Source organism: Drosophila obscura, unplaced genomic scaffold (genome assembly GCF_018151105.1).
Source record: "Drosophila obscura isolate BZ-5 IFL unplaced genomic scaffold, ASM1815110v1 contig_73, whole genome shotgun sequence".
Lineage (NCBI taxonomy): Eukaryota > Metazoa > Arthropoda > Insecta > Diptera > Drosophilidae > Drosophila > Drosophila obscura.
Window position 1 is genome coordinate 8828382 of NW_024542865.1, and position 72089 is coordinate 8900470.

Below are 72089 nucleotides of genomic sequence, written 5' to 3' on the forward strand. Positions count from 1 at the left end.
GATGCTGGGGCACGGTCAAGGCTGTGCTGCCCAAGAGGCCAGGCCATAGACAACATATTTCATCTTGGAAACAAAAGCAGACGAACGGACTTTTGAGCACAAAAGAATTATAAATCAAACAAATACTCATATGGTCAGTGCGGAAGCAGTAAAGCTGGCTAAAAAAAAGAATTATAATAACCAGTTGCCAGAAGGGTTTTTTGGTTTTTGGCCCGGCACCAATTTCCTCATTCGACGATATTCGATTGCTAACTGAACGTATACGTATTCCTCCCTTGCAAAGTAATTATACATATAAATATAGGTATATGTATCAGCTGGAGATCGCGGTGTAATTGAACTGTGAATGCATTTTGGGCTGCCAAACGTTAGTCAAGGTGAGTGAGGGAGCCGGAGCCGGAGCCGGAGCCCCTCCCTCCGCTCACTTACTGTGTGGACGGAAGGCTGTGATTGATCAGCCGTGAGCTGAACCTTAAACGAAAATCATTGCCCGACTTGTTGGCCAATCTAGAATACTATTTTTGAGTAGGTAGTCCCAGTACTAGTTAAAGTAAAGTTTTTGTTTTGGGGTCTTTGAATAATTGATCGTCGAGCGATTGCCTAAAATATCTTTTGGCTACCTTTCTTGTGTTGTTTGAAATCGCCAAAAATTTGGTCCACACCTGGCATTGGATGTGGCAATCTCTGGCCAACCTGCGGCCCAAAAACGTTTCGACCAGAGCCGAAATTAAGCCGACCATATGCAGGAGCGGTCATTGAATTATGTGCCTAAGGTGCCCGGCCTGGGCCTGCCTCTGGCATAAATAATAAACAATTGGTTTTTGGCACTGGCTTGTTTGCCACAATATCCATGTACGCTGCACGGGCTAAGAGGCAGCTGCCCCTTAACTTTCTACACCAGATGCGATTACTCGTACTTACGTGGGCTTGGATACGTTTACCAGTAGCTAAAGAACATCATGACAAAGCTCCAGCTCCGGCTACAATCGCGACTTGCTCGAGTATCTGCTAGTACGAGTATCTGTGCCTTTTGCGCTCTAGTATCTTAATTATTATTGCGCTCAGCGTTGCGGAACAATGAACGATGACGATGGGGGATGGATGGGAATGGGAATAGCTACACATATTCGTATATGAAAAATCGCAAGTCAGAATAAAACAGGAGGAAACGAAAACGAAGCGTTAAGAACCAGAAGCCCAAAAAAACGTATCTAACAGATACGTAAAAGCAACGTCTCAAGACAAACTTCCGCATATTTTTTATTGGCACCCCAACTGAATTTTGAATCATTCAACAGAAAACAGAAAACAATCAACAATAAACAATAAAAATATGCCCGCTCATCAGGCCAAACACAATTAATAAGTATTGAAATTATTGTGCAAAAGGAAGCCAAGCGCTAAAAGCTCTTAACGCTCAATTTGGTGCTCCACGGATCCACACAGATCGTGACGTGTTTTCCCCCCACAATAACAACAACAGCAAGTTGTGGAGTTTGTAAGGGCGGATGGGGGGGGAGGGTTGGGGTAGACTTGTGCTTGGCAATCGCGTTGTCGGTCGGTCACTCTGAATGCCATTGGAGGTCAAGTTCAGGGAACACCAGCAGTTGATGGTCTTTTCGTTGTCTCGTCTCTTCTTCTGCTGCTGCTTTATGCTGATGATGATGATGATGCGATGAGGTACACTGGTTTGGGTCTCGTCTCGGTCTCGTCGTTTATGTTTAACGATGTCTCGAGTCTCTGGAGTTCGATTTGGAGGTGTCAAATGGCTTTGTTCAAGTATTTGAATACCTACATATTTCTTAATTGCCAAATTGCTTTGCTGGGCAGCTGATGCTTACATTTTTTGTTTGGAGATTTGCTTGAGTAAGTTTCCAAATATACCAAAATAATTTTTCTTAAAGTGTTTAGCACTTAATAAAAAGTGTTCTATCGGGTTTGAAATTATGATTTACCTACGGAATCCATTTTAATATATGAAAAATGTGCACAAGTTTAATATTTCCTCAAAGAAAATAGGAAAATTATTTTATTGGCATACCAAAGAGAGTAAAGAATTTAAGTGAAGATTAAGTCTTAAGATTTGGGTTAAAGAAAACAATGGAAACTATGCCAGAAATCATCAAAATTTAGGATATACTCTATTCGAATCTATTGTTATCAATTATTCCATGCACTATTTATTTTAGACGACCGATTCTCTTTTCGTATTTATTTCTTGCGTGTATTATTATTTATTTTTTCTTATGATTTTTTTTTTCTTTTCGGTTGTTGGCCGCGAGGTCAGCACAAAAAAAGAAAAAGAAGTGAAATAAATTTATTTGATTTATGGTAATTAGCTGTGTTGTGTGCTTTGCTTTGCCTAATTGCAGATACCTTCAATTATTGGATTCCTAAACCTGGACTGACTGGCAACACGAAATGGACCCCCCCCCCCCCCCCCTCCACACCACCAATTGGACAAAAGTGCTGACCCAGAGAGAGGCCAAGGCTGAAGGGAGCTCTGCAGATGAGAATTATAGATAATGTAGATATCATTGTTTGTCATAGTTTTACAGTTAACTTAGAGCCCAAAGTCGATCAAATAAACCAACAATGTGAATGAAATATGCACATCAAAAGGGTTAACTATGTGGTATTAAGCACGAAAAATAGTTTACTGAATATCTGAATTATTCAATGAATATTGACTGATCAAAGCTGCTGAATATGAGCACTGAGTACTTCTATGAGTACCTTCTGGCAGGGTACTGGACAATCAGATGACCAGACAGACTAGCTAGGCCTCAGAGGCCACCTTGTTCGGAGAGGAGGCGTCTTTGAGGGCGTTAGAACCTTGTGGGGACACCTCATGATGGCTCAGTTTCCCCGATCTGAATATTTAGTGCTCGAGAAAACCAAAAATATTCACGGCAAGGGATACAAGTAGCAGCCCGTGCTGTACGCTAATTTCTTTAAAGATTTTTAATTCCTGCTCTTTTTTACACAATTCCAACTACATTCTAACTACCTGACGAATCACTTCTTACCTGAATTCTACACAGGCAAAAAGTGTTGCATACTCTTGGGCTGGACCACAAAAATGTTATACTAATGTGAAATCCAATGCCTCTGACTGTTCCTCCCCATGGGGCTTCCTGCACGTTGACCCAATTAAACGGATTAACTGGATTTAACTGGATCCAAAGACTCATGATATTTGCTGCCAGTCTTCGTCCACCGACTGTCCTACGGGTAAAGGTATCAATTCACTGTGGCAATATCCGAAATAAATCTACAAAAATCTACCGGCCAACCAATCGATAGAAACACGTAATGCAACTCTGATCACAGCCAATGACACTTGTCAATGGCAGAGGGAGAGAGCGAACAAGAAAGTAGGCAGTGAGGAAAATGTCTAGAAGCGACATTTCATGCTGTAATGTGGCAACCATAATCGGTTTGCCATCGAGTCCCTGCAACGGCTGAAAAAGGAGTATCAAGGCCGAGCGTTACCACCAAGTGGCAGATGCAAAGTGAATGGTAAAGCTGGTGCGCACATCAAGAATTGGAAGCGGTCCTCGAGGAACTCTTCCCCGAGGCAGAAGAAATGTATTCGGCGGTGAAGCCCTTGTCAAAATATTTGCAATTCAAATCGATTCGCATCTACGATGCCGTCTTCACAATACACTCCAAGTGCACGTTTGTCATTCTAATAACCTGCTCCCTGCTGCTGTCGGCGCGTCAGTACTTCGGGGATCCCATTCAGTGTCTCAGCGAGGAGAAAAACATTGAGTACGTGCAGTCCTACTGCTGGACCATGGGCACCTACATCCTCAAGCAGGACAACGCCACAAGCGGCAATGCACAACAGGCAGTCCGTCCCAGCAATGCGAACGCCGCCCAGTGGCGCGCCAAGCATCCCAGATCCCGCTCCGACCTGCGCCCCTTGGTGGACCACGACGAGGCCTATGCCAGGGCCGCGTTCATAGCCGAGGGTGTGGGCCCCGAGTTGCGTGGCGTGTCGGAACGCGAGTATCTCCGCTACTACCAGTGGGTCATCATTCTGCTGCTCGTGCAGTCGGTCATCTTCGTCTTTCCCTCGTGCCTGTGGAAGGTGTGGGAGGGACAGCGACTGAAGCAGCTCTGCTCGCAGGTGGGCGATGCTTTGCTCTCCGATGAGACTTACAATACACGACGACGGCTCTTGGTCAAGTACTTTACCACCGATCACGAGGACCTGCACTTCTGCTACATGGCCAAGTATGTCTTCTGCGAGGTGCTCAATTGTGTGATCAGTGTAAGTAGATTATTCTTTTCCAATGCAATCCAATCAACTAACCACCCTACCCCACCCGAACCGGCAACAGGTTGTGAACATTATTTTCCTGGATGTTTTTCTCAATGGGTTTTGGGCGAAGTATTTGCAGGCTCTGGCCACCCTACCCTTTTACGACTGGGATCACTGGAATCGCGTGTCCTCGAAGGTTTTCCCGAAAATATCCAAGTGCGAGGTGCTCAAATATGGGCCCAGTGGGACGGTCAATGTCATGGACAATCTGTGCATTCTGCCCCTCAACATACTGAACGAGAAGATCTTTGTGTTCCTCTGGTGCTGGTTCCTGCTCATAGCAATCGTATCCGTCCTGAATATCCTCTGCCGGCTGGCCATGCTGTCCAACAAGAATCTGCGCGAGAAGATGATACGCAGCCAGTTGTCCTTTATGACCAAGCGGCATGTGCAACGGGCGCTGCGCGATCTCACCATCGGGGATTGGTTTCTCCTGATGAAGGTCAGCGTGAATGTGAACCCAATGCTCTTTGGGGATCTCATGCAGGAGCTGTGCGAGCTGCGCACCTCCTCCTCCATCAGCATGATGCCGGATAGCGCTGTCTAGGCAGCCGCCCAATGTGATTACAATATTGCGATATACGTATATTTATTTATCCTTTATAATACATCTATTAATTTCATATATTTAATATATATTTTCAAGAAGTTATTCGTGCTATTTTGCTACCATTCTACGATCGTCTCTCTGGCACTCAATATGGAATATTCTAAGCATTTACATTCATTAGGCATTCGAATTCCAATGGGATCGCAATAGAGCCGAACTAGTAGAAAATCGTATATAAAAGCCAGAAAAATGTTACAGAAATACGCATATAGATTCATCACCGATTCCCATATGCATATGTAAATGATCGTTTGATTTATGTACCTTTCACACAAGTCAACCTGTTATACCATACAATACATACGCGTACCTTCTGCTTCCATCGTCTTTGGATTGTTTCTCTGGCGCTTTATACACTTCCAAAAGGTAGCATGATTTTTCCATACCCTATGAAAAGCCCTCATATCCCAACCCTAGCTGTAGTATAATGTGCGTTGTCTTCGTTAGCTCTTTGGTCTGGTATATGTATATACTTGGATCCATAGATATATTTAATGGACGATCTGAAAGCTTGTATACAGGTGTGCGTTACCCGAAGCCAGTAGCCTTCGGTTTGTTGCTTATTTTGCAAGTAGCTTCTGGAGTCATGCGACGACATACGAAATGATTGTTTTTTCTGAGCTTGGATTATTTCTTTTGTTGGCTTTGGCTGCTTCTGGCATTTAATGTGCATTGTTTATAACTAGTTGCTGCTATAATTTCGTCATTTATATTTTGCTGAGACGATCCTCCCTCCGGCCACCTGCTCTGCTCCTCTCCCTCCGGCACCGCTGCTCCACTAATCAGCGTTTCGGCATTGTTTTGCGCGCGTTAACAACGCAACTCGCTCGCCTTTTTGGCCGCCTTTGCTATGAAATTCACTCAGTAACACTCGCAATCACACACACACATACGAAATCACTCACTAACTCACGAACACACTCATGTGAATAAATGTAAATATTATTCAAAACTCATTCGTGTGGCATTTTATATGCACCCTGCACCTTAGGCTTTCTGTCGGGCATATCAGCACGCACTCTGCTCTGATATGATCGATCTCGCCGTAGCATTTACGGGATAGATAGGCCGGGGCGGGGTATCATGTAGTCGTCACGCTCTCTTACTCTCTCTCTCTCTCTGTTTGGGGTCTCTCCCTTTCCGCTTGTCATTTCGCTGTTGGCGTTTGCGGGGGCTGGCGCTGTCGACGCTAATGCTGAGCTGCTGCTGGCTGATGGTTTGCCCAAAAGGTATATTAATGAGAAGGTAAGGCATTCCAAGTCACAATTATCAAATACAGACTCGCTTTGCGTGCACAATTGATCCCAAAACATGGGAAATAAATCAGGTTACACATGAAGCTGGAATGGCTTACCTACCCACTTAATATGCCCTGGATCTTCTGGCTTTGGGGGCTGGGCTAGCGGCAGAGACCGAGACAGCAGCAGAGACAGCGACGTTGTTTTTTGGGGCCCAGCGGGCAGAGGTGCGGCCGGTGTTTCTTCAGCTTTGGGTTACATCTATTCCTATTCCCTCCTATTCCTATTTTGTATTGTTTTCCACCGTTGTTGTTTTTTTGTTTGTTTTGGGTTTTTCGGTTTTGATTTTGGACTCTTTTTTTTTTGTTGGTGTTTCGCAGTTTTTTTTGGATTTTATATATATTTTTTTTTTTAATTTTGTATGCCACTTGGCCAGTTAGTCGGTTTAGTCGTGTGTCAACCGGGAAACCGTCGCGTCGCATTGCGTTGAGTAGATTTGAGTGTTCGGTGCGGTTCGGTTCGGTTCAGTTCGGTGGGGCCTTCTGTTGACTTGTTGTGCATTGCGTCAAGCTTTTATTGTACCCGGTAATCGTCGATTACCTATGTATGTACATACGTATAACGTATTTGCGTAGGTGTAATTGTAACCCAATTAACCAAACATATAAACTCGATCACAGCATGTCCTGTGATCTGTGGATCCAATCGTCTGGAATAGTGACCAAATCTTCTGGTCTGTAAATCTTGTGTGGTTTCATCTTGCCTGCATAAATATAAGATCCGGAAAAGGGATGATGATGAAGAAGTTCTCTTTATTTTGCCAACTCTCTCATCGTTCAATTGTTAGAGTGGAGCTTCAGTGCAGCTTGTATTAAATATGCCACAGTCCGGAATATTGACCATATTGACCATGCCTTATTTATTTTGTTGTCGCCTCTGATTTTGTTATTCGATTTGCAAACGCAACGGCATTTAATTAAGGCGCGTACGTGACGTTTGCAATTTCAAATATTGCAATGAGCGCATCAGTAGCCCAGTAGGCTACAACCCATGGCAGTACGAGTGGCAGAGTGGCAGTGGCAGTGGCAGCAGTAGCAACAGCAACAGCAACAGCAAAACGGCAATAACAGACTACAAATGTGTAGCCAGTAATTGTTGTTCATACTATCAGTTGCAGTGGCAGTGAGCCAGTGAGTAATACGCCAGTAATTGGGGCTCCCACCCCCAGCCCACGGGCATGCAGAACGGCAAACATTAACTTTACCCACGTACATACATATGTATATGTACATATGTATGTATGTATGTATATTCATGGATATGGATGGGTGATACTATCCTACATATGGGAAATACTTCACACACTCTCAACCCGATATGACTGACGGTGGCAACAACCGTAGGCATTGATAACCACACACCACCACACCACCCCGCAAAGTGTAAAACATTAACCGCACAGTGGATACCACTCGATGGGCAATTGCATCATCTGCATACAACTACTATGTATATACATATATGTATATGTATATGTATACGAGTATTTATGTTTCTGCTAACAAAGTGGTCACTTTTGTATTTATTTTTATTTTTGTTGATGTGTTTAAAAAGTTATTTTCGGTGAAAGTCTGCTGTGCATGTGATTGATAAAGGTTTCGCTGGCGATCAGATGGGGATCTACGACAATACGGTGCTGTCTCCCCGACGTTTTGTTCAATTTTCGTCACTATTGTTCTCTCACTCATGCTAATTGTGTCGCCATCCAGATATCGGGTATTGTGTTGGCCGGCCATCTGGTTTCAGGTTTTCAATAAATTTACATTGTCAACCGATTTGAATACGGGTTGTCATCAGAAGAAAGCTCTTCAGGCAGAGAGGGTGAGATACAGAAAAAAAGATGGAGAGTTTCTGCTGAGAGTGGGCTACTAAAAATGCGAAACCAGTGTCAAACAGATTTTTTTGACGCGGGACTATAATTACAGTTAAGATCGATGGGAAGAGACCCATAGTCAGTGACATGCTAATTTTAAAAATGTTTACTTGGATAATAAATAAAAATAATAATAAAAATGCGGAACCTCTATTGTACAGATTTGTAAGATACCAAATATTTGGAAAAACAGAAAACACTAGTCAACACAATTTTCCCACTTCGAACCAAATCAAATAGATTTGGGACTTGAAAAAAGTTTAATAAAAATGTTTTTCTATGGCAAGGTTTTTTTTGATTCAAGTATCTTTTTCTTGCGTTTTTATATATTACTTGTATTGGTGCATTTATTAGGCGTCGTTTTATCTTTAACGTTCATAAAGATAAACGGTTGCGCTGAAATTGTTTGCCCAACCCACCGAAAATCATAGAAAATAATTTTTTTTCAAGTTTTAAAATTGAAAGCCTAACATTTTTTAGGTTGTAAGATGAAGCTACAAAGTGTTCAGGTCCAATTCATAGCTGCATTTATCAGTTTTTCAAAAGTGCAAAGTTCAATACAGCCTGATGTAAGATACTTTAGTTATGTGAAAAAAAAGAAACAAAATCTCTGAAAATCAAAATTCATTAAGAAAAATACCCAAACTTAGAAAAACTCAAAACTACTTGTAAATTAAATTAAATTCTAAAAAAACCAGACCATTTACTTTGTTTGTTTCTTAGCTTTTTAGCAGAGCATATGTATTGATTTATTTATTCTTAAAACTATGATATTTTAAAAGTTAATAATGGACCAAGGTTGCCGACTTGTGGAAGGCACAAACGCAGTTTTTTCATATAATATTAAATCTAGAAAAACATAAAGCTATACATAATTCTAATAACCTGATCATTGATTTTTCTTTTGTTTCGCTTTCCAGCAAATCTGGTTTTGTTTTTATTATTTTATTATTTTCGCTATTAACATTTTGACTAAGAAAAATATTACTAAAATATGTATAGAACATTGGTTTTCCTGTTTTTTTCTGCATAGCGAAACATATTCGCTATGTCCACAGCTAATTAAAACTAAAAGCATTTCTAGATACTGTTTCCGAAGTTATAAAGCTATCATAGTGCCGAAGTGGAGTAGTTAACAGTAAATTTCCTATGAACAAATGGATTCACAAACACTGTGCGCCTAGAAGCTCTCTACAAGAGCAGCAGCACCAACAACAAGTCATAAACAAAAAGTAAATAGAAAAAATACAGTATAACAAGAAAACCGATTACGACAGCGACGCGGTCGACGCCGACTATGGAGGTACGGAGCTGTGGCTAGTGCTGGGTGCTGCTGGCGCTTAGTAGCGCTCTTCGGGGCAGAGCGTTTTAGTTGGTTGTCGTCGTCGTGTGCTCGATATAAGGTCTGAATCCGATTTTGTGTATAATTATGCTTTTTTCTTTATGTTCCATCGATTTGTGCCCGAACTAAATTAGACCAGAGTGTTGGGCGCCCTGCCCCTACCCTGCCTCACCCACGCAGAGCAGGCGAGGGCGGGCTGCTTGTGAGTCTTATCAGCGATAAGAAGCGAAGTCTGTGTGTGGAAGGTGTTGCTCGTGTCAGACGTTGTCTTTGCTTTGCTTTTACCGTTCCGTATCGTTTCGTTTTTTTCGTTTTCCAGAAATCCAACAAAAGTACTGATCCATAAATGCGAGTGTAGTATGTGAAGAAGAGAGAATCGTGCAAGAGGCTTGATTCGTTTTCGTATTATTCTCGTAATCGTATCATTCTTCGATCATGGCCGGCGATGCAGAGCCCAAGAGGGGCTATCGGACCATCTTTCGCAGCATATCGCAGGTGTTCTATGCCAATGCCAAAAATACATCCAGCAACAGCATTAATTACAACAACACCAACAATACAAACAACACAAACAATAACGAGAGACTGCAGTTGGACAACAACAACAGCCTGACAGTGACTTTAACCAATGTAACAAAATCGCCATCGATATCAAAATCGACATCCTCAGCATCCACCACACCATCGATAACGCCAACAACGGAAAATATTGCAGGGAAATGCATCGAGTGCCAGGATCAAAGCGCAGCCAGGCTGAGGGCCAGCTCCATGCTGGATCTCAGTTCCAACAGCCGCCAGTCCACATTGAGGGTAAGTCCCAATTAATTATTTTATCCTTCAAATATATTAACATATCGAATCCATCAACCCAAACCAAAAACAAGTCAAAAATTCAGTAGGCTCAAAGCAAAGAATTTAAAATAGTAAGATATTGCATGAACATGCGAATTCTCATTCCATCTGTGCCTCCTCCTCTTGCACAAGCGAATGATTCAAAACGCAATGTTCAATTATAAGAACAAATTGTATGTCTGCGCCTCGCCAGAGACGAAGGATAGTCGAATTTAAATGAATTTGTTCCTGATGCAATAGCTTTATAGTTTTCTGGTCTTTGGAAAGATATTTTGATGAAAGATATAAAGGCTCCTTGGCTTTTGCGCTTTTCACAAGCTAACAATCTTGCTCAAAAGTCGAGAAACAATTCTCTTGTCCGTATTTTAATGGAAATAGTTGTTAAAACATTTTTCCACATTAATCCACGCAATTAAAAGAATGTGACGCCTAATGATTAGTGCTTTAATTATAGCCCCCTTGCTTTTAGCACTAGGAAAGCTAATAAATAAACAATGCAATACAAAAAAAAAGTGAAGGAACATGTGAGACGCTTCTTTGGACGCGACTCTACGTTTATAGCCGTAATCAGTGAGCTTATGATTTATGTAGAATTTTAAAATATTTTATATTTCACATTTTTTTTTGCTACATCTGTTATCTACATCTAAAATGTCGATTCCACATATAAAATGTAAATTATACATACACAGTGTAGATTCTACATATTCTCCGCAAAGGATGCGCATTGCACAGAGCAGAGTGTGTGCGAGCGAGAAAGAGAATGAATAGCGTGGAGGAGGCGGGGGAAGAAACTGAAAATTAATTTTTTAATTCTGGCTAAAATTATGATCCGATCTGATTCAGATTCGACAATCGGGTAGATATGGCCATTCTCTAGGATACTGCGTTTTTGGTTTTATCATATCTCTAAAATCGAGCCTGTCACAAATTTTCGTTCTTAGCGGTGGCGAAAGGGAGCAGCGCAAAATTTTGAAATACACTTGTAGCAGTGTGATATCACATGAGTTTGAAAAAAAAATTTTGTTGCACTAGCTCTTATAGTCTCTGAAAACTAGGCGCTCATCGGTACGGACAGACGGACATGGCTATTGATGCTGATCAAGAATATATATACTTTACGGGGTTGGAAACGTTTCCTTCTCTGCGTTGCACACATCCACTTCTACCACAAATGCAATATATGTATGTACCTCTTAACTCTTTGAGTACGGGTATAAAGATTCCAGAGCTCTGCTGTCGCAGCTAGTTTTCAAAAACAGTCAGATTTGACGTCAAAAAGGCGGAATAGGCAGCACTGGCATGGACCGTGTTTTCTTCGTGTCACGTCGCACAGTGGGACAATCGGCTATTTGAGCTTGCTAAATTAATAACTTGTGAACGAAAAGAAGGAACAAGAAAAAAGGTGCTTTTAAAATAATCTTCCAAAATTGTAATTGTAATTTTAATTTTAGACACATATGTATGTACATATGTATATTCTTGGTGAAAAATTCTTCGTAGATTTCGATTCTGGTGGACGCTTCTTGCGAACAAAAAATACATATGTACATACAAGTGGAATAAAATAATTTGTATTTTAAGTAAATAAGTATCGAATAAAGTGGTACATATATGTATGTACATATGAATGTATTTGCAAAAGAACCACCACCGACAAACGCAGCACAGAGGCTTCCATTATGTCTCGCGCTTCATGCCCCATGCCATGCCCCTTAGCCACCTAGCCTTATAAATATGTATGTAATGTGCACTGTTACAACATCTGAAATGCATTGCACATGATTTTTGTTTGCGTTCTCTTTTGACATTGCGTGTTTTGCGTTCTGCTTTATGCCCGTTTGCTACTCGCAGTCTTCGTCTTCGTCTCTGTCTTGCTCTTCTCGTTCGACTTCTTTTACGTTGTGACTAATCGCTGCCAAAGCTGCGCACGCGTTTTAAGCGACTGCAGCGCGACCAAAGAGAAGAAGCAAACGGAAACAAATTGCTCTGCAAAATTTCTCTGTGGAGAGTGACTGAAAGATAGAGAGCAGAAGAAGTTTATCATTTGGTTCGTTGACTGACGAAGTAAAACAATTTTGTCATCAGTCAATACGCGTAACAGCCTGGAGATTGGAGATGAGATGTAACTTTGTATCCGTGTTTTGAGTGAGTTTCTGCCCGAAATAACAATGAACAGATTTCTTCGTTTCTTGCAGCTTCGTTTTGTGGACTCTGAAAGAATTTTGCACTATTCCCTTTCTGGAATTTGCATTTCTTCACCCCGGGACCAGCTCTAATGCATACATACATATGTATATGTAAAATGTATGTACTGCTCAACACACATGCATATGCAAATATATATGTACTTACATACATATGCATCAAGCCTATTTATCCATTTTATTTTCTCGCTCTGATTTTTGCCCCCACACTTCTGGTGGCAGCCACAACAACAGCAAAATTTCTCTTTTCATTTTATTTGTTTGGTTTTGTTTTGTTTTCTGTGTTCTTCTTTTGTTAATGCAGCGTCTGATTGACACTTGAGCTGACATTCTCATTTCAATTCGTATTCCGCTTCCAATTCAAATTTCATCCATTGCACCCCCATGTGACACATTTGTTTCTCACATTTGTCCAAATCTTTCGCTTGAATTCGGATTTAAGAAAGGTTGTGGCGATATACATACGATTACGTGCGTTAATTCTGGCACGGAATAATACGCTATTAATTGATAGCAGAAGAGTGTGTACAAAACCCATTAAGATTATTTAATTTTCATCGTTTATTCTCCACAAATTGTTTAATTTATCATAAGTAGATGGAACCAGTTTCATTATGTACTAATTCCCCCCCTATTCGATTTCATCCATCAATAGTGTAAAATATCGTATGAGTCACAACACAATCGGGCCAATAAAAAAATAAATTAATTTCGGTTTTTTTTTCACTATCTCCCTTCCTCGGGCTTTATTTTAATTTGAGGCGTTGACAAAAGCCGTAAATGAAGCTGCTGGTCACCCATTCCCCCCTCTTTGATATCACTTCTTCTTCGCCATCTATGAGTCTCTGCCCCACTCGATCTATCTGTCTGTTGCTGCTGTCGCGCTCAATAAAATTCATTAAAAACGAGAGGGAATTTCAGGCTTCTTGTGACGATTCATTTGATACTCTACTCTACAACTGTATTAATATTTCGTATTGCAGATATGCGATATAGTCATATGATTTGGCTAAAGATATTAAAACAATTATGAGAAAACAGCCTGTGTAGTACGGCTAAATAATACTATAAGCGAAAGAGCTTTTTTTAGTATAAATTGTTTTTTTAACCTATAATTTCTATGGAAGCAAAATGGTGTTTAAAAGTTGCAATCAATCTTTTTCAGTTATATGTGTGAAAAATATAGAAGTATAGAAGAAGCAAATACATATGTAGAAATGTATGTAGAATATGCTTACATATGTTTTTTTTGTGGTTATTGTACTCTTTGTCTCTTTCTGTGTTCTGACTCTGCTCGTTGCTGCCAAAGCTGCCAAAAGCAAACAAAAATGCGAGCAGGCTTAGCAACAGAAAGCGTTTGCCTTTGCTCTTGTGCTTCCTTTTGATCTCGCTATTCTCGTTGCTCGTAGCTGCTCTGTCTGTCTCTTTCTCACTGGCAACATATATGTATAAAACCACTCAGCATCGGTAGAATTCTGTCCCGTCTGAGTGTTAAGTGCAGCTATTTTTGTCAGCTAAATATTGGCAGTTTTATAACATAGTTACATATAAGTAAAATGAGTTCTCACAAAAACTTTTTGCTAAAAAGATATTTCTTATGGAATATAGAACCAAGTCTTTCATATACTAAGCTAAAACATAAATAGCCGCACGTATTAACTTCCAAACTGTTTAAAAGTTTAGTTGATTGCAATACCCTTTGGAAGCGTACAAAAAGGAGAAGAGCGTATCAGCAAAACAATAATAATGTGAGAGAGAGGGAAAGGAAGAGGATAGATAGCTCGCACCAACACATAAACAGCATTCAGCGTCGCAGTCGCGGCCTCTGCTGCTGTCGACTGCGCTGCCAACTCATTACCGAGACAAAAACATAATGCTGCCCGGCCCGACCCAAGTCTGGGCCCTGGACATGGGACAGGGATATGGACATGGGCCATGAGCCATGAGCCATGAGCCATGGAGCCACCCTTTCGGCAGGGACCCGCAGAAAAACAGAACCATAAACAGACAAAAAGCAAAAACAACAGAAATGGAAAGCGAAAAAATATGTTCTTAAGAAAACATCCCCCCCGCGTAACGATAGATAAATACCCTATAAAGAAAAAATTTGTTTGTGTTGCGGAAAAAACCTCGATTTTCGAGATATAAAAATAATGTAGATCTGATCAAAAATTGAAGATAGTTTAATAAATAAAATAACAAACATAAAGAGTAAAGAACAGCTGTAGCGTTTGTACACCAAATATTACACGATTTCCTACGTAATTATTTTTGAATACTTTTGGGGCTATAATACATAAATAAAAAAAATCAATAAAAAATATATAATATAAAAATATACATTAACTAAATAAATAAAAAAAAACAACAAAAAACAAAACAATATGGAATTACACGCATGCAAACTTATAGATCTAATATAAAAGAAAGTTTAAAGTTCGAAGTTTGTTTTCTATAATATCAAAAATACATACGTTTTCGATTCGATTCCAGGGTAATCGAAAACAACACCCCAAGAATATTGGCCACAAGCTGAATGCATTTTCTTTTTTTCAGTGGTTGGCTGCCGCTCGCTCTGCACTGTGTATCTGGTGGATACATTTGATGCTGACAGCAGCGGCGGGCCAACAACAACAATTTTGTTCATTGTGCTTAATTAATTTAGTTCAAAGATCAAGCGACCATAATGCTGAGCACCGAAAGCATTGCGATTCCTCTGGGAGCTCCGGGCTCCCCCTAGATATGCAACACACGCTTGCTCCCTTTTTCTGATGTTTTCTCGCAGTCTGATCTATTCGGTTCTGTTCTGTTTATTTCCACCGACTGCCCCGTTCGGAGTCGAGTCTATATGGACTCCAATGCTCCACATCTGTGTTTGTTTTGCCCAGCCTCAGTTCCAGTGCCCAGCCTCAGGACATTCCTCAAATATCGGACACTTGCTGGAACCAGGAAAATGCACATACATATCGTATATGTATGTATGTAGATATTTAGATCTACTTGCATTTGTGGGATGGGGGCTTGGTTCAGGTTCAAAGTACGGAAACGGCTCTCATTTCCATATATCGGATTGCAAAATAAAAAGTGTACGGTCGACTTTTGCAATTGTTATATATGTACATATGATATAAATACAGTACCATAATGTAATATTTAACATTCATCATGATATTAATTCTCTCCGAAAACCCCAGCCTAGCCCCTTAGGGGTCTGCATTCGATATGCTTAATTAGGCAATGGGCGTTGAGTATAAAAAGCGTCTTTTGTCGCTGCCACGCCCCACGCCCCACCCCCAACTCTTACGCACACACACACAGTCGCACAATTACTACTGATGCAGATACACACAGAGATACGAGACAGAGACACACATGTTGCCCCATGTTCCATTACACACATGTGGCTCTGGGCCTTGCCTCCCCATGTTTGATCTCTGGCCAGGCACTGCACTGCAAAACATTTGAAAATACGATGGGTCCCGTAATAGAAAACCCATGAAAAATCGATCAATATTAAGAAATCAGTATTTGTATTTCTTAAACACCATTTAAAACATTTGAAGAACAGTTCCGGAAAATATTCTGTTACAAAAAATAAATATTTTGCATTTAAATGAGTTTAATGGAATCTTTGAACACTATCTCCGGATTTATAGCAAATTTAACTTATTTTTTTTACTTATTAATTATTAATTTTCTGTTGTATTTTATTGGTCTAATAATTATCCCAAACTTCAGCAATTGGTCTTCAGTCTTTGTATTAAATTCTACTTTTATGTGAATATGGGAATACCATAACACCCCGATATCTCTTGGGGAATTCATTTGAAGAAGTACCGAATCCCTAATGTCTCCGCTAACTTATAAGAAATTCGTACAGCCAATCAATGAATCGTGCCCCAAGTGTAACTTTATGTTTTATCCCATTTCATGTTGGACAGTGTGTATCGTATCGCTCGCGTTCTGTGGGTGACCGGGGGTCGGCATCGTTGACGTCGACGTCGGCGTCGGGGACTGTGTGTGCGACTGCGACTGCGACTGCGACGTCAGCGGCACGACCGCCACCCAAGAAAAAATGATCAACGGCATCTTGAGTTCAATTTCAGTTGAAATTCTGTTAAATTCGCGAACGCGTCGCGAGCCTGGAGCTCTCCCAAGCCAATTCGATTCGATTCGATCCCGAACTAAGCCGAACCGTATGGCTCTCCATCACCCACCCATAAAATTACCATATACCGCCCCCAAGCCCCTGTTAAACTAGAACTCGTATTACTCCAGTACTAGGTACTCTCACTCGCGGATGTGCGCTAAGTCGAGCTTATCAGCGGCCGGGAATTTCGTTTGTGTTTTGTGTTTATTTTTTCAGTGCAGCGATTTGTTTAAGAATGAATTAAAAAACCTCAACGTGATGTTTGGGTGCGGAAATTCTACCTAATGTGGCTGTAAATCGCTTGATTGATCAAGTACGACTATATACAGCAATACTATACTGTATATTCCATAGAAAGATAGAGTGAGAGTGAATGAGAGATAAGAATTGTGCGATAACTAGGACAGAGAGTGTGGAAAATTCAAGAGGGCCAAACCCTGTTTTATACTCGTATTATACATACATATGTACATATGTATAGTATATATAGTATATATTTTTCAATTACATTTGTAAACATTCATCATCCATTCCATTTATTTGTCACACACACTCCACTCGTGGCGATGATTCATTGTGCCATAGGCAAATCCATAGATAATGTACAATCTAGCATTTCCATGCCCCGCTGTGGCGCCACATAAGTCTGGACTTTTGTTGTTGTTTTTTTTTTTAGTTGTTTCCCCTCCCCACTACGGAGTGCGGGGTCAAGCCTCTGTTGACCCGCTGCCTAAAAGTATGCTAGTTGTGGTATCCCATTGATCTGATAATACATAATCCGTATTCCAGAGATAGAGATGCGGCCAAGGATGAGTGATGCTTGGCTGCTGCTTTGTGGGTTTTCCATAATGGAAAGTCATTGTCTGTGAGGCTTGAAAGTTTCGACAATGGAAACTCCCACGGACGAACACGGCTATCTTGAAAAACCAATCTGTTGTTTCTATAAAGAACATCGATCCACCCCCTCTATAATTTATGTACCCATAATCTCAGTCAAACAGTAATAAAAATTGAATGTAAAATGAAATATTAAAAATTATGATATTATTTTTATTTAAATAATACCAATACATAGGCGTATAAGACATAGAACAAGACGGTGTATTAGATACCAAAGAGGGATCAAAGTTGATAGAGATGTATCTGTGTATCTTACACCTCCTCATACATCTTCTGCGAGCCAGAACGAAAAAGATGAAAGGGGCAAAACCTTGAGCCAGTTTCGTTTTTGGCAGACTTTTTACCTATTAATTTTCTCGAATTGGACTTCCAGTAATTTTCCAAACCCAGTAGGCAGAATTACACTACAATATAAATCATTTTCTTGGTTCAAATCATTCGTTTTTGTTTCGCCAGAGTAGCAGGTTCGAGTCAAGAAAAATATTTAGAAATTGTTGGTGTTACTAAATTCAAACATTTTAAAACTCAAATTTGTGTTTGGCAAAGGCCTAAATTTACGAAAAATTAAAAAGTATTCAAGCCCGACAGCCCAAAATTCAAGATGAACCAGAAGCAGAAGCCACGGACCAGCATCAAGAAGAACTACAATGTGCCGAACAAAGCGAAGGAGAGCTGCCGCATAACCATCGAGGCCCTGGGCACTGCGATGTGTGAGATGGGGTTCTATCCCACCGCAAAGGAGCTGGCCGACATGATGATGGTCGCTGACCCCAAAACCATCGGATCCCTCAATTTTGAGAGGTTTTGTACCATATTGGAGAGGGCCGAACGTGGTATGCTGTTGCGCGCCGCCTTCGACGAGATGGACAGGAATGGTGACGGCTGCTTGTCCCGCGGCGAACTCTACGAGGGCATGGAGGACGCCTTTGAGGACCTACCTCTGGACCCGTTCGTTGTGGATGCCATGATGCGTGAGGCGGATCCCGATAATACCGGCTACATTTCCTTCGATCGCTTTATTGATTTGTCGCTTAAATACCAGACAATCGATACTGAACCAAGTCAATAATCACAAAATCACACTTAACACTTAACAAAGCTCGAAACATGCTGCTGGCGAATACAATATTTCAATTCAATATACAAATTTTACAAATATTCCATTCGTTCATGTTTATGTACATTGTACATATGTATGTGCATACATATGTACATATGTATGTACGGATATTACCATAGGGATATGCCCCTTGCTTTTTCCCCAATGTTGGGCTATGCTTGGGAAACAGAGGCGAGTACATTTAGATAGTATATTACAAGAATACAAAATAGACAACAATCCAATAGTTTATCGAATCCCCAGATTTTATATATAAAATATTAAATTATTAATTAGATGGTCAAATGAAAAGTATGATGCATTTTTAATATAGCATCCAATGGATATTGGAATTTATTTGAATAAAAATTCCATTCGTTTTCCCTTTTCATTCCAAGAGCGGAACATGATTAATGGTAATAATCTTAGATCAAAGAATGACTAATAGCTGGGGGGAGACCCCAAAGATCCAGATTCTAGAGACATCAAAGGGATAAGGGAAAAATAAAATTCCGCCCCTTCCCCAACAAGAGAGATTAACAGATTTATTAGGGCATCGTTCTCTTGGGGTTCCTTTTGATCGCCTTCCGTTCCGTTCGCTCGTAGGACAGCTGTTCCAACAGGTTGTCCGCATTCCATTAGGCATCGGTCGGCGTCGCGTCGGCACCTGTGAGGCGTAGGTGACTGGCGAGACGTCAGCGGGGTGTTACACAATTCTCGGCGAGCGTTAACCAGTTTTCACCCGTCGGGTTCTTTTCGGGTGATGGGGATTGTTGTGGATACAAGGGGAGGTGGGACGACACGCCCCTGACCGACAGCTACGGCGGCGGCGACATGCTTTGCTGGATCTTTGCTTTTGTATGACTCATCATCCCCACAATCATCATGATGATATTATATTATAATCATCAACATGGTTGTCGGCGTCAATCGTCAGAGTCCCCCTCCCCCTCCTTCTCATCGTCGTAAAGCCGAAGAGCTACAAAGAAAATAAAAACAAAGCACACCCAAAACGAAACAACAAAAAAACAAAGAAAACAGTGTTAACTTAACCCTTCAGCGGTGCCAGTGGGAAGTTCTGGAGGGAGATAGTGAATATGCTTAAAAGCTGTTTACTAATACTGGCACACATTTCTAAAGAGAAAATCTCCAATCTCAGTTTCCATGTAAGGGCTAAACTTAAAGAGCATTAAAATTGAAAGAGATACAAAAGAAACAACAAAAGTCCAACAACAATTAATTCAATAAAAATAACCCTTCAGCGATGGCAGAATACATTCAAAATTAATTCATTAATATTCTCAAATATATTCAAACAGACCCAAGTAAATGCTGATATTTAAAAAAATGTTTACACTGAATGAAGCAACTCCTCACCATCTAAGGGTTAAGCACAAGGCGAGCCAGGCGTTGAGGCAGAAGTGCAGCGACTCTCATTTTTGTATGTGTGTGGTGTGTGTGTGTGCATGTGTGTTTGCCGTTGAGATAATGAAAGTCAAAGCAAAGGAGCACGAAAGATAGATAGAGAGGCCGCCGCCTGCATTTAACTGTTTGAATTGCTTCCATTTAAATTAAACCGCTTTTGTTTCACTGCCCTCTTATTGTATGTGTCTCTCTCTCTCTCTCATCTATAATGAATTACGACGCAGCAGCAGCAGAAATTCACAATAACAATGCGATAAGCGTGTGCGGTGCGGTGCGTGCTCTTGTTTGTGTGTGTGTTGTGTTGTGAAAGAGAGTGAGTGCAACGAGAATAAGAGAAATGCCACAGAAAGTGAGTGAAATCGAACGGAACGCGGACATCAACGACAATCTCCGTCGGCCGCTAATGAATGGTGAAGGAGGGGAAGGGGGAGCGCATATCTACGAGAATCTTCCCTCGCCCGCCACACCCCAGCTGTGCCCTCCGTCGCTGTCTGTACCGTTGCCCGATCTCCGCAAATATTTTGCCCGCGAAGCCATCTATGAGAATCTCTGCCGCGGCTGTGGCTATGGCGTCTTTGCCGCCCAAGGTCATTACTGCCATTTCTGTCAGTGTATTGTGAGCGGTGGTGTGCCGCCATCCACTCTCCCCTCCCCACCATCACCCAGCGAGGGGAATATCTACGAGAACATCTGCGAACTATGTCGGCAGATCTACAGCGACGGGGGGGAGTGCCACTGCCAGGCAGAAATGTCCACGCACACGCCCACGCCCACTGCCACTCCGGAGCCAAAGACAAAGCCACCCACACCGCCCACAACGGGGGTGAAGAGCAAGTCGAGGACTCTGCTCAATTACTCGAAATCCAGTGCCGCGACCTTGACCCGTCTCTTTGGCTCTCTCAAGCACCTGAATCGCTCCGGATCGCTGCAAAGGAAGATCTTCCAAAGAGAACCAAGAACGGGGCCGGGCTCCCTGGAGATCATCCACAATGTGGGCGAGGTGTTTCGCACTCAGGAGACATTCGACATGCAGCGAATCTGCGAGCTGAAGAGCCAACTGCAGAGCAGCCAGAGCGATCAGCACATCTACGGGAGGGTACGAGAGCCGGACAGAGATGCGGCGGTGGCGGCGCAGGAAGTTACGCTTGTGCAGGAGAAGGAGCAGCGCAAGAAGCCACGCGTGTCACGCATTCGCCTGCTCCAGGCGGAGGAGGAGGCGTCACTGTTTCTCAATGAGAGCATTTGCCACTGGATGGCCACGTTGCGGCATCAGGTGCACAACTACGAGGATGGGGAGGGCGTGTGCCAACAGCCAAAGAGTGTGCCGCCCTCCTACGAGCGAGAGAAGGAGCGTGAGCGAGAGCGGGAGATGGAAACGGAGAAGGTGACCCTGCGAAGGGTGGGCGAAAAGCAGAGCGGGCTCACCAAAGCGGAGCCCGAGCAGCGGCTCGTGGATGACTTCAAGCGAAAGCTCAAGCTGAAGAGAGAGTCGCCCCCGCCCTCTGTACCACTCGTGCAGCAGCAGAGAGAGCAGGAAGAAGAAAGCCGGGATCGAGACCGCAACCGGGACCGGGAAGAGATCAAGGATCAGCGTCGCTGCGGAATCAATGAGCATTTGAATGTCGATTTTGTCAATGAATTTCTGAGTGGCCTAGAGGGAGAACCAACACAAGAGAGCCACGGCAGTCAGCCAAGAGAGCCCCTCCCGTTGGCGATGATGACGATCCCACCATTGAATGGCCGTATCTCGCTCTGGCAGCTGATGCAAAGCGCAGCTTTGGCTGCCAGCCTGCATGCATGTGTGCGTGACTTCATGTGCTTCTATGACAAATCATTGAGCCGCATGCTCAGAGAGCAGCAGCAAGAGAGCCAGATCGTTAAAATTGAGCGCTGGCTGAGAGCGCAGCGGCGGCGTTGTGAGTCAGTTGCGCCGGCGTTGGCGGCTCCACCGGCTCCAAGGCGAACGCTTTCATTTCTTCCCGCGACGCCGGCGAGTGACGACGTTAGTGCTGCGATGGTCGCTAGGCCTCCTCCTACCCTTGCGACCGACAACAGAAACAGACCCAGTGATCCACAAGAGAGTGAAGCGAGTGCGAGTGTGAGGGAGAGCGTAAGCGTGCAGCGATCGGAAAGCGTTCGTGATAACAAAAACAATAGCACAAACGCGGCGGTCGTTGACGGCGACGGCGACGTTGACAGCGACTGCGACGGTAACGGCGACAGCACTGTGATGGCAGCGCCCAAACCATGCGGTGACGCTGAGCAGCGGCTCAATAGCAACAACAGTAGCAGCAGCGACAATGAGAGCAGCAGTGGGAGCAGCGGCAGCAAAGAGCATGGCATTGCCAGCAAGCAGCAGCAGCAGCAGCAACAAATTACTCAGGTCAACACTCATTAAAGCAACAATAAAACGAAATTGTTTCTTTTTTCCATCCAATCCTACCCTACCCCACACACCCCCCCTTCTATTTACGCTGTTGCGGTTCACTGTAGTTCGAAATTGACTCGGAAAGGCCCAACGGTGGGGAGACGGCAATGCTCTCGTTTTTCCAATTGGAAAATTAAAATAAAAACAAATGAGAGAAAAAAATGTGTTTGAAAAGCAAACAAATTTGTAATATAAACAATTTGCAATAATGAGATAACCATAAAAGAATTAATTAGTTAATTAAAACTTTATACATTTATGCATGTATATTTTTTTTTCGGTGATTGTGGAAGAGTGTTGCCAGATGACAAAAAATAAACAAACAAAATAAAGAAAGGGAAGAGAAGTGAAGAATGAGAGTGCTGCCATAATCGCGATAGAGAAACAGAAATAACAAAAACAATTTACGAATGCAAAAAACAAAACACAATCACGATTTCAATGGGATGGAGAACATTTCTATGGCAAATTTAAATGTTAATCACAGCATATCGGTATTTATAATTGATTAATTCAAGAATCATTGACATCAAATGTTATTTAAACATTTTTTATGCAACTATTCTTATTATTTCTTTGAAATAACATAGAAAAACAGCATATAAATGTTCTTTATCGGTCGTTTCTCGAGTCAATTTCAAATGCTCCCACGATAAGGCCCCCCCGTGTGAGATTTGTTTGCTTTGCGAATCAACGAATATTTGTTTACTTGTAGAATTGTGTAATTAAGGTGCGTCGCCCGGCCCCGAAAGTACCCGTACGGAATCCGAATACCGCTCTGAGTAATCCTCAAAAGGAGAGCAACAACAACAACAATCAGGTGGACGAAGCGGGTAGACGACTCTCCGATGGCAGTTACGGGGAAGAGGAGTCCATTTATCAACCCATTTGGCAGTTCAAGACCCTCGAGCCTCCCGTTGAAGATCTTGAACATGAAGAAGAGATTGCTGTCGAGGCGGCGGCGGCGGCACCAGAACTTGGCGACAACGAAAATGACAACGAAGAAGAGGATGATGATGATGATGACGACGACGACGACGACGACGACGATGATGATGAAAATGGTGAAATGGAGGAGGAGGAGGAGCTGGAGGTAGAAGATGACTTTGATGATGACGCAGACGCTGATGCTGACGCCGATGTTATGGCCATTCAGGCAGCTGCGGTCTTTGCAGCCGGAGTCCGATACAAGCTCTCAACATCGACGCTGACTAAGCGCTCGAAAATGATGCTGCCAACGCCACTGCCATCGCCCACAGCATCGATGGACCAGGGCGCCTGGGAGACGGATGTGGAGTTTATGTTCTCGCGGGACAGCAAAGAGGTTGTGGCCCCCGAGGAGAGCCCCCAAGAGAAGGAGCAGGAGCAGGAGGAGGACCTCGAATACCAGCTGGAAATGGAGGATACCCTGGAGACGCTGAGTCTCGGGAGTACAGTCACGAATAGCACAGCCACCATGGGGTCCATAAGCAGTACGGGCAGCGCCTCCCGCATGCGACCGTCATCATCACAACAAAAGGTTCCACTGGTGCATCCACTGCTGCGCAACATTTGCATATTCTATAGCATACGGGAACCAAAGAAATATAGCGCCATCTTCTATGACTACCAGCGCTCCCAAGTCCATCAGCGATTCATGACACGCATCCGACGTCCAGCGCCACCGCCACCGACACAGCCTCTGTCAGCGCCAAAAGCACCAAAGATGCAGCAGCAGCAGCAGCCACCACAGATGATGCCACTGCCGCCTTCTATTGCTGCACTCCCACCTTTGCCACTGCCAACCATCAATGATGACAGCGGCTGCAGCTGTGATGCGGCAGAGGACAGTGAGGTGGTGCATTCTCAATCGAAATTCGTTGCCATTCCGACACCCCTCAAAGAGGACTGGGCCCTGGCCTGCCTGGCCGCAGCGGCGGTCACCAAGCGAGGCGTTGGACCCCGTTCCGCTCGCAAGCTAAGGGTACGTTCCAATGCCCGGCTTCTGCTTACAGATTCGGTGCTGGCCTGGCGGGCGAACCTTCAAGAAGTCAACTGTTGCGAGGACGAGGAAGATATGGTGAGTATATGGAGTAGGGGAAAGGGAATTCGTACTCGAACGGCAACGGGAACGGTCCATGTCATGTCCATGGGAACCACTTTCTGAATTTACTACGGAAATTCGTTGTACTTCTTTGTGTATTGTGGCGGGGGGTTTCCCATTGTTTCCACACTTGTCACTTGTCACATCAATTAAACGTGGGGCAAATGTATCTCTGTGCCTGTATCTGTATATCTGTATGTCTGTGGAGCACAAATACTAGATGGTAGAGGGAGGGGTGTGTGTGTGTGTGAGTGTGTGCAACGGTGCATTTCGATTGTTTTGCCTACAGATCTATGGGAGGCAAGGCCCCTTGAACGATGTTGCCGTTGGGAGGGGAATAAGCTCTCAGGTATACCCTTACTCCGGCCTGTGGGTCTCTTGGTCTGTGGGGTGCGGTGTCCGAAAATAAGTACAAAGAAATGCAACGAAAATTTGTCTTCTTTTGATGTAAGTTTAATGCTTGATGCAAAAGTGTTAGGAGTTATCGAAGCAACTCTATAACTTAATTAAATGAATTTATATAAATGAACAGCGCTGGATAAGAAACTGTACTTTTTCATATATCAGAGTAAACTAACAATGGAAACCACTTTAGTCATATAAATCTTCACCTTTTACAATTGAAACCCAAGAATCAAGAAGATTCAAAAAAAAAAAAATATCTCTACAGATTCGAATAAATTGAATTAATTATAGTATATAGCTTAGAATTGTATTTAATGCGAATCTTTTGGGATATTTTTAATTTGCGAATTATCAAAAAGTGTTAAATGACAGACTTTTTTAAAGTGGAAAGGTATACTATGTTACTAGGTACTAGAGACTAGAGACTATAGTTGTGTATACACAGAACTCAAAGATATAACATTTTTATTATTTTAGTTATTTTAGTCGTTGAAGTTTTGAAATTTGTCTTCTGTTTATGGAATTTTATTTTATGGTACTTATTCAATCTAATGTTTAAGCCCATTAACATGCAAGAATTCCATGTCGATGTAATGCAAATTTGAATATTTCTACTTGATCTCCATTCAATCTTTGGATCAAAGAGCCATTTCGCTTGTGGGAAATTTGCACAGTCAAAGAAATATTATTCCGACGGACGTGTAAGAGCATTCTGTAGTCGCCTCCTCCCCCACCCCCACCCCATTTATTTTGTTCGTGTCATACCCTTTCCATTCGGCTTTTGATTGCACTTTGTTTATAACGACGCGTATCGCATGAGTATGAGTTGGGGTATGAATGTGTGTGTTTGTGTGTGTGTGTACACATTTGTTGTTGCCGCTTTCTGCATAATATAATTTTATTTATTTGCCTCTCACGTTTGTTGTTTTCATTTGGCCGTTTGCTGCATTTGCAGTCGCGTCGCCGTTGCATGCGATTTCCATGGAAATTCATTGAGGGGAAGAGTCGTTCGAGTCGTCGGTTCCCCCCAGATCTGTGGGGGCTCTTCCCAGGCGGGACCCCAAAAAAAGGTTGATTCACATTTCGCATTTTGTGTTGTCTGCCCTGCCCCCTGCCCGAACGACAATTATTTATTTATTTGGTTTTATTTATCTTGTTTTTTGTTTTGGCGTACATATATTCTGACATATTTAAGTATATGTGTGAGTGTCGCGCGTGTGTATCTATGTATGTCTATATAGTTAAAACTTGTGATTTTTGTTATAAACATTTGACAGAACCGGTTCTAGGCTTCTGAGCAATTTGCTGTTGTGTTTAAATACTCTTTCTATACGTGATTTGTGGGGGATATTTTTTCTTTTGTTTTAAGTATTTTGTTTTGCTTGGAATCCACAATCAGAATATTTGGAGAGCAGTTCAGAACCGCTATACCACTAGGAGACATTCGCGGGAATACGTTGATTCACAGTAAAAAATTCCTCCCAACAAAAGGACACATTTGATTTGAATAACTCGTGGTCCATTCGCCATGAGCGATTCGGGCCGAAGGAAATATCATACTTTAAGGGTATGTTAAGCTTCGGGGACTTTTGTTGCTGATTTATATTTGGTTTTGGTGTTTTTTCTTGCCGATAATTTCATTTCCAGCCTTAGAGCTCAAGCTCCTCCGTTCGTCGCTTTTATCAGCATTTAATTGGTTGGGTTAATCATTAGTCAAATAATTTGCTGTAACTTTGGGCCCCTCATCGATTGTTGGTTTTGAGTTTCTTCTCCACAACGAACCCAAAACGACGAACCTTTTATCGCTTGGATTGTAAAAATGCTTAACGGAGCTTGAGTGTTCCATAAATAAGTTTTTTTTTATTGGATTTTATGCAGAAATGCAGATTATATTCGGATACAGATACGAGTATATGACGAATGGTTTTTATATACATAACATATGTATGTATTTCCTCCCAAAAGAGATTTTTCTTTTTTTTTTTTTATTTTATATCATCAAATCATTGGATCATTTATCTTTTTATCTTTTGGTTATAAATTGACTTTTTTGAGGGTTCGGGGATACGATTGGACTTGAACCCTCTTGAACTTTGTGGAATGCTTAATGCTTAAATCAAACAAAAATTAAATATAAATCGGTTATAATTGGGTACTGTGAGCCCTACCTCCGGCTATAAATAGATTATGAATCGGTCAAATTTTGTATGTAAATCGGTAATGGAACTAAAATGATCGAAATATTAAATTGGTTCGAATCTCCTTAAAGTATTTATGAAATTTATGAAAGATTGAATGACAAATGGTTACTAAACGGTGAAAATGTGTTGTGTATTTGTTTGAATCGTTTATTACATGAAATTAAACGAATTTATTTTGATTTCAGCTAAAGAGAAATGGAATCGGTTAAACGATAGTTAAGAATCGGTTATTGTATTGATTATGAATATCTTGCTAACCGGTAAAAGTGCTTTGAATCGGTTATGAGCCAGCTGATTGATACAAGATTATACATTGGGCTAGAATCGGTTTCACATCTGTAATACACGTAAATGCTCAATGAATTATGAATAGTGTTACGTATAGAAGCTAAATATATTAATTATAGTCTAAAATAATTTTTGAAACGGCTTTGGGTCTTTGTTGAATTGCTTTTCAGCGATTTATGAGACGGTTGTAAGCCGATTATGGCTACAAATCACAACATATTTACAAAAAAACGTGACATTATTATTTGTGTAAGCCACTCACTGGGCCTTCCAATCAATCCCAAACAAATCAGTGTCGGATGGAGGCTCTTGACGATGATTTTCATGGCACATGGCACATGGCTCATGGCTGTTCCGCCCACACACACACACCGGAGAAGCTTCTCCTCTCAAATGGAGCATTACGTCGGAGTCGGAGTCAAGATCCGGTGCCAGTTTTTTTTGGGGGAAGCTCAAGGCAGCGATGATGAGAGGAGCATCTACTAAAACACAAAAAAGAAAAAAATATTTAAAGGAAAGAAAGAAAACAAAAAACTGTAAAGGTCAACTGCGCCTTTGTTTGGTTTTTGGTTTTTTCATTTGTTTATTTTTGTTGTTTCGGTTCGCTTCGGTTCCGCTCTGGGTTTTGCTCAGTGAATCATACGCATGTCGGACGAATGGCGATACATAGACACAGATACAGATACATTTCCTGCCTGGTATCTGCGGGCGAGGGGCGAGGAGCACAACTCGTGCAAATTGTGGGGCACCTCGTGCCGTAAAGCAATGCAAACATGTGTCTGAATGTATGGCCGCACCGCACTTCGAGGTCGCATCAATTAAGTATTTTTTGTTCGCCTTCTTTTTTCTGCTCGATATTATTGTTTATACACTGGCAGTACCCTCTCCCCACGAATATCATACATAGCTACCATTGCACCGAGATTTATATTTGGACCGCTAACGCCAGAGAGCGGCACATGCGAAGGTGCAAAAACACATCTTGTGTACATTGGGACGGAGGCTGGTTCGGTTTAAAAAAACGATATATAATGCCTCGATCAAAAGATTATCATTAGCCTTTTATCATTGTAGTATGTATATTCATTTCGACAGCTAAATTTCAATTTTAAAGTTTTGTCAGCCCCTAAGAGGCTTCTTCTCCTCCTCCGCCTAAAAACTACTACAACGTATTATTTTGTTATTTTTTTTAGATTTTGTTTTGTTTATGTTAGCAAAAATTATAAAACTAAGAAAAACATATACGAAAAATGAATAAAAGCGAGAAAAAATAGAGAGGGTGAAAACAAAACAAAACAAAAAACAAATTAGCCAAAACAAATTGAGTCTAATCTTTGAAAATGTCGTGCCTCTGCTCTAATTTGTTGAAATTATCAAGCGATAATTAGAGGGGAGCCCCAAGGTAGACGGGGGATCTACATATATGAACAGCAAATGGTGTACGACTGTACAGTAAGTTGGGTATTGGATATTACAGCTGTACCAATCGAATTGTTTCTCTTTATCGATAAACATTACTTGGCTTCATAGTCTGTACTTTACTTATTGGTGATTTTTTTTTTAACAAGTACGTTGATGATTTACTATCATTACTTATCGCTAAAAAGAGGAATTCCTGCCCTAAACGAATCAAAGATATGATATCTACAATTGTAGTTATTGTATGTAAGTACATCCGTTAATAGAAATATTGTTTGGTATTATTTGTACAAGATTTTGGATATGTGCTAGGTTTATTCTTTACCTCTAGACTCTTTCTAGTCGTGTTCTTGGCCCAGAAAGTGTATAAATTCTATACATGTCTGTATTATCTTGTATCATAGTTCTATAAATCCAAGAGGCCATATTTCATCGATAATAATTGATAGCTAGCCAACTGTTTACGCTGGGAGACGTTTGGCTTTGGCTTTCTGTGTAATTATATTTTCTAAACAGATATTTTTAAATGAATCGAATCGCTTCGAATGTGCACAGCATGCTTTACAATTCCAACGAAAGGCTAATCTCTTAGGAGAACAATTTATTGAATTTATGGCTGGCAGAATTCAGGGGAAGTCCAGGTGCAACTTATCGCTCTGTGGCATATAGAATAACTGTATTCCTGGGGAGGGGGGCGCCAGTTGGTGCCGTGCCACACATTTATGGATGTGTCAGCGAGCGATATATGTATGTATATTTGTACATATGTATGTATGTACAGTCTGGAGAATTGTGTGGCTTTAATGCAGCAACTCCATTATAGTCGTTGCATTTGAAACCGTTGCACGTTGCACGCTGCTGTTGCGCATACGCATACGCCTACGCGCTCTGTCGTTTTTCTTACAAATCGAATTCGAATTTTCTTATCAATATCACTGTTCGGGAAATAAGAGATAGCGTTGTGGCCTAGACAAAAAAAAAAAAGGAGAACGAGAACTGCGAGCCTATCAGCGATAAGAAATGACGGGCAAAGGCAAAGGCAGATCGAAGAGAAGGCAAACTACGGTGAGCGATGGAGTGGAAAAACAAAAACCACCTTCAACAGAAAGTTTCGAAAGAGTGCAAATAAAAATGGGACTCCCGCTGTGGGCGATACCCTACATTAAGTGAGAGAATAATCCACTTAACTTTTAAAATCTTTTCACGACCCAAGACCATATCTAATGGGCTCGAAAGCAATCGATTGCTCTCTACTTTTAGAGGGTATGAAACAGCAGAGTGCAAAAATAAAGAAAAGACAAAAATACAACAACTTTACAACAGTCGACAACGACAATTGACATCGGCACGAAATTTGCAATTAATTGGGCAGACGTTACCTCGAATCGTGTGCATCCGACCCACAATCTTAACCCACTTCCTCCTCTTACCATACCCCAACCCCCAACACACAGTCAACGGAGTTGAACTTGAGATATTAATGCATTGCGTGTTTTGCCTCTATCATTTCAGATTGTGCCAGTGACTGATATATTGCGGGCACAGCAGATCCAGGAGGACAGCGAGGTGCAGCAGACACAGCAGACGGTGATATTGCAGCGCTACAAGAGCGCCTCCATTGGGGATCTGGTGGATCTGCCCGGCGAGGATGACAAGAAGTCCATCAAGAATCGCATGCGCATGAAATGTACGTACAAGCGGCAACGAAACGTGTCATGAAAACTGTACAAAAAATGGGAAATTGTAATCTAGAGATGCAACCCGTTTCGAAACGGTTTTAATGATTAAAAGTGGGGAAATGCAGATGTTTAAAGGCCAACAACAACAACAACAAAATAGCAGCGAAATTAGTTATTTTTTACTTACTTGTTGCAGCATTCGCTTGTGCGTCTCGAGTCTGAGCACCGATAGAGCAGCTGGGAACGTAGTTTCTAAAAGAATATCCTGTAGAGAACACAGCACTGCTTACAGAATGTATATTATTAGGGGCTTTAAATGTTTATAAAATAGTTAGAAAAACGCTGGGAAAAAATCCTCCTAGAAAATGGTGGTAAAACGATTTAGCATCTGTTAATAGTCCATGAATCGGTTGTAACTATATTTTTCGTAAAAATTAAGAACAAATCAGTTGAGTCATTTTAGTGAATTATTTTCTTATAAACAGTTAAAAGAGATCTTTAGAAGCCTTGACATTGATGAGAACTCGTTTCTATTATCTTCTTGTGTGATTTTTGTATAGATAAGTCCCTATTAAGTGTTGGCTATTATATTCTGGTATACTTTTGAGCACTCTTTCAAGCACTAGCATATTGGAAAGAATGGATGTCTGGAAAGAATTGTGAGGGCGTAGGTGATAAATATTTGTATGCATTAAGAAGTGGCTGCCAGTGAGGTTCCAGGTATCATGCAGAGAGAATGTCATCGGAGCATTTCACTATTTGCATGTCGGAATGTATATATGTATTCCCAGCAAACAATATTTAAGCCGAAACTGTAGTAACAAATTATTCTCTTTTCATGTGGGTGGATGTGGATCTGCAGTTGCTGTCAATAGGGATGTGTTTCGAATGTAAGTATGACTTTTTGAATATCCAAATTCTCTTTAAATATATTTCTTATATCTTTTGATTTCCCTTGCAGCAATCGCTCGCCAAAGAGCGAAAAGAAATCGCGCACACGACGCGGCCAGGTGAATAGCCTGTATCTGGACGAGCAGTCCAAATATCCGATCTTTGGGGCACCTCTCAACGCCCTGGAGCTGAACATGACCGATCATCCGAATGTGCCGCGTTTTGTCGTCGATGTGTGTGCCTATATTGAGCGTCCGGATTGTGTCGAACAGGATGGCCTGTATCGGGCCTCCGGCAACAAGGTGCTGGTCGATGAGCTTAAGAAAAAGCTAACGCATCTGTACGATCCACGCTTCCTGCACACCGACGACATCCATACGCTGACCAGCCTGCATAAGCAGTTCTTTCGCGAGCTTTCGGCTCCGCTCATCACCCAGGAGGCTTACGAGCGTCTGGGGCGCAGTCTGAGCGATGAGGCGGCCATCGAACGGATGCGTTTTGCATTCGATGAGATGCCCGAACCGAATCGATCCACACTCAGATTCCTCATCAAGCATTTGACCAGGTTCGCTCTGATACCTATTGACCTATTCCGATACCCATACTAACTTATTGATCTGTTTTGCTTTTTTTTCAGAGTTGCTGCTGCCAGCGCTTCGAATCGCATGCCCTCCACCAATTTGGCCATCGTTTGGGGCCCCTGCCTGCTCAGTGCCAATCAGATTCAGCTGGATATTGGGCGCATGAACATGTTGGCCAAGGTGCTGATCGAGAACTATGACCGGATCTTTCAGCCGGACAACGAGCGTCTCGTCTGCTAGGATCCCCCGCCCAAACACAACATTTTTAAGTGCCTCAAGCATCACACCCAACCATACAGACAATCATCACATACACACACACACATACCCTCACATTTATTGGCAGAGAGTCTTTGAGATTTTCTCTACATTTTTGCCCAGATTATCGCATATATTTTTGTTAATTTAAAACCCTTTTTTATGTGTTTGTCTAAGATTTTGTTTCCAGCTTTAATATCTATTTTTTTTTTGCTAATTTTAATATTTTTTTTAATATGTTATTTATTTGATTCTTTGGAAATTCGAGCAGCAACAAAAACGAGCAGAAACCCATCAAGAAAATACTTACCAAAAAGACAGTAGAATAAGTTACAGCTAAACCATTATTAATAAATATTAAATCCATATATTAATGACGCGATGCTCTGCCCCTGGCTATGGCCAATCCCAAAATACAAAAAAAATAAAAATCCACTCGTTCTTTTTTTTGTTGACAATATCATGAAGGAGTTGATATTCGGGAGCCCCCATTCAGATATATGTATGTATGATATACTTATATGATATACCATACACAGATACAGATACGACAACTGCATATTGTAGATAGTAAATCTATGACTCTCTCTATATATATATATATTTTTTTTTATGTTTCGAGTAGCGCAGTGAATGAAAGCCAAAAAATTTGTATGTTTTGCTATCTCAATAAAATTATGGAAATAATATAAAATTAAATGAAACAAGAAAAATTGTTATTCGGTATGTGTGCAGGAAGAATGATTCCTTCTGCTGATTCTGATCCTTAAAGAGATTTGGGATTTAAGAGATGCCCGCAGAAGATATACCATGTGTGTGCATACTTATGCTGTCTTATTCGCCCAAAGGGATTGCACTCTTCTATTACAGATATTTATATATAGTACATATAAACCCATGAGAGAAGCTTTCTTTCAATCGAAATACTCTTAATAAAATAAAATTTAAAGGGATTCCACAAGAGTTGGACTTCCATTTAAAGCAGATAATTCCCAAATAACTGGTAACTGTTCATGCTTTTGAAAGGATCTTTGATTCCACAATGTAATGCTATAATCTATATAAAGCGAAACAATTTATTCGAATTTGAGGTGAGATCAGTGCTGTCGCTGTTTGGACTTAGCTCGCGGCTGATGTTAGTCATGGCAATCAAAAACTAATAAGAATCCCACCATTCAGATGGAATTGCAGAGAAGATTCTTAACTCATCCCAGAGTATTTTAAATATGGGAGGGGTAACCGTTTGATCCAAGCCGGTGTCAAAAATGTATATGCAACGGATGCATTCGTCTCTGCAATCACTGAGCTGTGGTGATGATTATTAATAGCTACATTTACTATATACAACCATGCAGACGAAAGAGCTGTAACAGAAAGGAGTCAGATCTAGCCATATTAAACACACAAAGCTGCCATCGAAGATACTGAAGGTCTTATTGAATCAAAATTTATTAGCTTTAGGTCGAACTTCAAAGCAGTTTTTGTTTAATTCTTGGATTATTCAGAGATCATTTCTAAAATTATCCAGTTAGATCCCTTTATCAACATCCTAACGTTGGATAGGTCAAGCTTGGGAGCTTCACGGGATTTAATCAGATGCGAGATGACTTTCTTCTTCGGCTTGCGTAGCTCGAATGTGAATTTGCGTAATTTGTACTTCGGTTTGCCGAGCAGCTCTACTACATCCTTGATAATGCTGGCCAGTTCTCTAGCCCCCTTGAAGGCTGCACGCGTGTCCTCTGCAATCTGAACATCCTCGTTGTCTTTGCCTTGGGCGTTCGTTTCCGGTGAATTCTTCACTGTATCATTTGGCTTCTCGTTGCGAGGTGGCTTTACGCCCTGCCCATCATTCAATTCATACTTTGCCATTTTTCTTTGCGAAAACATACTTTTTTAACTTTCTAGGGAGCGCAACCAATTTTGTACGGGAGGAGACTAATATCGCTCTGTCTGTCCTCGGCGTTCAAGATTATAAGCTGCAGAATAATTGGGAGAGTCATTGAACGTTAAATGAAGCAACTTAAACTCACCTGCGCTTGCAAACAAAGGCTTTAAATGCAAATTTAATAGATGAGATTGGCAAAATTGCTCCTTTTTTTGCAGAAAGACTTCTGTTCTTAGTGAAGGGAAGTCAGTACAATTTTGCTTAGCGATGGTGAAAAGAACGAGTATCGACAGCATCTATCGATATTTCAAATGCGATATTCCACTGTCACGAATGATATGTAAAATGGCCTCATGGCTGTTTACAATAGTGCTGCGTCAGGGACGTTGCTAGAGACGCAGCTTTTTTTTTTACATAGGTTTGCACTTTTCTTTTTTGTACATAAGCTATTTGAACTGAAATCATTAAAACAAATTCTCTTGGTCAATTGTATCACTATCAAAAGACAGTTATGTGAGCCCCCGAGGCAATAAATGCACTGCTGGATATGTCGACGGTTTTCATGTTCTCTGAAAATAATAAATACTAGGTTTGGTAAAAAGTAACCTCCTTGGCAAGGAAAAACCTTTTTTTTCTAATTTTGTGTATTATATTCAATGTAGTCCCCTTTCAGGACAATACACTTATTCCAAAGAATTTCCAATTTTGTATCCCGTCCGAAAAATAATTTTCCGAAAGGTCTTCAAAATACTCCTCCTCGGCGTCGATGATCTTCCGTGTGAGCTAAATTTTTGATTAATGAGCCATCTTTTGATGTTTGGGAAGAGATCGTAATCCGATGGAGCAAAATCAGGCAAAAAGAGTGCATGGGAAGCACTTGGACCCTGGCCAAACACTGTTCCTGGTTTTGGTCTGGAGTCTGCAAACGTGGCACCCAGCGGCAGAATAGCCTTTTCATATGCAGAATCTCGCTCAAAACTTGGCGTGTGCGCTCAGTACTAACCCTTGTGGCATCTGCTAGCTCGTACACCTTCATTTTCCGGTCAGCCAACACCATTTCATCTTTTTTTTTTTGACATTTTCTTGTGTAACCTTATCGGAGGGCGTGCCATTTAGGACTTCATCGGCAGTGGAGTTTCGGCGACCATTAAATTTTTGAAAGAAATATTTTCCGGGGTAATCTGAAGAAGCATTAGCCCCATAATATTTATCCAAATTTTTTTTTTTTATTCTCTGGAACGCATTGTGAGCATGTAATAATGTAATGGGACAATATATATCGAAATACTGTTGTGGGCTACTGTTAAAGCTCATTGTGCAGATAATGTCTGCGCTTATTCCAGAGTAGTTGAAGAGAATATGAAAGGAAAAGCGAGATATGTCTTTGTCTTTGGTTTTTGTCGCAATTATTAATAACTACCCTATATGGCAATAGAGGCATTGCGATGTTAAAATTTGTCATCGATATATTGCGTTCGTCCCATCGCCAAGAACAGCTGATTTGGGCGCAAAATAAAAAATGTTTCCAATTGGTTTTCAATTACCGAAAATTGTTGATTATTAGGTGATTAGGTGAGTGCAGATCCGAACGCAGTTTATATAAGCTGTGGTTGCAATTAAATGATGCAAAATAAATGCTTAAATACAAATGGGCAAAAAAGGCCCAAAGAATAAATACTTAAACAAATGTCTAAAAATGGGTAACTCAGGGTGACGACTGGGTTGTAGAGTTGGGTTGCTCATGAGTGAGTGAACAAAAATGAGCTGTTCACTTCACTGAGTGAACTGAACATGCTCACTCAATTTTTGTTCAGTTGTTCACTTGTTCAGTTGTTCACTTGTTCAGTTGCTCACTCAGTTGTTCACTTGTTCAGTTGTTCACTCAGTTGTTCACTTGTTCAGTTGCTCACTCAGTTGTTCACTTGTTCAGTTGTTCACTCACTTGTTCAGTTGTTCCCTGTTGACTCACTTGTTCAGTTGTTCCCTGTTCAAGATTACTCTGCGATACACAAGACAAAATTACTTTTAGCCATATGACATTAGACTTAGACAATTTTGCTGCGTAGAGAGGGATTCTTACTTTTATGTATTGTTATTCGATATTCTTTAATATTTGGGTGGGGGGTTTTGCTAAACATACTTATTCATACATATGTACATCTATTTGTATGTATTTCGAATGAACCACAAAAATAAACTGGGGAAAATTAACAAATGTTTGAAAAACAAAGCATTGAACTGAGTGTACCACTGAACAGGGAACAACTGAACAACTGAACAAGTGAACAACTGAGTGAACAACTGAACAAGTGAACAACTGAGTGAACAACTGAACAAGTGAACAACTGAGTGAGCAAGTGAACAACTGAGTGAACAAATGAGCAACTGAGCAAAGTGAGCGAGTTGTTCACTCACTTAAAAGTGAGCAACTGAACTTGTTCAGTAAAGTGAACACTCTTTACCCAACTCTACTGGGTTGGGCTGGGTGTACTGAAACTCATTTGAATAATAATAAATATGTACATATGTGACATGGCAGATATTGAAGATACAATTTGAACATAATTGAAATGCAAATGGTACGACCATCTCGGATAAGGCAATGCGGATGTGGTGTGTGGTAGTGGGCTGCCAGGCAGGCCTGTTAGTTGCTTCCACCGCAAATTTTACATTTTCTGAGAAAATCATACGTAAGAGTCTAGAGTCAGATCTAACCATATTAAACACACAAAGCTGCCATCGAAGACACTGAAGGTCTTATTGAATCAACATTTATTAGCTTTAGGTCGTACTTCAAAGCAGTTTTTTTTTAATTCTTGGATTATTCAGAGATAATTTCTTAAATTATCCCATTATATCCCTTTATCACATTAGATCCCTTTACCAACATCCTAACGTTGGCTAGATCAAGCTTGGGAGCTTCACGGGATTTAATCAGATGCGAGATGACTTTCTTCTTCAGCTTGCGTAGCTCGAATGTGAATTTGCGTAATTTGTACTTCGTGCTCTCTGCAATCTGAACATCGTTCTCTTTGCCTTGGGTGTTCGTTTCCGGTGAATTCTTCACTGCATCATTTGGCTTCTCGTTGCGAGGTGGCTTTACGCCCTGCCCATCATTCAATTCATACTTTGCCATTTTTCTTTGCGAAAACATACTTTTTTAACTTTCTAGGGAGCGCAACCACTTTTGTACGGGAGGAGACTAATATCGCTCTGTCTGTCCTCGGCGTTCAAGATTATAAGCTGCAGAATAATTGGGAGAGTCATTAAAGGTTAAATGAAGCAACTTAAACTCACCTGCGCTTGCAAAGAAAGGCCTTAAATGCGAATTTAATAGATGAGATTGGCAAAATTGCTCCTTTTTTTGCAGAAAGACTTCTGTTCTTAGTGAAGGGAAGTCAGTACAATTTTGCTTAGCGATGGGGAAAAGAACGAGTATCGACAGCTTCTATCGATATTTCAAATGCGATATTCCATTGTCACGAACGATATGTAAAATAATAAATACTAGCTTTTGTAAAAAGTAACCTCCTTGGCAAGGAAAAACATTTTCTTTTCTAATTTTTTGTATTTTATTCAATGTAGTCCCCTTTCAGGACAATACACTTTTTCTAGAGATTTCCCAATTTTGTATCCCGTCCGAAAAATAATTTTCCGAAAGGTCTTCAAAATACTCCTCCTCGGCGTCGATGACCACCTCGTGTGAGCTAAATTTTTGATAATTGAGCCATCTTTTGATGTTTGGGAAGAGATCGTAATCCGATGGAGCAAAATCAGGCAAAAGGGGTGGCCAAACACTGTTCCTGGTTTTGTCTGGAGTCTGCAAACGTGGCACCCAGCGGCAGAATAGCCTTTTCATATGCAGAATCTCGCTCAAAACTTGGCGTGTGCGCTCAGTACTAACCCTTGTGGCATCTGCTAGCTCGTACACCTTAATTTTCCGGTCAGCCAACACCATTTCATCTTTTTTTTTTTTGACATTTTCTTGTGTAACCTTATCGGAGGGCGTGCCATTTAGGACTTCATCGGCAGTGGAGTTTCGGCGACCATTAAATTTTTGAAAGCAATATTTTCCGGGGTAATCTGAAGAAGCATTAGCCCCATAATATTTATCCAAATTTTTTTTTTTTATTCTCTGGAACGCATTGTGAGCATGTAATAATGTAATGGGACAATATATATCGAAATACTGTTGTGGGCTACTGTTAAAGCTCATTGTGCAGATAATATCTGCGCTTATTGCAGAGTAGTTGAAGAGAATATGCAAGGAAAAGCGAGATATGTCTTTGTCTTTGGTTTTTGTGGCAATTATTAATAACTACACTATATCGCAATAGAGGCATTGCGATGTTAAAATTTGTCATCGATATATTGCGTTCGTCCCATCGCCAAGAACAGCTGATTTGGGCGCAAAATTAAAAATGTTTCCAATTGGTTTTCAATTACCGAAAATTGTTGATTATTAGGTGATTAGGTGAGTGCAGATCCGAACGCAGTTTATATAAGCTGTGGTTGCAATTAAATGATGCAAAATAAATGCTAAAATAGAAATGGGCCAAAAAGGCCCAAAGAATAAATACTTAAACAAATGTCTAGAAATGGCTAACTCAGGGTGACGACTGGGTTGGGCTGGGTGTACTGAAACTCATTTGAATAATACTAAATATGTGCATATGTACATATGTGACATGGCAGATATTGAAGATACAATTTGAACATAATTGAAATGCAAATGGTACGAGCATCTCGGATGAGGCAATAAGGCAATGCGGATGTGGTGTGTGGTAGTGGTTGTAATAATGATTTCCAGGCAGTCTGCCAGGCTAACAGTTAGTTGCTTCCACCGCAAATTTGGAATTTTCTGAGCAAATCATACGTAAACTTTTCCGAAGGATGTGTCCCTTGTAATCAGTGAAGCATTTGACTTGGCCTTTCATCAAGGCTCCCCATACCGGACCCATTCGGGTCGGACATGAAACTCCTTGGCGACCCTGTGACTGCCGCAGAAGAACTTTTTGGCCGGCCAATCATCAAGAATCGTTACCCGCTCCGACAGGGGTGGAGGAGTGGTTCAAAGTCGTTACTTGTAAATAAATAAAAGGCGAAATTACAAAATTATTTTGACCACAAATGCTGGGAAAAGTGCTGCCCCGGCAATGTGGGCGTTGCGCAAAAGTGCCGACGTCAGTTGGGAAAATCTTTTGGGTTCTGGGGCCAAAAATGTTGATGACAACCAAATATGGCTACTAATGCAATTATGGTGCGAGTATCTGTTGGGTTCCTGTAATGGGCTGCTGGCCTGAGCTGATGCGGGATGGGGTGGGTTGGGGGCTGTGATGAGGGGAGCAATTTAATTGACAATACAAATTGAATCAACATTTGTAACTTTCTAATCGAATTAGCCGACAAAATGGCTTGGCTCTGGCTCTGGCTCTGGCTCTGGCTCTCTCGGTTCTGTTCGGCTCTTCCACTACACCGAAAAACAGAAGCTCTTTAGTCATAATTCAATTTGTGATTTACCAATGACTCGGTACCAGCACCGTCCACCAGAAGAGTTGAGTTGAGTGGCAGTTTCTGGGATTGCGTTTTGAGGTTTTGGCTTCATTTGCAGCAGGAAGTCAGCTCCTTTTGGCTCTGCTTACTTTTTATTTGTGAAAGCAAATAAACTTTGCGTTTTCATTGCGGCAGTTGACTGCAGTCGGCTTGACCACACACACACGCACACACACAAAGAGAGTGGAATTTTGGAAGAGCTGCCTCTAGTGTAGCTAACCACTGGAACGTGCCTTAACTTATAAAATGTTGCAAGGGACGTCTAAGCGAATAATTCATGGCCAAAACGAAGCTGCAATGCTCTCTCCATCTCTCTCTCTCTCTCATTACAAAGAACTGAACAATTTCGTTTGGTGGGTTTTGCAGATTGCAAAATAAATACATTGAGTGAATGATTGATATTTCCTGTTAATTCTTATGGCACAAGCTCTCACAGTTGCAACGTTATATACTCTCTCTCTCTATTGGTATTTTATGATGGCCTTGTGCTAAGACTTGTTGCGGTTAGTGTATACGAATGCCTGCTGCAGAAAGCGACGACAAATCATCTTTCGCTTAGGCCGAAAAACGGCTGGTTTGGTTTGGTTTGGTTTGGTTGGCCTTTTTCGGACCGCCCATAGGCAACTCTTGAGTGAGGGACCTGTGCCACCTGTTGGTGAATTGGGGGCAAAACACTCGAAACTGCTGGCTGCGTCGCATGGCACATTCACGCCTCCCTTTGCCTTCGTCAGACAATCCCCGACATTAAGACGCTGGCAATGTGTAATAACTGGCAGCTTGAGATGAAGGACAACGGCCACAGCCAGAGCGAAGACTAGGGCCGAAGATGGAGAAGATGGAGATTGAAAAGAGGAGCAGCAGCATGAGCTTCAGCAGTGGCTAAGAATGTGACAATGCTGAGCCCATTTGACATGAGCATGATATAATAAAAACCGCAAACAAGTAATGCCTATGTCTCACGTCTCACGTCTTCCGTCTCTCGTCTCCCGTCACCCGTCTCCATCTTAGCCAGTAGGAGAAGGAGAAGTGGAGGAGAAGGAGTCTTTTCCTGAGGTCCAAGTCGCAGATAACAACTAGAAAGGAGAGCAGATGACTATTCAAGTGCTGTTGTCAGGTCCATCCAGCCAGTGCCACATCCTGTGCCAGAAGCATGCCGGTTATCCTTTTGCGTGATTAAGCCACAAGTGCGTGACATTTTAATGCGACATTTATGCTACGGACAAGAGATTATTATTGGAAATGCGCGCCCAGTCTTGCGTGACACCATCAACAAGGATAACAGAAGGAGGAGGAGGAGGAGGAGCAGCAGCAGCAGCAGCAGTCAGGATAACAACACAAGTTGCTTAACGCCAGTCCTTCCACCTCGCACCACCTCGCACCACCGTCCCAACCACCCCTCACAGCTTATATATATATAGTACCATAAGTATATTTATTTTCCTCCATTTGACAACCAAGTGACAACTTTTGTTCCGGCCATTCGCTAAGCAGCCACGCATGGTGCCAGCCATCATAATCTGCTGACATCTCTGATCTCTGGGAGCTGACGATGAGGATGAAGATGAAATGAAATTCGTGGAAAATATTTAATTAAAAGAAACAGCAAACATAATGGATCAGAGTCAAAGGATCGATGCAGAACAGAAAGTGTTACACGAAATCATCAGAACTAAAGTAGTCCGATACGTTGCTGCTCCGTGTCAATTCCCATAAAAGAATAATTGCTGCACACTTAATTGACAAGTACAATGGCAACACCGAGTGTAAATGGAAACCCTAAGTAGACTGGCAACACTCACACCGACAATAAAAGTAATCATTTAAGCCATATTATGCTCACTCGTAGAAGAATTTGTGAATGGACCAACTAATAGACACATACGTATCGTATATAGCTAAAGAGAGAGAGTGGCAGAGAGTGGTTGGGTGGGTGTGTGTAATCGATACTTTGTAGAAGAGTTCCTCAGACAGCCAAATCGACTCTGGATGTTTTGTTTGCTCCTTGGCACAGAGTGCAGGCGGGTATTGGGGGGGTTGGGCACATGCACTTGTACGCAGGAAGCGGAAGCTGCTCGGTAGGTGGGTAACCGATATGTTTTTGAGTGCTTGTTATCGGCGAATGGAAGATGAAAGATAATAGCTTTCAAGATGAGCAAAATCAGAAACATGAACACAGTTTAGACATTAATTTTGCGAATTAATACACACTTCTGTACAGAATATTGCTCATATATTTTGATGTTCATGCTGTAAGGTAATTTACGTTGTAATTTCGTTTGTTATGATTGGCTCCCTTTTACCCGAGAGGTTTGCTGAATCCACCGATTCCAACAAGCAGCCTTAAGGCAAAGATATTGGGAATGTTTTTCTGGATAATTAAGTACTGGCTTGCTCAGTATGGAAACCATAGTTGAAACGATGTTCTTCTTTTGTGCCATAATATTCGAATATTTACAATGCATACTCGTACATACATATGTACATATCTAATGATTCTGCTCATGTCTTCCGTTTGCTTATGGGAAATATTTTACAGCGGCATAGAAGTCTTTCGCTGAAGTAACTCAAAAGATTCACACAGCCAAACCTGACTATTCTTTGCATATGCGCTGCTCTGCTATCATAGCATTTATATAATGTTTATAAAATAAATGATTTTTGCCTCTGTGGATTAGAACAATGCGTAAGACTGTTTCCACTTAAACTTGCTAAAAATGTGCTTAAAAATGGGAGATGACGTGGAGGTGGGACAGGGTGGAATGCCACAGGGATGTGTAGACTGAAGTGACTCTAAGTGACAAAAATCATGCAAATCGTTTTCTGATGATTTTGTTCTGATTTCGCATTTGCCAGGATTTGGCTGCATCTATTGCAAACAAGTTAATCTCATATGCGGAGATATCGGGCCTAGCCCTGCAAGTCTGCGGTCTTGTATATGGAAAGGGAAAGTGGTAAAGTTGTTAACATATCGGTGGGAAATGTGCTGAAGTACCGCAGAACAAATGACTTGTGCTTAGGGACCGTAAATAATGACTCTTTTTTATTTTTTATCGAAAAAATCATCTATTTAAAGTAGCCGCACAGAATTATTAAAAAAAACCAATAGACTGCTTTAAGGATAAACTATGCAAATCCACCAAAATTTTTAAATTTTCAGTTTTTAGGTTAATTATTATTTTCATTAACTGTTATTAATATTTATCCATAATAATTATGTTTGAGCAAAAAAATAAAACTCAAAAAAAATGATTAAACTTTGAGTTTTATTTTTTCGCTCAAATATAAAACTCAAAGTTAAAAAATGAAAATATCATGGGGAGCTATTTTTAGGCAAATCTTTTTGTTTTTTTAATACTTTTTACATGCATTTTGTTTTCGAAATTATTAATTGTTTAATTTTACAAAAAGAAGTTTTTGCAACGACTCCGGTAATAGGCAGCATCTCAAATTTGCAGGAACAAAGTGCATAACCCTAGCCAGTTTGAACAAATTGGGATACTTAAACATCTGCTCTTCCCAGTATTCCATTTTTTTTTTTGGTTCGATCATCTCATCTAGAGCCAAGCTTCTGAACAAAACATTAAAAGCTTTCTTGCAGTTTGACATCTCGTTTTTTTTACAATTGTGCATGTTTTTTAAAGCTCTGCATCTATGTTGCTTAGCTTATGTATGCTGAGAGAAGTTCCTACTAGCAGCCAGTTCGGAAATGCATGTACAAAGAAAGCTAGCTTTACCTACAATTTAATATTCATGCTTTAATCAAAATTTACGTATTTTTGTTTTTTTGAGATTTATATGAAATAAATAATGGGCCAATTGGGCTTATAAATTATATCTTCTCTTGCTTTATATAGTTAAGAAGCACAAACCTCAACATCTTCAAAATGTATACATATTTTCATAAAACTATAAACAGATTTGTTTTTAATCGAAAAACATGTTTATGGTGTTTGGGTTGATTGGAAATCCTTACGGATTTGTATCTATTTTTTTGCAGCTCCCCTTAATATTTTCATTATTTATGTGTGAGTTTTATATTTGAGCGAAAAAATAAAACTCAAAGTTTAATCATTATTTTTGAGTTTTATTTTTTTGCTCAAACATAATTATTATGGATAATTATTAAAAAAATTATTATCAATAAAACTTAAACAAAATTAATATTGTGATTTCTTAAATATAGATATAATGATTACGGTCCCTGCTTGTGCTGGCTACGACGATTAAAGCAGGGATAAAACGCAAGTCATTTGTAAGAACTAAACAATAATACGCTACCTTTTCAGATTTGGGATTGGGAGCCAGAAAAGATATGATAAAACTAAGCCCGAGGATGTTTGAGAAGTTAAGAAATTCAAAAGCGGAAAGCAGTTACACATTTTTCGATAATACACTTAAAGTACTGTAGAAAATTAATGTATTAGATAAGGTGATGTTTAAAAGAAAAGAAGAATACTCGGGAGAGGAGATTGGTGACAGATATCCTGAAATACTGGATAAGTATTTAAAGGAGGGCTGGAAAGCCTTGTCTACGAATCGTAGAACCCTTTGATAATATTCAAAAATACAAAATAGAATCTAGGCTCTAATCAGTGTGGGCCAAGTTAATGGGTATTAAGAAGGCGAGTGAGATATACAACAAATAAATAAGAACTGGGATATTATGTGATGGACTAGGAGCAATTAGTTTAATAAACCATAAATAAACAGACTCACATGCAGTAAGCGACAAAGTAAATTTGACAGATCTGATTGAGAACAACTGGATATTATAAGGGTGCCAGGACACAAAGGATTTGCGATTAATGAAAAAGCTTGTAGAGCAGCAAAGAGTGTACAATGTATCTACAATTAAGCATTAAAGAAGCTCTAAGAGAGATAAAAAACAGCGTCGAAAATATATGGAATGAGGACTAGAAGCAGGTGCCCATAATACCCTGGCACTATAATATTAAGTGGAAGGCGAAAAGTATTAAGATAATAAACAGACTGTTGACTGGACACACGTATGAAAAATCCTTCTTACATAATATCAAAGCAGATGACTCCAATATTTTGCTGAACATTTGATTTTCGAATGCCAACGAATTTACCAGCCTCAGGGGTAAGTTTTGAATGCTTAAATACTATAGAAATAAAAGAGAAATATTAATCGAAAAAAGATCCTCTCCATCTTACAGTGCTGGCAATCTTTATGAGATCCATTCTACAATCACTTGGAGTCACTTAGTGTAACATCAGACATCAGTCTGAAGGTCTTGAGCCTTGAAATGCGTCGACTGGTACTGGTAGATTTATTTATGAACGATTTTAGATGTGCATTTAAGGACCTCACTGAAGCCCCTGGTCATGTCCGTTTATTAGCATTTATCATCAATTGTCTCTCAACAGTAGGACGAGACATTGGCTGGCAGAGCACACAAAGAATAGGAGCGACATTGCGTCTCTCAGCTGAGTTTTTTGCATTCATTTTGGGCATTTTTCAATTTTCCATTTCCATTGTGCGTGACGCGGAAAATTCCCGCTCTTTGTGCGCTGTTTGTATGCGTCTCACAGCGGCGTCCCAGCGCCGAATCTTTCACATGAAAGGGCCCTTTGTTGGACTCTGGCGGACTGCTTTGCACCACCTCGAAATGCTGCTGGAAAACCCTTTCTGGTAACTTAAGCTTCAATTTCGACTCTATTAGGCAACTTACCCCGTCGCCGTACTCCACATGCACGAGTATGCATGCTCTGGCGGCTCTGATGCGGAGGCAGGCAATGTGTGTGGTGCTCTTTTGCTGCTGTCGGCAGTCTGTAGCCTGGCATGCCAATGGGGACCCGGGACCAGGACCAGGACCAGGACCTTCCTTATGGCATCGCATTTTACCTTGACGCCAGCACTGGGACTGCCTAACCAAGATGTGCCACTGCCCGACCCCTCCCCTTCGCGACTGCGACTGCCACTGCCACTGCCATGGTCTGTAAGCTACTTGAATGAAATGTGTTGCATAGTTTAAGGTTGCTGCTGCACAAAGAGCAGCAGCAGCAGCAGCTAGGAGCCAGGACCCGGAGCAGCAGCAACGGGACTATCAACTATAGTCGAGGAAATTACTTTTAACATTTCGAATGCCGTCTCCGGGAGCGCTGCCCCGCAGCACCACTCAACCCCCCACACCCACACTCCCACAATGAAGACAGCAGCAGCACAAAGTGTGTATTTATATTTAAGAAAAATATATGTAAAAAAAGCGAAAGAAATAAAGTTAAAAAAAGGAGCGAGTAGAGGGAGGTTGGAAGAGTAAAGTAAATGAAAAACAGGAAAATTATTTGATTTTTATGCATTTCACTTAAGCAACAAAAAGGGGCTCCACAGCTCCATTGCCAGAGCCCGCGACGAAGATGAAGACAGAAGACAGCAGCAGCAGCAGCAGCCCGATGGAGACGCAAGGCGGAGCAGGAAAAGCTCAAGAAGCATGGAGCAGGAGCAGGAGCAGGACTCCAAGCAAAAACCCCTGAAGCTCAAGTCGGAGCTGAAGCTGGAGGGGACATGCATGCATTATAGATGAACGTTCGCCGGCGAACGAAATAAAGCAAGCAAATAAATGCAATCAGGAATAATAATTCCAGGGGCCAAGGCAGGCCTGTCGGAACGGGATAACTTGATTTCCCCATTACATGGCGTGGGAAATCCCCTCTGCCCACCCACCCAGCAATTGTCCACCTCCCCGGAACGCATAAACAACGATTTTGCATGGATCGAAACTCAATGGGCGCGAAGGGGTGGGTGAAGGGCGACGCCAGGTCATGCACTTGGCTCGTAAATAAAGCCAAAAGCCTATCTTCAGGGCTCTGCCCACAACAAGGTGGAACAAGAACAACAAAAACAAAAATAACAGCACGAAAAAAAACTGAAACCAAAAAGGAAAAGGAAAAACCGATGAAAAAAGGCGCCCCCACAAGGACGAGCTCCACTTGGTGTTTTTCACTTGGGGAAAAACTTAATTATGCATGGTTAACACGAAAACTCAATAAATTTTCAAATAAATTCACATGAGGCAGTGGGCGCCAGCAAAAAAAAAAATGAAAAAGCATACAGTCAGGCGAAATGGGTGTAGAAATCTCCGTCTCTTCGTCTATGTAAATTTTATTTGCCAAAGGATTTTTCAGCAAGTTTCCTGCCTGCCTCACACACACACAGAGCCGAGCCGAGCCGACTCGACTTGACTTGACTCTCTCTCTCTCTCTGTTGCATTTAGATTTATTTGCAACGTGTGTGCTGTGTAAAACCTATTAGGCAGAGGGGTATGGGTAGGGGGCTGACAGTGGGCGTGCCAGCTCCAACTGTTGCGCAAGGAAAACCCTGGCTGGCACCTTTACGCTCCAAACTAATCGCCTGTTGAAAATGCCTCTCGCACTGCGGCGGCCCAGAATTTATTGAGTTCTCATATTGAGCAATGCTATAAAAATAATGAACCAAAGTCCTGGCCAAAGCCGAAGCCAACGCAGGCAGCGTCGAACCACCCACCCACCTGTGGGGCGGCGAAGGCGTAGGAGACTTGTGGCTGGGAAAATCCTCTGTTCGATGCGGTACATTCAGCATCGAAGCATTTCCACTTGAGGATGGAAGGAAAGATCCTAGTGGGGAAAATAAAAATAAATGATTAAAATATTGGCTAGCAATGAGACATCATCAGAAAATCCACAGTTCTATTTAATCTATGGGTTATCCTTTTCCCATGTCAACTGAAAGTTCATTACGCGAAGACATAGGCAGAGGTCCTATAAGCAGAGGTCCTTTGTTGCCGCAGATATCGTAGCCGGTAGAACTGAAATGGAGTAACCGGATGCGGCAGTACAGGGCACACCCGCTGTCGTCGACAGCCGGCTTAACCGAAGCCCACGCAGCTTAGCGTGTCCTGGACAGGACACCCAGGGGAGGAGCTCAACAGCATGCGGGGCGAGGATGCTGTGAATACTTTTGGAAAAACGTGGCAGGAGAAGCAAAAAGTGAAATGAAGCCGAAAGGCAAATAGAGCATAAATTACGCAAATCCAACACGACACTTTACAGCGACGACTCTGGGTGGCAGAGTGCGGGTGGCAGTGTGTTGCAGAGGCAGCCACCTCGCCCCCATCATGCGTGTGTGTGCAGCATCCAGCACAACATGAGGACAACAACAGGAAAAGCAACAAATAAGTTAAGTCAAAGTCGAAAAAGCAAACAAACGTGATAAAACGAGGGAGACGGCAGTATGTAGTGGCACACACACACGAGGCACGAGGCAGATATGTATAGCCATCCCGCTTGCACGGTGCAGCAAAAGTGTGGCATGCAATCAGGCGCCAAATGCTCAAGTGTCTCATTGTCAGCATGTTGCATGCAGTAGCATCAGCAGCAGGCCAATGGAAAATAAAGTAAAATGAACAGCAACAGCAGCTCCGCTGTGGCAACAGCAACAAGAAAGGAAAAGTTCTGCCTGGGATGGACGAATCATTTGATGCTCTTTCAGATGCGATTCCCATGCACTTGCAACATTGCCATGCAAAGGTAAATGAGAGTGCAAATCGAGAGAGTTGGTTACTTAAAGTTATTTTCCGAAGGATCCTTTCCAATGCAAGCCCATCGACAACGATCCCGTCATCTTCCCGATGTCAGTAGACGCTTTTGCCATTCGTCATGCATGGACAGAACTCTTGTCATGTTCGTCGTACACTCTGCAAGGGTGCCCAAAAAATGTTAAAGCAAGTAAACAAACATTGTATGCCATTATCAGGCACTGTCAGCGACAACAACAGCAGCAGCAGCAGCAGGAGCAGCAGCAACAATCAACAGCAGCAGGCAACATAATTTGCAGTTGCAACTGAGAATATTTTCAATGGTTTGAAGCTGAAAAAGCTGACAGCCGCCCCAAACCTTTCCTCCCAAAATACAAAAAAAAAGAACCAAAAATAACTAAAGAGAAGGGCAAACAAGAAGGAACCAGTGCATGTCACGAACAGTGGAACAAATCCGATTTGGTTTGGCTATGAAAATAGCTTTGAGATTGGATTATACATACATGAAATAATTTACTTAAGCGAGAACTAACTTTGCAGAGTTTCCTAATCCTTAGCGACTTGGGCTTGCATTAATCGAGGAATAAAATCGAAGGTTAAATATGGTAATTATATATTATGAATATACATATTATTCCATCCAGGAATCTATTTATTTATACCATCTAACTTCATTGTTTGAGGCATGCAACAAATTAAGAATTAAAAGCCATAATCCGAGTGGAAAATGTTAATGGATTTAGTTTAACGAATCAAGAGAATGTGAATCGCAAAATATTGTTTAATTACGATGAACATTTATCCACATTTGAGTTTTACGAATTTTAATAATTTATTTATTCGAATGCCGAAGATAAGATAAACCAGTTCTTAGTTCTATTCATTTTTCCAACCAATATGTTCTGCACATTTCCCACAAAACTCAATAGATTTTCCAATCGATGGTCCACGGTGCGCGTCTGTATGGTCCGTAGCTGCCGGCAAAGTCCATTGCCAGGCATAAAGCCATTGCCGGATACGCCGGCGAACCTGAAACTGTCTATCTGTGTTAGTGTGTGTGCGTGTATGCCCGTTTGTATGCATGTAGTAGTGGTACACTTGCACTAGTATATGTGTGTGTGTGTGTGTGTGTGTGTGTACGGGGGGAGAGGGCGTATTTGGGTATTTGTATGCAGCTGCATGGTTGAACAGTCAATGGCGGTGTAGCCCAAAAAGGCCGGAAGTGCAGTGGAGCAACAACGATTGCCACCGAAATGTAGGTGTAGATGTATATGTGTGTGTGTGAATGGATGTGCTAGTGTATGTGTGGCTAAACAAAAGTGGCACAACGAGCTAAAGTTGGGGCTCAAAACAACAGAAAAAAAGGGACAAAAATAAGCAAAAACGACCCCAACGAAACGAAAAGCCAACAACACAAAAGTTGACATAGAAATTGTACAAACTGAAAATGATTTGTGCGCCCCATCCCCCTCCTCGCCCACACAAAATGGTCTCTATGTGTGTGTGTGTGTGTTTCTATATGCTGTATGCATGTGTGTGAATATAGAGTGCATCAAGGAGCAGGTAAGTCCTGTCTCAATCACTGCTTTGGACAGACAACAGACCAATACAATATATTCCAAACAACTTTTATGCAACATCATTCTAATGATGTCATAGATATTTTATTCCCTATACTATGCTGTAAAAAGTCAGATTTTCTCTGGTGGAAGTCTAAGCAATGTTAACATTTAAACTAAATTTACACCTAGACACACGTACATATGTACCTCGAAGAGTTTGGAGATATACATATGAATTAGTTTTGTGGTCGAAGTGGATGTGTGTAACACACAGAAAGAACATTTTCCGACAACAAAAGAACCATCATATAGTATTCTTCTGTCTGTCCGTCTTGTTTGACGCCTATTTTTCAGAGACATAAGTGCTAGAGCAACTAAATGTTGTGGGCAGACTCCTGTGTCTACCGCCCCCGCAAAGGACTTAAAAACTGTGGCGATCCACAATTTTGAATACACGAGAAAACAGAAAACGCAGCATCGTAGAAAAATATCATATCAGTTTGTCAAATCTGGATCAGATTGGATCATTATTATACTCTCTCTCACACACTCTTCTTCGTGCGACCTCTGGTGGAGGAGATGAAGTTAGACTAGCGTGTTGGTATGAAAGGAGAGAGAGAGAGAGACATAGAAAAAAAGGGGAAAACAGATAAAATATTTTAAAAATCGACTGATCATATGTTAGCTCTCATACATACATATGTACATACGCATGTACATGTACGCCTAATTAATGCACCTATACACAACAAATATAAGGACACAGGGTATCATTTTTTTCGACTTTTCCTGAGTTTTTAAAGCCAAAATTATGAAACAAAATATCGCACAAAAATCTTCAATTTTGAATTTGAAAGTCTTATATTTCCCCAGACGGTAAGCTGAAGCTATAAACTGTTCAGGTCGTCATTATAGATGCATTTATCAGTTTTTAAAATTGGCAAACATCATTAACACTTAAGATAAAAACTTAAAAAATAACCCTTTTTTAAGTTCTGTAATAGAAAAAAAAAATTATCACTAAGAAAGTTTAAAGACCCAAATCTATAAAAAAAAAACGAGAAGGAACGTGTGAGTCGCGACTCTACTTATACCCGTACTCAGTCAGTATATACATACATTTTTGAGCTTATGATTTTTTAGAATTTTAGAAAAAAAAAATACATTTTACATTTTACATTTTTTTGCTACATATGCTATCTACATCTACATATAAAATGTCTATTATACATCTAACATGTAGATTGTACATGTTCCATTCATATTCTACATCTCCTCCGCTAGGGGTTGCTCGCGCACTGAACGCGGCAGAGTGTGCGAGCGAGAAGGAAAATGAGTTGTGTTGTCGTTTGATGGAGGAGGGGGAGGGGAAGCAACTGAAAATTAATTTCTTCATTCTGGCTATAATTATGATCCGATCTGATTCAGATTCGGCAATCTGGTAGATATGGGCAGTATCTACGATACTGCGTTTTTAGTTTAATCGTTTCTTTAAAATTGTGCCTGCCACAGATTTTCGTCCTTTGTGGGGGCGGAAGGAGGCGGGGCGAAATTTTGAAATACACTTGTAGCAGTGTGATATCACATGAGTCTGGAAACCAAATTTGGTTGCCCTAGCTCTTATAGTCTCTGAGATCTAGGCGCTCATCGAGACAGACAGACAGACAGACAGACAGACGGACAGACGGACAGACAGACATGGCTATATCGACTCGGCTATTGATGCTGATCAAGAATATATATACTTTATGGGGTCGGAAACGTTTCCTTCTCTGCGTTACACACATCCACTTTTACCACAAATCTAATATACCCCTTAACTCTTTTTTGAGTACGGGTATAAAAACGAGAAGGAACGTGTGAGTCGCGACTCTACTTATACCCGTACTCAGTCAGTATACACATATGTGAGCATGTTTTTTTAGAATTTTAGAATTATAAAAAAATTTTACATTTTACATTTTTTTGCTACATCTGTTATCTACAGCTACATATAAAATGTATATTTTACATCTAACATGTAGATTATAGATGTACCATATATGTTCTACATCTCCTCCGCTAGGGGTTGCTCGCGCACTGAACAAGGCAGAGTGTGCGAGCGAGAAAGGGAATAAATAGCGGGTCTCTGGCTGAAGTAGGCGGGGGAAGCAACTGAAAATTAATTTCTTCATTCTGGCTCTAATTATGATCCGATTTAGATTCGGCAATCTGGTAGATATGGTCATTCTCTACGATACTGCGTTCTTAGTTTTATCGTATCTTTAAAATTGTGCCTGCCACAGATTTTCGTCCTGAAGGGGGCGGGGTGAAATTTTGAAATACACTTGTAGCAGTGTGATATCACATGAGTCTGGAAACCAAATTTGGTTGCCCTAGCTCTTATAGTCTCTGAGATCCAGTCGACAAACAAGACGGACAGACAGACATGGCTCTATCGACTCGGCTATTGATGCTGATCAAGAATATATATACATTATATGGTCGGAAACGCTTCCTTCTCTGCGTTAACTCTTAACTTAACCCTTAACTCTTTTTGAGTACGGGTATAAAAAAGTTGGTTTGCTTTGAAGCGGAAAAAATTTAGAAGTTATATGGATTCAACTTGGATAAAATGAATATTTTACATAAGCGTTATGATTTTATTTCTTAATTTTTACTTTTCGATAATGTGTGTTTGTTTTGTGTAAATCCCTGTTTATACACGTAAGCTTTTGTGTTTGCTTTTTGTCTTTCATGCCTTTCGTTCAAGTTTTAAGTTCTTTCTGGAGAAAAGCACTGGCGCTGTTTGCAGATGTTGGGCATACCAGGTACACATGGAGTTTGTAGTTTTGCAGATCATTCATAGACGAATCCTGAAAGTATAGTCCAAAACATACATATCTGTCTTGTTGCTGGTTTTTTCCCCCATTTTCCTGTCAGTCATTGTTTACATTTTGCCAGTGCCAAAAGTGCGAATTGTTGACAAAGACACTAGCATTAACTAACTATGTGGGATTCCTTAGCGACTATGTAGAACATCAAGAAGATGCTGAATAACCTCAAGAAGCAAACCCGCGTGGGAACAGATTTCGGCTTGCAGACGCATTTGCCACTTGATGGTGCAGTAGAGGAAGAAGAGTCGAATAAAAGAAAACACATATGATCGCCAAAACAAAACAAAAAACACAAAAAGAATCGAAGCCACAGATCTTCTAGAACTAGAACTTAATACATTAATATATTTATATTAATATTGTAATGAAAATTAATTTTTGAAAAGGTATATAATGAGAAACGCTATACCCTATCCAGTACACATAATGTATTACCGGGATGCCCAATGGTATTTAGTATAAGCGATAAGCGCGGGTGAAGCGGGAGTCTATCCAAAAAAGAATATAAGTGAAGACGGACACAGACACGGAGGAAACGCCACAAAAACTGCAATAAATATCATTTAAATAAACGTGTATTATTCTTTTTTGACTACCAAGCGGCTGTGCAACGACTTAGTGTTTTACTAATTCTACAAACAGCAAGTTAAATAATAAGCATTTATCTACGAAATAGCTTCAACTTAGCCCCCGAGCTACGGAACTATTTGGAAAATAATTGGTACCAGCAAAACAATCTGAAACTCGACGCCAAAGCTTGTTTGAGTAAAACACACTCAACACAACCCTCTATTGGTATTGTATTGGTATGCGCTCGCAAAAATTGCGCGGCACAAAGCGAAAACTAAACCCAAATCTCAGATTTCCTTCGGAACTTAAGGTGGAGCGCGATTAGCCTCAAACAAAGCTGGCGTTGTCAATTCCATCCTGCACAACGAACTGCTCCCATCGACAGTTCAGTTGAATGTCATCGATATAACACGTAAAGACTCCTGATGGGCCAGCCTCAAGTACAGATATTGAGTGATCAAGCCAAACTGAGGTTGATCTTTTCCGCAGCTGCTGATAGGATAGAATCTGCCAAAACGAACAAAGCAAGGCAAGAAGCGACATGAGTAAACACGCTTGCGGTGGTAATGTGGCAGAAGCTGCTCCCGCGGAAAATAGAAAAAGAAAAGCTGAAGAAGTGGGGGTCGGTTCAAGACGGTGTCGGATTGAATAGCTCGATTTCATGACAATATGCAAGTGATTGCAAGATCAAGACGGTAGAAGTTGAGTGCAATAATGATGGGTATCAATTAAAGACTAAAAGAGGGCAGGCGGACGGAATTGCCCGTGCCCTAATACAAGCGAAATAGAGAACGATACCTGTTCAAAATGTGCATACAGATCTCATCATTGATCACATCAAAACGCGAGTGGACTCCCCCGAAATTCTGGATTCATCCTCCCCCAAGAATAATCGACTCTGACGCTCTAAAGCGGACCTTGCTGATGTACAAGGCCAACTACAGAATAGACAAGGCAATCTATCAGAATCGGCAGGCTCGCTGTCTATTTATAACATTGGGATTGGCATGAACAAGTAAAAATAATACAAAAGATATGAACGGCTAAGAAGTAAAATTCAGAGTGAGGCTTGCCGCTGGCTGGCTCCTATTTATATAGGTTCTGGGGCCCGACAGTGCTGCCCTTTGCCACGACCAGCGCTGCCAATTTAGCGTTTTTTCGTCAGATATGGCTTTTATATATGGTACACTGCAGGACAAATTTTTCAATTGCGTGAAGCGGGAATTCTGCATTTTTATACCCGTACTCAAAAAAGAGTTAAGGGGTATATTAGATTTGTGGTAAAAGTGGATGTGTGCAACGCAGAGAAGGAAACGTTTCCGACCCCATAAAGTATATATATTCTTGATCAGCATCAATAGCCGAGTCGATATAGCCATGTCCGTCTGTCCGTCCGTCTGTCCGTCTGTCCGTCTTGATGAGCGCCTAGATCTGAGAGACTATAAGAGCTAGAGAAACCAAATTTGGTTCCCAGACTCATGTAATATCACACTGCTACAAGTGTATTTCAAAATTTCGCCCCGCCCCCTTCCGCCCCCACAAAGGACGAAAATCTGTGGCAGGCACACTTTTAAAGATACGATAAAACTAAAAACGCAGTAACATAGAGAATGACCATATCTACCAGATTGCCGAATCTGAACTAGATCGGATCATAATTATAGCCAGAATGAAGAAATTAATTTTCTGTTGGTTCCCTCTCCTTCTCCAGCGCTGCTGACGCTACTGATTCTCTTTCTCGCTCGCACACTCTGCCGCGTTCAGTGCGCGAGCAACCCCTAGCGGAGGAGATGTAGAATATAAATGGTACATGTACAATCTACATGTTAGATGTGGAATATACATTGTAGATGTAGATGTAGATAACAGATGTAGCAAAAAAATGTAAAATGTAAAATTTTTTTTTTTAATTTTTAAATTCTAAAAAATCATAAGCTCAAAAATGTATGTACTGACTGAGTACGGGTATAAGTAGAGTCGCGTCTATAGAAGCGACTCGCACGTTCCTTCTCGTTTTTTTACGTTTATTACTTTTTATACCCGTACTCAAAAAAGAGTTAAGGGGTATATTAGATTTGTGGTAAAAGTGGATGTGTGTAACGCAGAGAAGGAAAATTTTCCGACCCCATAAAGTATATATATTCTTGATCAGCATCAATAGCCGAGTCGATATAGCCATGTCTGTCTGTCCGTCCGTCCGTCCGTCCGTCCGTCCGTCCGTCCGTCCGTCTGTCCGTCTGTCCGTCTGTCCGTCTCGATGAGCGCCTGGATCTCAGAGACTATAAGAGCTAGCGAAACCAAATTTGGTTTCCAGACTTATGTGATATTACACTGCTACAAGTGTATTTCAGAATTTCGCTCCGCCCCCTTCCGCCCCCACAAAGGACGAAAATCTGTGGCAGGCACAATTTTAAAGATACGATAAAACTAAAAACGCAGTATCGTAGAGAATGCTCATATCTACCAGATTGCCAAATCTGAACTAGATCGGATCATAATTATAGCCAGAATGAAGAAATTAATTTTCTGTTGCTTCCCCCTCCCCCTCCCGCCCACGACAACGCAACTCATTTTCCTTCTCGCTCGCACACTCTGCCGCGTTCAGTGCGCGAGCAACCCCTAGCGGAGGAGATGTAGAATCTAAATGGTACATGTAGAATATACATGTTAGATGTAGAATATACATAGTATATGTAGATGTAGATAACAGATGTAGCAAAAAAATGTAAAATGTAAAATTTTTTTTTTTCTAAAATTCTAAAAAATCATAAGCTCAATAATGTATATACTGACTGAGTACGGGTATAAGTAGAGTCGTGTCCCCAGAAACGACTCACACGTTCCTTCTCGTTTCCTTTTTTTTTAATGTTGCCACCGATTACATACAAAATTATGTATACTTTATTGATGTATGCCAATACGACCACTAATATAAGGCAACTTTCAATTTTGCATATCAAAGCTTAATAATTCCCAGACGTTTACGAGTATCTGCAAATAGTTAATGTCCAATATATGGCTGAGTTTATCGGCTAGTCCCGCAGAGCTAGATAATGGAAATAATGTATAAAACATATTAAATATCACCTATCTCTCTGAAAATTGTCAGCTTTATTTTTGTTTTTTTCAAGTTAGAAACCGCTTTTTTTCTGATCAAAAGTTGGTAGCACTAGCTGGATATCTCCATCTCTGTCATTTTTCCCCTCCACATGCCACCATCACTGTATCAGACTACTTACCCCTTCCACTACTCCATGTTATAGTCTATAAGTAGTGTTGCCGCATTTGGTGGGTTATCGCCAAACCAAGAGGTTTTTTCTTGTTGGCGGCTTTTATGCATCTGTCGATTTTTTGCTTATGGTCCAAGGGATCCACTGGATTTTAGTTGCACAAACATAAATGAAGGTTGGTGAGACCCATAATGCAATTATATAAAGTGGTCTCGTCGGCAAAAGCAGTCCTTTAACAATGCTTACAAAAAATCGTTCTCTTCAACAAGCGAGCCCGCTCTGAACGTTAAGGGACTAAAAACAGAACGATTCGGCAGCCGACGAGACAACCTTATATAATTGCATCATGGGTGAGACCACTAACCATACAGCAGAGGCCGGCAGCGTCGTATGCACTGTGCATAGGAAAAAATTTCGGGCAGCGCAGTCGGCACACGTACAACGTAAAGACTTCGTGTGGTTTCGTTATTCTGCCTGATGACGTACCAGCAGAGAAAATTCTGCTCTGCTGACGTCGCGGCAGAGAAACATGCTTCGGCCTATGCACAAACGGCTTCATATTCTGCTCGCTTGCCTCAGCGGCAGAGAAGCATTCGTGTGCCATATGCCACTAACCAAAGACTCTATAACGCAACAAGATGCGTAACGAGGAAGAAACGAGAAGGAACGTGTGAGTCGCTTCTGGAGACGCGACTCTACTTATACCCGTACTCAGTCAGTATATACATTTTTGAACTCATGATTTTTTAGAATTTAAAAATTAAAAAAAAAGACATTTTACATATTACATTTTTTTGCTACATCTGTTATCTACATCTACAATGTATATTCCACATCTAACATGTAGATTGAACATGTACCATTTAGAATCTAAATTTTAGATTCTACCTCTCCTCCGCTATGGGTTGCTCGCGCACTGAACGCGGTAGAGTGTGCGAGCGAGAAAGAGAATCAGTAGCGTCAGCAGCGCTGGAGAAGGAGAGGGAAGCTATAGCATTCTGGCTATAATTATGATCCGATCTAGTTCAGATTCGGCAATCTGGTAGATATGGGCATTCTCTACGATACTGGGTTTTTAGTTTTATCGTATCTATAAAGTTGTGCCTGCCACAAGTATACATAATTTTGTATGTAATCGGTGGCAACATTAAAAAAAAAGGAAAAAAGTAATAAACGTAAAAAAACGAGAAGGAACGTGCGAGTCGCTTCTATAGACGCGACTCTACTATACCCGTACTCAGTCAGTACATACATTTTTGAGCTTATGATTTTTTAGAATTTAAAAATTAAAAAAAAAAAATTTACATTTTACATTTTTTTGCTACATCTGTTATCTACATCTACATCTACATCTACAATGTATATTCCACATCTAACATGTAGATTGTACATGTACCATTTATATTCTACATCTCCTCCGCTAGGGGTTGCTCGCGCACTGAACGCGGCAGAGTGTGCGAGCGAGAAAGAGAATCAGTAGCGTCAGCAGCGCTGGAGAAGGAGAGGGAACCAACAGAAAATTAATTTCTTCATTCTGGCTATAATTATGATCCGATCTAGTTCAGATTCGGCAATCTGGTAGATATGGGCATTCTCTACGATACTGGGTTTTTAGTTTTATCGTATCTATAAAGTTGTGCCTGCCACAAGTATACATAATTTTGTATGTAATCGGTGGCAACATTAAAAAAAAAGGAAAAAAGTAATAAACGTAAAAAAACGAGAAGGAACGTGCGAGTCGCTTCTATAGACGCGACTCTACTTATACCCGTACTCAGTCAGTACATACATTTTTGAGCTTATGATTTTTTAGAATTTAAAAATTAAAAAAAAAAAATTTACATTTTACATTTTTTTGCTACATCTGTTATCTACATCTACATCTACATCTACAATGTATATTCCACATCTAACATGTAGATTGTACATGTACCATTTATATTCTACATCTCCTCCGCTAGGGGTTGCTCGCGCACTGAACGCGGCAGAGTGTGCGAGCGAGAAAGAGAATCAGTAGCGTCAGCAGCGCTGGAGAAGGAGAGGGAACCAACAGAAAATTAATTTCTTCATTCTGGCTATAATTATGATCCGATCTAGTTCAGATTCGGCAATCTGGTAGATATGGGCATTCTCTACGATACTGGGTTTTTAGTTTTATCGTATCTATAAAGTTGTGCCTGCCACAGGGGCGGAAGGGGGCGGGGCGAAATTTTGAAATACACTTGTAGCAGTCTGATATCGCATGAGTCTGGAAATCAAATTTGGTTACTCTAGCTCTTATAGTCTCTCAGATCTAGGCGCTCATCAAGACGGACAGACGGACGGACGGACATGGTTATATCGACTCGGCTATTGATGCTGATCAAGAATATATATACTTTATGGGGTCGGAAACGTTTCCTTCTCTGCGTTGCACACATCCACTTTTAACACAAATCTAATATACCCCTTAACTATTTTTTGAGTACGGGTATAAAAAATGTATGACAGCAGCACAATTTTAAAAGAAATTGCGTATGTGTGAGTGCGCTACACAAAATGTATTCTATTTTTAGAATTTCGTTGTTACTCTCGGGCATACACACACATATGTACATACATATGTATGTATGTGTGTGCTCTACAATTTTTGCCGTCTGAAATTCTGACTCTGAATCAAAATTTCGTATTTCGTCAAAGATGCATAATTCTTAATGATGAAAACGAAATTAAGGTACTCCAACTGCTTAGGAAAAAAAATACGGACGGTTGTGCAGTGGCGAAGTTGCTTGCGTACGGAAAGTGTAAGCCAAGTTCAATTCGCAGCGAAAGGTGATGAATTTTTTTTTTTGGCGTTATCTTTATTTTAAAATCAAATATACTTAATAATGAATGCCATGAATAAAACAAAATTCCAAATAAAAAACGAGAAGGAACGTGTGAGTCGCTTCTGGGGACGCGACTCTACTTATACCCGTACTCAGTCAGTATATACATTTTTGAGCTTATGATTTTTTAGAATTTTAGAAAAAAAAAAAATTTTACATTTTACATTTTTTTGCTACATTTGTTATCTACATCTCATCTACAATGTCTATTCTACATCTAACATGTAGATTGTACATGTACCATTTAGATTATACATCTCCTCCGCTAGGGGTTGCTTGCGCACTGAACGCGGCAGAGTGTGCGAGCGAGAAGGAAAATGATTTGCGTTGTCGTTGGCGGGAGGGGAAGGGGAAGCAACTGAAAATTAATTTCTTCATTCTGGCTATAATTATGATCCGATCTGATTCAGATTCGGCAATCTGGTAGATATGGCCATTCTCTACGATACTGCGTTTTTAGTTTTATCGTATCTTTAAAAATGTGCCTGCCACAGATTTTCGTCCTTTGTGGGAGGGGAAGGGGGCGGGGCGAAATTTTGAAATACACTTGTAGCAGTGTGATATCACATGAGTCTGGAAACAAAATTTGGTTCCTCTAGCTTTTATAGTCTCTGAGATCCAGGCGTCAAACAAGACGGACAGACGGACAGACAGACATGGCTCTATCGACTCGGCTATTGATGCTGATCAAGAATATATATACTTTATGGGGTCGGAAAATTTTCCTTCTCTGCGTTACACACATCCACTTTTACCACAAATCTAATATACCCCTTAACTCTTTTTTGAGTACGGGTATAATAACAAATATAATAGCCACTGAAAATTAACAAAAAAAAAATACAGAATAATCAAACAAAGAAAAAAGTTATAAGTTATTTCAAATGAAACGAGAAGGAACGTGTGAGTCGCTTCTGGGGACGCGACTCTACTTATACCCGTACTCAGTCTGTATATACATTTTTGAGCTAATGATTTTTTAGAATTAAAAAAAAAAAAAAATTTTACATTTTTTTGCTACATCTGTTATCTACATCTACATCTACAATGTATATTCCACATCTAACATGTAGATTGTACATGTACCATTTATATTCTACATCTCCTCCGCTAGGGGTTGCTCGCGCACTGAACGCGGCAGAGTGTGCGAGCGAGAAAGAGAATCAGTAGCGTCAGCAGCGCTGGAGAAGGAGAGGGAACCAACAGAAAATTCATTTCTTCATTCTGGCTATAATTATGATTCGATCTGATTCAGATTCGGCAATCTGGTAGATATGGTTATTTTCTACGATACTGCGTTTTAGTTTTTTTGAAATACACTTGTAGCAGTGTGATATTACATGAGTCTGGAAACAAAATTTGGTTGCTCTAGCTCTTATAGTCTCTGAGATCTAGGCGCTCATCAAGACGGACAGACGGACAGACGGACGGACGGACGGACGGACAGACAGACATGGCTATATCGACTCGGCTATTGATGCTGATCAAGAATATATATACTTTATGGGGTCGGAAACGTTTTCTTCTCTGCGTTACACACATCCACTTTTACCACAAATCTAATATACCCCTTAACTCTTTTTTGAGTACGGGTATAAAAAGCAGGGGCGGGAAAAAAGGAGGGGCCCCCAAATTGATGGTTGCCTAGAGCCCCGTTGAGGCTTGATCCAGCCCTGCCCTACTCCGTTTAAAAGATATTCAATAAAGAAGATTTGGAAGGCATTGTTATACCCGTACTCAAAAAAGAGTTAAGGGGTATATTAGATTTGTGGTAAAAGTGGATGTGTGTAACGCAGAGAAGGAAACGTTTCCGACCCCATAAAGTATATATATTCTTGATCAGCATCAATAGCCGAGTCGATAGAGCCATGTCTGTCTGTCCGTCTGTCCGTCTGTCCGTCTGACCGTCTGTCCGTCTGTCCGTCTTGTTTGACGCCTGGATCTCAGAGACTATAAGAGCTAGGGCAACCATATTTGGTTTCCAGACTCATGTGATATCACACTGCTACAAGTGTATTTCAAAATTTCGCCCCGCCCCCTTCCGACCCCACAAAAGACGAAAATCTGTGGCAGCCGCAATTTTAAAGATACGATAAAACTAAAAACGCATTATCGTAGAGAATGCCCATATCTACCAGACTGCCGAATCTGAATCAGATCGGATCATAATTATAGCCAGAATGAAGAAATTAATTTTCAGTTGCTTCCCCCTCCCCCTCCCCCTCCCGCCCACGACAACGCAACTCATTTTCCTTCTCGCTCGCACACTCTGCCGCGTTCAGTGCGCGAGCAACCCCTAGCGGAGGAGATGTAGAATCTAATTGGAACATGTACAATCTACATGTTAGATGTAGAATATACATTGTATATGTAGATGTAGATATCATATGTAGCAAAAAAATGTAAAATGTAAAATTTTTTTTTTTTTCTTAAATTCTAAAAAAACATAAGCTGTATATACTGACTGAGTACGGGTATAAGTAGAGTCGCGTCCCCAGAAGCGACTCACACGTTCCTTCTCGTTGAAATGATTTTTAGCGTCATTCGTCTTTTGACTGCCGAGGAGTGCGCAACACACATTTTCCAAAGCGAATAAGACTGCGTTTTTTTTCTTGATTGACAATGAGTAACGATCCAGAAAAACCAAGACGCCTTTTAAATGGCAATAAATGCTGTCTTGCACATTGCCAAAAATCCAAAAGAGACTTCCCGGGATTAAGGTTGTTCAAGTTTCCAGCCAATGATCATCCATAACATCCATAACTTTTCTACAAAGTCAAATTGTGAATCCGATCACGATGTAATGTTGCCTGTGGAGTTGGATTCAATTATTTATGAACCCAATGAAAATATATTTCCAAAAGTTTTCAGCAAAGATGAAAACTCTATTTCATTTTCCCAAATTTTGTATGAACACGATGCATATTTCGACACTACCATTGATGATTTTTGTAGCACGGATATTCCAATTGAATTGACTTCAAGCCAATACTTTGTAGGGTACATAGGGAAAGGATCTGATTGCGAAAATGCAAGGCCATTATACTCAAAGAGAATGAAGTTTTAAACGCGACTTCGGAAATTTGTATTGCTGAAAAAAATTATTCTAACAACTCGGACTTTGGGAAGTTATGTGCTCCTTCTGATACATTTTTTAATGTTTGCAAAATACATATCAAAGTTTTTGAAAATATTTTCAATAGCAATAGCAAGAAAACATTAAGAAATATATTATGGGCCAATGCGTAAAATGCACTCGAGAGAGCGATTATTCATCGTGGTTCAAAGAATCAGATGAATGTTTTGTACATAAAATTAGCATGCTGGACAAATTAATAAGAGTTTTGCTTTATAAACATTGCAAGTGGCTAGTTACTCCAGACAAAGTAAAAACCACTTATAAACTTAATATTCTTCGTCACAAATAATATTAATTTTGGTATATTTTGGGAAAATTAGTTAATTTTTAGATAGCCAACTCTATCTATTAAAGAAAAAAAAAACAAAAATAGAAGATAAAAATAAATAAATTTGCACTGAGTGAGGCTTGAACTGCGCCAGACATAAAGACATAAAGTCGTCAATATGTCACGTTGATTCCTTTGTTGCGACAGAACATACGAAAAAACGCACTCACACAACCAAGCGCTCAAACACGGACAAGACAAAGCACACATAGAAAAATCGAAAATCCACATTGAAAATCCACGCTAAAAATTTCGTGTGCTTTTCAGCAGTATGGTCGTTAAGCATCTTGTTGTGTTATAGAGTCTTTGGTCTCACCCATGATGCAATTATATAAGGTGGTCTCGTCGGCTGCCGAATCATTCGGTTTTTAATCCCTTAACGTTCAGTGCGGGCTCGCTTGTTGAAGAGAAAGATTTTTTGTAAGCATTGTTAAGGGACTGCTTTTGCCGACGAGACCACTTTATATAATTGCATTATGGGTCTCACTAACCTTCATTTATGTTTGTGCAACTAAAATGCATAAAAGCCGCCAACAAGAAAAAACCTCTTGGTTTGGCGATAACCCACCAAGTGCGGCAACACTACTTATAGACTATAACATGGAGTAGTGGAAGGGGTAAGTAGTCTGATACAGTGATGGTGGCATGTGGAGGGGAAAAATGACAGAGATGGAGATATCCAGCTAGTGCTACCAACTTTTGATCAGAAAAAAAACGGTTTCTAACTTGAGAAAAAGAAAAATAAAGCTGACAATTTTCAGAGAGACCCTAAAATAAAAAATAAATTATGCTTCTAAAAATTGAAGATAGGTGAAATTTAATATGTTTTATACATTATTTCCACAATCTAGCTCTGCGGGACTAGCCGATAAACTCAGCCATAAATTGAACATTAACTATTTGCAGCTACTCGTAAACGTCTGGGAATTATTAAGCTCTGATATGCAAAATTGATCGTTGCCTTATATTAGTGGTCGTATTGGCATGCATCAAAAAAATATACATACTTTTGTATGTAATCGGTGGCAACATTAAAAAAAGAGGAAAAAGGTAATAAACGTATATAACAAATTCAGAATTCACGCTTCCCGCAATTGAAAAATTTGTCCTGCAGTCGACCATAAATAAAAGCCATATCTGACGAAAAAACGCTAAATTGGCAGCGCTGGTCGTGGAAAAGGGCAGCACTGGTCGTGGCAAAGGGCAGCACTGTCGGGCCCCAGAACCTATATAAATAGGAGCCAGCCAGCGGCAAGCCTCACTCTGAATTTTACTTCTTAGCCGTTCATATCTTTTGTATTATTTTTACTTGTTCATGCCAATCCCAATGTTATAAATAGACAGCGAGCCTGCCGATTCTGATAGATTGCCTTGTCTATTCTGTAGTTGGCCTTGTACATCAGCAAGGTCCGCTTTAGAGCGTCAAGCTTGCTGTCGGGGAAATTGCTTCAGCCGACCCCCCGGCCGCAGGAACGAACCAATGCGCTTCCTGCGATTTACGGTCGCTTGTTTTTAATTGGATTTTCTAAAGCAATCGATAACCTTTCGCATACTGAAAATATCGTTTTGAGGAAATATTCAACCTGGGCCTTGAGACACAGTCGATTATTCTTGGGGGAGGATGAATCCAGATTTTCCGGGGAGGCCACTCGCGTTTTGATGTGATCAATGATGAGATATGTATGCACATTTTGAACAGGTATCATTCTTTATTTCGTTGGCATTAGGGCACGGGCAATTCCGTCCGCCTGCCCTCTTTTAGTCTTTAATTGATATCCATCATTATTGCACTCAACTTCTACCGTCTTGATCGTATGCGTGCGCATACCAATACAATACCAATAGAGGCTTGTGTTGAGTGTGTTTTACTCGAACAAGCTTTGGCGTCGAGTTTCAGATTGCTTTGCTGGTACCAATTATTTCCAAATAGTTCCGTAGCTCGGGGGCTAAATTGAAGCTGCTATTTTGGGCCTTATTTCGTAGATAAATGCTTAATATTTAACTTGCTGTTAGTAGAATTAGTAAAGCCCTAAGTCGTTGCACAGCCGCTTGGTAGTCAAAAAAGAAAAATACACGTGTATTTAAATGATATTTATTGCACTTTTTGTGGCGTCTCCTCCGTGTCTGTGTCCGTCTTCACTTATATTATTTTTTGGATAGACTCCCGCTTCACCCGCGCTTATCGCTTATACTAAATACCAGAAAATGTTCAGATTTCAATTATCGATACTTATCGGGCTCAAATAAAAATTTGCATAGAACATAATAAATTTAAAACACTGGCCATCGCTGACCCCATCCCGGTAATACATTATGTGCTCTGGATAGGGCATAGCGTTTCTCATGAAATACCTTTTCAAAAATTAATTTTCATTAGTTTACAATACAAAACACATAGTTCAATTTTGATTTAAATTTTTGAGCAGCTTCTGCCACATTACCACCGCAAGCGTATTTACTCATGTAGCTTCTTGCCTTGCCTTGTTCGTTTTGGCAGATTCTATCCTATCAGCAGCTGCGGAAAAGATCAACCTCAATTTGGCTTCATCACTCCATATCTTTACTTGAGGCTGGCCCATCAGGAGTCTTTACGTGTTATATCGATGACATTCAACTGAACTGTCGATGGGTACAGCTCGTTGTGCAAGGTGGAATTGACATTGTTATAGAGACTTTGGACTAGGCTGGACCAAAATTTGATACATTTTTTTGTTTTTTTAAAGGGGCTTCTGTTCTTTGTTATTCAATCAAATTATAGAATTTTGTTGAAAAATTTAGTTTAATGTTTAGGTGTTGTGTTTTTTAGTTAAATATACATTAAAAAAAATTGAATTCGTAGGTTTTTCCTAAATAATATTGAAACTTAGAAACTAGTTCACATTGATAATAAGGTATTTTGATTTTTTTTTTAGTTACTGTAAAAAAATTAACGATTAGTGAAAATCAAGAAGTTTAGCTGAGGTTGATATATTTAGATAACTAGTTCGCAAAAACTTTTGCAGGTCTTTTACTGCCAATAACTGATTAATGGCGATATGAATGGTATTAATATATATGTTTATGGCCAGGTTTATGTTCCAAAACATGTCCTCTAATTCAAAGAATGTATCGACGGGCTTTTGCAATGTCGGCTGCTGCTTGGTATAGGGCTCCAGGACCCACTGGTTCAGGCAGGAAGAATAACAATTTGTTTACGTTGCTAGCCTTTAAGGAGGCTCGTCTATCTGATATGAGTATTCCAGCTCGGCTGAACATCCTCTCAGACTCCGTTGAACATGCTGGAATGCAAAAATATTGTAAGGCACAGTCTCTTAATTGTTCCATTGCAGTTGCGTGGTTCTAAAATTAATATAAACTAAATTATTATTATTTCCTTAGACTATTCAAATAAAATAAAAAGCTGTAAGACAAACCTTCCAGTATTTAAGGGGACTAATATTTAATATTTACCTTTCAACTGAAAAACATATCCATTCTACTCCCTTCCTACCGGATTATCAACACACTTAGATTCTACACAAAGAAAATGAAAAAATATTGTATAAATATGCTTTTAAAGTTATATTTTATTCTTACCCTTTTGCTTCACTCAAGTTCGCAAATTATGGATAAATTGGAGATGGAATTTTGTTTCAAGTGGCCGCAAACAAACATGGATTTCCAAAACATGAATCGATGTTTACACCAAAACCAAAGAATCGATTATATCAATTTTTGAATCGATTTTTCCCAGCTCTAGCTTGGTAGGCAACCATTTACCAACTCTCGGAATTCTCTGCGAGATGCTTTGCGGTATGCTCTGCCCGATTGCCTGCCAGATGGTCTGGCATTAGAGGTGGAGAAACATTGATGTTCGTGGACATCGATGTTTTTCGATGTTTTAAAAAATAGAAACAAATTTTTTTTTCTGTAAATTAAATTATTTTAATTGAAAAGATTTGGTTCATTTTATAACAAAATAAAAAGCTTTATTCGTAAAAGCAAAGAAACAAAAACAAATTCAATGAGATCAAAATAAAAATCTTATTCTATAAGTTTATTAGAAAATGGTTTGGTTCTTATTGGTACTTGAGTTTAGCTACGACATCAACTTTAAGTCTGGTGCGACGGTCCGATATGATCCGTCCAGCCTTGTTGAAAGACCTTTCGGACTCGCACGATGTTGCCACACATCCACCGACGTTGCCTACACCACAAGTTTAATACCTGAAAACATCTAAATACAGTTAATAATTCAATTTATAAATACATTTTTACACATACCTTCTGCGCTTCCCTTACCTTGCAAAAACATCTATAGTCGCCATAAAACATCGATGTTTCCAAAAAATTTAAAAACATCGATGCATCGATGTGGCATGTGCTCTGAAATTTGCTCTGCCATTTTCTACGATGATTGTCCGGTGGAGTTTCTGCATTGATTTTAATTCTGGGAGCCACCGAATATAGGAAAATATTGTAAATTAATACAGCCACGGCATCAATCCAAGTTACAGCAAACGGCAACATTTTAGAGAGTTTTTAGAAATTTTTAGAAAGTTTTGTTGTGTTCTATGTTCTATGGAGCAAACCAAAAAACCAAAACCAAAAAAGTTTTTTGGCCCAGCCTACCAGCCGTTCATACAACGAAAGTGGTGCAGCTGAGTTTTCAGCGTACGTTCCCAGGTCTTCGGCTCTGGGGCCGATCGCGTTCGGCTCTGGGAATGACCGCGTTCGACTCATGACGTAACACTAGCCGACGGACAGCAAGCATGTATGTGTGTACGTGTAACACTCCAAAATATATGATTGTATGCATAGAATAATTTTTAGCTGCCGAAACCGACTTTACTTGAGATTTCAGCTTACGTAAATGTGTGTGTGCCACGTATTCTCACATACTGTGTTTGTGTGGGTTCTACAATTTTTTGCCGCTTGAATTGGTTTTTCGTTTTGTTTCGAGGGCTGATGTAGCGACCTGAGCTGATCTACCGACCTGGTTTTGTTTTCGCTTTGTGCCGAGCAATTGGCGTCGAGTTTCAGATTGTTTTGCTGGTACCAATTATTTTCCAAATAGTTTCGTAGCTCGGGGGCTAAGTTGAAGCTGCTATTTTGGGCCTTATTTCGTAGATAAATGCTTAATATTTAACTTGCTGTTTGTAGAATTAGTAAAGCCCTAAGTCGTTGCACAGCCGCTTGGTAGTCAAAAAAGAAAAATACACGTGTATTTAAATGATATTTATTGCACTTTTTGTGGCGTCTCCTCCGTGTCTGTGTCCGTCTTCACTTATATTATTTTTTGGATAGACTCCCGCTTCACCCGCGCTTATCGCTTATACTAAATACCAGAAAATGTTCAGATTTCAATTATCGATACTTATCGGGCTCAAATAAAAATTTGCATAGAACATAATAAATTTAAAACACTGGCCATCGCTGACCCCATCCCGGTAATACATTATGTGCTCTGGATAGGGCATAGCGTTTCTCATGAAATACCTTTTCAAAAATTAATTTTCATTAGTTTACATTACAAAACACGTAGTTCAATTTTTATACCCGTACTCAAAAAGAGTTAAGGGGTATATTAGATTTGTGGTAAAAGTGGATGTGTGTAACGCAGAGAAGGAAACGTTTCCGACCCCATAAAGTATATATATTCTTGATCAGCATCAATTGCCGAGTCGATATAGCCATGTCTGTCTGTCCGTCTGTCTGTCTTGTTGAGCGCCTAGATCTCAGAGACTATAAGAGCTAGGGCAACCAAATTTGGTTTCCAGACTTATGTGATATCACACTGCTACAAGTGTATTTCAAAATTTCGCCCCGCCCCCTTCCGACCCCACAAAAGACGAAAATCTGTGGCAGCCGCAATTTTAAAGATACGATAAAACTAAAAACGCAGTATCGTAGAGAATCACCATATCTACCAGACTGCCGAATCTGAATCAGATCGGATCATAATTATAGCCAGAATGAAGAAATTAATTTTCAGTTGCTTCCCCTCCCCCTACCGCGCACGACAACGCAACATTTTCCTTCTCGCTCGCACACTCTGCCGCGTTCAGTGCGAGAGCAACCCCTAGCGGAGGAGATGTAGAATATGAATGGAACATGTACAATCTACATGTTAGATGTAGAATAGACATTGTATATGTAGATGTAGATAGCAGATGTAGCAAAAAAATGTAAAATGTAAAATTTTTTTTTTTTTTTCTAAAATTCTAAAAAATCATAAGCTCAATAATGTATATACTGACTGAGTACGGGTATAAGTAGAGTCGTGTCCCCAGAAACGACTCACACGTTCCTTCTCGTTCACTTTTGATTTAAATTTTTGATTAAATTGACACTTTTTCACTGCACGTGTTTTAATATTCAATATTTAATTTAATATATTTAACTAAAATATTTCCAAATCAAACAAAGATATTTTTCAAGATAAATATCGCGAAAGAATTTGGGAATGAAACAGTCGATAGGAAAAAGTTACTAAAACGGGAGCAGCTTCTGCCACATTACCACCGCAAGCGTATTTACTCATGTAGCTTCTTGCCTTGCCTTGTTCGTTTTGGCAGATTCTATCCTATCAGCAGCTGCGGAAAAGATCAACCTCAATTTGGCTTCATCACTCAATATCTTTACTTGAGGCTGGCCCATCAGGAGTCTTTACGTGTTATATCGATGACATTCAACTGAACTGTCGATGGGTACAGCTCGTTGTGCAAGGTGGAATTGACATTGTTATAGAGACTTTGGACTAGGCTGGACCAAAATTTGATAAATTTTTTTGTTTTTTTAAAGGGGCTTCTGTTCTTTGTTATTCAATCAAATTATAGAATTTTGTTGAAAATTTAGTTTAATGTTTAGGTGTTGTGTTTTTTAGTTAAATATACATTAAAAAAAATTGAATTCGTAGGTTTTTCCTAAATAATATTGAAACTTAGAAACTAGTTCACATTGATAATAAGGTATTTTGATTTTTTTTTTAGTTACTGTAAAAAAATTAACGATTAGTGAAAATCAAGAAGTTTAGCTGAGGTTGATATATTTAGATAACTAGTTCGCAAAAACTTGTGCAGGTCTTTTACTGCCAATAACTGATTAATGACGATATGAATGGTATTAATATATATGTTTATGGCCAGGTTTATGTTCCAAAACATGTCCTCTAATTCAAAGAATGCATCGACGGGATTTTGCAATGTCGGCTGCTGCTTGGTATAGGGCTGGGAAAAAATTATGGCTCCAGGACTCACTGGTTCAGGCAGGAAGAATAACAATTTGTTTACGTTGCTAGCCTTTAAGGAGGCTCGTCTATCTGATATGAGTATTCCAGCTCGGCTGAACATCCTCTCAGACTCCGTTGAACATGCTGGAATGCAAAAATATTGTATGGCACAGTCTCTTAATTGTTCCATTTCAGTTGCGGTGGTTCTAAAATTAATATAAACTAAATTATTATTATTTCCTTAGACTATTCAAATAAAATAAAAAGCTGTAAGACAAACCTTCCAGTATTTAAGGGGACTAATATTTAATATTTACCTTTCAACTGAAAAACATATCCATTCTACTCCCTTCCTACCGGATTATCAACACACTTAGATTCTACACAAAGAAAATGAAAAAATATTGTATAAATATGCTTTTAAAGTTATATTTTATTCTTACCCTTTTGCTTCACTAAAGTTCGCGTTAAATTATGGATAAATTGGAGATGGAATTTTGTTTCAAGTGGCCGCAAACAAACATGGATTTCCAAAACATGAATCGATGTTTACACCAAAACCAAAGAATCGATTATATCGATTTTTGAATCGATTTTTCCCAGCTCTAGCTTGGTAGGCAACCATTTACCAACTCTCGGAGTTCTCTGCGAGATGCTTTGCGGTATGCTCTGCCCGATTGCCTGCCAGATGCTCTGGCATTAGAGGTGGAGAAACATTGATGTTCGTGGACATCGATGTTTTTCGATGTTTTAAAAAATAGAAACAAATTTTTTTTTCTGTAAATTAAATTATTTTAATTGAAAAGATTTGGTTCATTTTATAACAAAATAAAAAGCTTTATTCGTAAAAGCAAAGAAACAAAAACAAATTCAATGAGATCAAAATAAAAATCTTATTCTATAAGTTTATTAGAAAATGGTTTGGTTCTTATTGGTACATGAGTTTAGCTACGACATCAACTTTAAGTCTGGTGCGACGGTCCGATATGATCCGTCCAGCCTTGTTGAAAGACCTTTCGGACTCGCACGATGTTGCCACACATCCACTGACGTTGCCTACACCACAAGTTTAATACCTGATAACATCTAAATACAGTTAATAATTCAATTTATAAATATATTTTTACACATACATACCTTCTGCACTTCCCTTATCTTGCAAAAACATCTATAGTCGCCATAGAACATCGATTTTTCCAAAAAATTTAAAAACATCGATGCATCGATGTGGCATGTGCTCTGAAATTTGCTCTGCCATTTTCTACGATGATTGTCCGGTGGAGTTTCTGCATTGATTTTAATTCTGGGAGCCACCGAATATAGGAAAATATTGTAAATTAATACAGCCACGGCATCAATCCAAGTTACAGCAAACGGCAACATTTTAGAGAGTTTTTAGAAATTTTTAGAAAGTTTTGTTGTGTTCTATGTTCTATGGAGCAAACCAAAAAACCAAAACCAAAAAAGTTTTTTGGCCCAGCCAACCAGCCGTTCATACAACGAAAGTGGTGCAGCTGAGTTTTCAGCGTACGTTCCCAGGTCTTCGGCTCTGGGGCCGATCGCGTTCGACTCTGGGAATGACCGCGTTCGGCTCATGACGTGAAGCGAGCCGACGGACAGCAAGCATGTATATGTGTACGTGTAGCACTCCAAAATATATTATTGTATGCATAGAATAATTTTTAGCTGCCGAAACCGACTTTGCTTGAGATTTCAGCTTACGTAAATGTGTGTGTGCCATGTATTCTCACATACTGTGTTTGTGTGGGTTCTACAATTTTTTGCCGCTTGAATTGGTTTTTCGTTTTGTTTCGAGGGCTGATGTAGCGACCTGAGCTGATCTGCCGCAACATAAATGAGGAATGGGCAGAGTGGGTGGGTGGGAAATAAATCTATATACAATAGATAAAAATAAAAGATGTTAATTTTTTTATTTATTTGAAATCGGACATTTACATACATTTTTTTCCAAGAACTTTTATATATACATATATTTTTTTTATTTTATATATA

At 40.4% G+C, this 72089-nt stretch overlaps 3 protein-coding genes across 5 annotated transcripts; 2 read left to right on the forward strand and 1 right to left on the reverse strand.

Annotated features, from left to right (window-relative positions):
• The first annotated feature begins 3394 nt into the window (after window positions 1-3394).
• Window positions 3395-4948, forward strand: LOC111081347 (innexin inx5). Its single transcript, XM_022377385.2, has 2 exons — window positions 3395-4279; window positions 4350-4948. The coding sequence occupies exons 1-2, from the start codon at window positions 3590-3592 to the stop codon at window positions 4875-4877; spliced, it is 1218 nt and encodes a 405-aa protein (XP_022233077.2). The 5' UTR covers window positions 3395-3589; the 3' UTR covers window positions 4878-4948.
• A 1671-nt stretch (window positions 4949-6619) lies between these two features.
• On the forward strand, window positions 6620-32516 carry LOC111081323 (rho GTPase-activating protein 15). 3 transcript variants are annotated; one of them, XM_022377372.2, is made up of 6 exons: window positions 6620-6782; window positions 9773-10263; window positions 30423-30597; window positions 31452-31479; window positions 31551-32045; window positions 32118-32516. In XM_022377372.2, exons 2-6 carry the CDS (start codon window positions 9889-9891, stop codon window positions 32299-32301), a joined length of 1257 nt encoding a protein of 418 aa, XP_022233064.1. In that variant the 5' UTR covers window positions 6620-6782; window positions 9773-9888; the 3' UTR covers window positions 32302-32516. The 3 variants fall into 3 exon arrangements, with proteins under 3 accessions (XP_022233064.1, XP_022233049.2, XP_022233056.2); XM_022377357.2 differs by lacking the exons at window positions 6620-6782; window positions 9773-10263 and adding exons at window positions 20311-22469; window positions 23230-24573; XM_022377364.2 differs by lacking the exons at window positions 6620-6782; window positions 9773-10263 and adding exons at window positions 22944-23008; window positions 23230-24573.
• A 1223-nt stretch (window positions 32517-33739) lies between these two features.
• Window positions 33740-34467, reverse strand: LOC111082300. Its single transcript, XM_041595568.1, has 2 exons — window positions 34350-34467; window positions 33740-34295 (listed from the first exon to the last, which is right to left on the reverse strand). Exon 2 carries the CDS (start codon window positions 34204-34206, stop codon window positions 33817-33819), a length of 390 nt encoding a protein of 129 aa, XP_041451502.1. The 5' UTR covers window positions 34207-34295; window positions 34350-34467; the 3' UTR covers window positions 33740-33816.
• Between the last annotated feature and the right edge of the window lie 37622 nt (window positions 34468-72089).

Coding starts and splice junctions, on each gene's coding strand:
- LOC111081347 (XM_022377385.2), top strand. CDS start 3,590: ATGTATTCGGCGGTGAAGCCCTTGTCAAAATATTTGCAATTCAAATCG. Junction 4,280..4,349: donor TGCTCAATTGTGTGATCAGT/GTAAGTAGATTA, acceptor AACCGGCAACAG/GTTGTGAACATTATTTTCCT.
- LOC111081323 (XM_022377357.2), top strand. CDS start 20,424: ATGCCACAGAAAGTGAGTGAAATCGAACGGAACGCGGACATCAACGAC. Junction 24,574..30,422: donor GCGAGGACGAGGAAGATATG/GTGAGTATATGG, acceptor CTATCATTTCAG/ATTGTGCCAGTGACTGATAT. Junction 30,598..31,451: donor GAATCGCATGCGCATGAAAT/GTACGTACAAGC, acceptor GTGGATCTGCAG/TTGCTGTCAATAGGGATGTG.
- LOC111082300 (XM_041595568.1), bottom strand. CDS start 34,206: ATGTTTTCGCAAAGAAAAATGGCAAAGTATGAATTGAATGATGGGCAG.